This window comes from Nannobrachium achirus, assembly GCF_963921795.1.
Source record: "Nannobrachium achirus genome assembly, chromosome: 2".
In the NCBI taxonomy this organism is placed as follows: Eukaryota; Metazoa; Chordata; class Actinopteri; order Myctophiformes; family Myctophidae; genus Nannobrachium; species Nannobrachium achirus.
In genome coordinates, this window is record NC_137811.1 from 2951695 (window position 1) to 3023783 (window position 72089).

Here is a 72089-nt window from a genome sequence, read left to right on the forward strand (position 1 = left end):
TTTCTGTATAGAATTGCTTGTGATGTTGTTATGTACAAAGGTCTCTATAGGTCTGTTCAGCATTTCTTCAAATGTGTATGTTAAAAACTGAAAGCAATAAAAAGTATTAATCACAAATCACAGGCCATTCTGTGGGTTTTTTAAAGAGGCCTTGTTTGTTCTGGGCCTTTATGGCAAAGGCCCGATCTCAACTAAAGCGACCCCAGACAGGCTGGTATGTGAAATAACATAAGCATGCGTTGATTTTGTTTTTAAAACCTAATGGTTATTACTGTATGCCAATATGATTAAACTAGATTTGGGTAACCAGAGAGTGGGCACATAAGAACCAGGTAGACCTAGGCTATATGTTTTGGAAAATTGAGAGAAATACAATATAGGACTATACTACATGGTTTTAAGGTAATAGGTTAGGTGGCCCAAAGACACCTGAATTAATATTGTGAAAGGAGATATATGATTTAATATAGGAAAATACACGTTTTAGCCAACTTTATAACCGAAAATACCATTGGAGTTGGCAACCCTACTTTTATCTGTCTGTAAAAAGTGCCCTCTCCAGACCATGAATGTAGTTTTTACAGTGGTGAAAGAAATGCAAATGTCCTCTTTCCATGCCATACCTGAAGGCAGCATTCAAGAGAATTGCCTTGTCCAAACTCACCTGAACTTGAATGCAGCATCTTATGTTTGAAAGAATTGCCCTCTCTGTGTAGAAATCCATGCCGTTACGCCAACATCTCCAGTATTGACTTGATTAAGCTTAGGTCAGTGTGGTATCAAGCATCGAAAATAGCCGACCTCCAAGCTCACAACGTGTCGCAGCGCAATACGTTGTGAGCTTGGAGGTCTGCTATTTTCAATATTTTCACTAAAAGGCCCTTTTAGAAATGTCAGCCCCTGCCTCTCTAATATTCTCTGCACGTCGCTGGTGAGAACACAATGTTGCACATTAGCTAATAAGAAATGCCAATGCGTAACCTAATATGGGGACAAATATGTGAATCACTTGGGGACTTCCCGGGGGGTCCCAAACCCACAGTTTGAGAACCACTGCCATAAACAGTCTGAACTAAAGAACTAACAGTTCTTAACTATATGCTCTTTGACACAAATGAAGCAAGAGTTGCAGCTATTGAACATTGAACAATGTTGGGCATGCCGTTATTTCACAACACAAGTTCTTACTGAGTTCTTTATTCAAAATATTAGTGCAAATAGGGGTGTAACGTTACCAGGGGCGTCAATTGGGTATGGCAGGGGTATGCAGCTGCCATACCCTGGGTCCAGGGGGTAAAATAAAAGCTACTTATACATATAAATCCATGAATGTCTCTTTGTCTATCTGTGCTGGTTATTATGTTGTTAAAATACAGTCAAATAACTACAAATGCAAAATTTAACATAATGGTCACTTTAACAAGGTATTATAATTATATTCTCCCCAGCTTAAATGGTATATTTCCAGGTTCCGCAGGTCAGCTGCACAGGTGCAATGCATTTATTGTTAATTGTGGCACGTTTACTAACATGCTAAGTTTAGCTGCACTTGAACAACCGTTCCAGGCTGCCATATCCAGCTAAGAAACCGTAGAAACCTGCATAAAAAACTGACAAAAGTATTTTTGTTTTCAGACATTGTGAAAATAGCCGATCTACATGCTCACAATGCCTCGCAGCGCGAGGCGTTGTGAGGCGTTGATCTGCTATTTTCACAATAGAATGGTGCTATCCAAAATGTAATGCCTATTTTCCATGAGGACTCCCATCTTTGCCATACCCTAGCTTTTGCTGAACTGACGCAACTGAACGATACATTTTAACAACTATACAAAACGCATCACAATACATAATTGACAATACGATACATGGACAATATTGGTTCATTCATAGCGATAAGATTCGATTCAATGATTTAAAATTGATATAGTAACTATTTAGCAAAGAAATGTAATCTGTTTGAAACATGTCAATAGTGCATGTTTCTAAGGGAATAATCTGTTATTATGGATATAAATAAGTAAACACTGTGATTCTAGCAAATACATGGACATTACCGGTATATTTCAACACAACACAAACCTGCACCTTGACATGAACACAGAGATTACAAACATTTATCGATAGACCAAGAGTAGCTACATGGAATGGAAAAAGAATTAAACCCCTCTTTTTCAGTTTCCTTCTTAAAATTGCTAAATTGCATACAATAAATTATTTGCACTGCAAAACGATTCGATAGCGATTATCTGCATTTTAAACAATACCGATATGATACAAAGCCAAAACGGTACCATATTTTGCTTTTGCATATCAATACAGTAGATGAGTAGATCATTGCAAATTAAAATCGATTTTTCGATTCAGTTACTATATCGTTACACCCCTAAGTGCAAACTATGGTCATTTGATGATGTCCCCACATGGCTTTCGTGACTGTTATTTGCATTACACATTTTCCAAAGTACAGAACACTTTTACATGTTTAGCAATAAAATGTTTAATTCCGTTGCTGTCCGGCAGAAACCTCATAGGCCTATGTCCAAAATAGTATATAAAATGTAAATAGAAATAGAAAAGGAATAAAAAATAAAATGTTTTTAGAACAACACAACAGCCTACTGTCTCATCAAAGTCAGTATGGTGAGGGGGTCCTCTAAATTTTTGTGTGATAGAAACTAGTTTCTCCTTTCTTATATTATGCACTTGAACCGTAATGTCCTCACAACGCCTCGCAACGCCTGGCGTTGTGAGCATGTATAGATCGTCTATTTTTCGGCAAAGAGGTTTGTTGTAGTGGGGAAAAAGAGCAGACTAAGTACAGAGTGTATTGAGTGTTGACGGTTCAAGTGGTTGAATATCTGAAGAAGACCTGTAAAGGTCGAAACCTGTAACGTTTCTCTTCTGGTTTTCTTTCCTTCATAAATATCTGAAAACACAAATTGACATGAATCCAAAATACACTGATGATTGTGCTGTCGAACAGTGAAACTATATGGAATCTATGAAAAGGTTGCTTCATCTCTCTCTCAACTAAGGGGTCCTTGGCCTGAAAGACCCCTGCTATAGGGGTTGGCTGTAGCAAGGGGACACAAGAGGTTATGGGCGAGGTCGCATAATTAGTAACAGTGTAGTAAAAAAATAAAAAAAATAAAAAAAAAACATATGCTAGTTCTTTATAGTCTTCTTAAAGGGGAAGACCACCCATTTTCAATATTGAACTATGTCATTAATATACCTTAGAGGAGTTGTGTGGAAATAAAAAAAAGGTCCCCCCTCTTCTGTGTTGCCTAGAACTCGGGGATTGATTTTGGGGTTTGTATTGTAAAGTACAATGTGTGATGTCATCAAGTTGTGATTTGCAATACAAACCCCAAAATCAATCCTCCAGTTCTAGGCAACACAGAAGAGGGGGAACTTTTTATTTTATTTTCACACAACTCCTCTAAGGTATATTAATGACATAGTTCAATATTGAAAATGGGTGGTCCTCCCCTTTAAAGGACCGCTTCACCTCTGGGACAACCAGATCTTATTTTATTGTTGTTTGGGACACAATCAACACAATCCTGAGTTATTGTTTGCTACAAAGCATCATATGATGCTTTGTAGCATGCTGAAATACTAAAATATCTCAAAAACACAGATTGAACTTAAAAACTAACTCAGGATTGTGTTGATCGTGTCCCAAACAACAATAAAATAAGATCACGCTGGAAGCTTGTAGATCAGCTATTTTTGCAAATGTGTGCAAATGTGTGAATATATGTATTTTTAAGTAGACATTCTTAACTCAAACTAAATATACTGCTCAAAGAAATGAAAGGAACAAAATGTTCCCTTAATTCTTTGAGCTTTCTTTGAACAGTACTACAGTATACTATACTCAAATAAATTCAAATAAATTAACCCATTTAGGCCTAGAATTATTGAATGCTTTAACCAGTGAAAAATAGCAGATATACAGCTCACAGCGCGGCACCGAGTGCCGCGCTGCAAGCTTGTAGATCTGCTATTTTTGAAAAAGACGTGAAAATGTGTGCAAATCTTTGAATATATGTATTTTCAAAGCAAACGTTTGTAACTTTTGCTTCTGGGTGGTCCCTGGAACTAAATATTTTGAGATGGGTGTCCGTGGCCAAATAAATATCAGTTTGGGGGTCCTTGACATGAAAAGGTTTGAGAACCACTGACATAGTAGTCTCTCAAGAACAGACTAACTGAGCTCCATTTAAGTGAAAAGGACCTTTTCTTTGATGATGGCTGGCCAGATTGCTGACATAGAAACATAGGTTTTTTCAAAAAAATCTTAGAAGGATTCAAAAGACACTTATAGAATCGGGTCAAAATTCAAATTTTCTCGATTTTTCAAAAATAGCAGATCTCGCGCTGCGAGCTTGTATATCTGCTATTTTTCAATAGTTGAAGCATAAAATAATGATACACAATAATGTGTACCCGTTCTTTAAGGGAACATTTTGTTCCCTTCATTTCTTTGAGCAGTATAGTTTGAGATGGGGGTCCGTGGCCAAATACAGTGAATCCTTGTACCCAGGGCCCAGAATTTGGTGCAACACCCCTGAATGTGGTGCTCTCAGGTGGGCATGTATGAGTATGTTTCTCCCCTAGATGGCGGTATTGATCCATAATCCCAGCAGAAAGCCTCTTTCTGATCCAGCAGCTGGTCAGATTGGACTATTATTAAAAACAACTGCTATTGTTTGACGTACATACAACCTTTCCCATATAGTCAGAATGTATTCCTTTATTCTATGGATTACAATATTGACTTATTCTGCATTGTTTTATTGTTCTAATTAACAGCCTGGTGCAGGGACGTGCAGAGAGAATGTTAGAGAAGCAGGGGCTGAAATGTCTAAAAGGGCCTTTTGGTGGAAATATAGAAAATAGCTGACCTACAAGCTCACAGCGTGTTGCGCTGCGACACGTTGTGGGCTTGGAGGTCAGCTATTTTTGGTGCGTGATACCACACTGAACTAAGCATAATATTATGCTGCATTCAATCAGGAGAGAATGGAAAAGGAAATTCTCTTCAATGCTGCCTTCAGGTATGGCATGGAAAGAGGGCATTTCACCATAGTGAAAACTGCATTAATGGTCTGGAGAGGGCACTTTTTACAGACGGATAAAAGGGCAGGGGCTCAAGCCCCCTTTGATGTCTATGTGTGCACGTGCCTGGCCTGGTGGTTTTCGGGGTGACACCGGGGCGATCACACCAGCCTTGGAAAACAGCCATGTGATCATGTACCGTGAACGTTTTCCCACTAGGCCACTACTACTTTTTAATCAAGTCAGAGCAGTTTTTGAACAAATGTTTAACTTTGGAGTCTGTTTGTCACCATCGTATTGATTCAAACCTGTATTTCTTTTTCAAAAGAGCATTGAGGTTTGCCCTCATTTGACAGACAGACAGACAAGCCTTCCTTAATTTCAAGCACAATATCAACATCAACAAGACAGAAACTAAATGAGTCAAGTTCCGTTTTATTAAAAGAAAACGTGACATAGTGATTATGAACTGTGGTGTTTCCTGTACACTGCGACCATCACCTAGACCAGTGGTTCTCAACCTGTGGGTTGGGGACCCCCAGGTCCCCACAGTGAAGTGTCAATTGAAGGACTTAATACGTTTTAATACGTACAAAAATAATAATAATAAACACAAGAAAACAGATCATTACTGCATGAAAAGTAAGCAACAAACTATAGGCTACAATAAAAAAAATAAAAAATAAAACAGGTCAAATATTGGCCACATTGTCAATTCATACAAGCAAACATTTTGTAGCTGCCTCAACTCCTAACTCCTACAGTTCCAAGTGCTTGTCAGGCAGTGTTACCAGATGGGAAATGTTGAATTATCGTACTGGAGGCTCAGAATTATCGTATTTGACATGAAACTATCGTACACGGCCAAAAAAGAGAAATCACTCGCGTAAAAACGTAATTTCACCAAAAAATGCGTCTTTAGTGTAAGAAACGACCTCGTTTTAGACTCCTGCGTGACAAAAACGCATCAGATTTGCTGTGTGGAGGCAGGCAACTTCTTGGAGCTTACACAAATAAAAGCCTGAAACTGGTCTGGAAAGATGCAACCAGTGTTTTTAATGCCTCCAAGTACAGATCTAGGGTCAGATTGACTGATTTCCTGGCTTATTTTGAGAAGCCAAACCAGATCCCAGATCAGCAGCCAGGGAAAATAGTGAATTCACGCTCTTTTTGATGATATGCCGAAATTATCGTACATTTGGGCATTTTTGGAATTATTGATCGTACATCGTACAGAGGGTCAAATTATCGTACAAATACGATAATTATCGTACGTCTGGCAACACTGTTGTCAGGGTACCCTGTTCAAATATATATTTATGTTGGGGGGTTATGGACTGAACATTTGAGCTTTTTATGTCAAAGAACCCCACATTTATTATGTGTTTGACTCCCATCTGAAAAGATTTTGGCCAGGGACCCATATACAAGATGTGTATGGTTAAAATGTTTCATAAATATTTCACATTTTTATTTTTTTTAAATAGCCAAGCTCATGTCATTGTGAGCTTGTAGATTGTCTATTTTCAAAAAGCCAATGTACATTATTTTGATGAATTTATCTAGCTGGGGACCCCCTGGAACCTCCTGAAGGACCCCTGAAGGTTCCCGGACCCCCACTTTGGGAACCCCTGGTCTGCGTGAAGACTAATTATGCTGTAGTGTATATCCTATAAAAATGCAAATTAAATTATGCTTTAATGAAGAAAGAATTGATTATGTTACTTTCCACTTAATGTGGACATCAAGTGAAATCTTGCGTGACTTGTACATGTGGAGTTACATATCATATCATAAAATAATGAATAAATAAATAAATACTGTGAGCTCGGAAATCTCACGCTAACAATACCATAATATGGTATAATGTTACATACTGTATACCCACAATTCATGTTATTGCCACCTGGGCAGTTCAATCATATAAAAGATAATTTAATACAAAAAGGTAAAAAGAAATAATGTTTTGGGCTTGTAGATCTACTATTGTCACAATTATTGTGTGACATTGTTGTGCAACAAAGTATAAAATAACCGCTTCTTGATAAGGGGATTAACTCTCCTACTGCCAGATTATTTATTTATTTATTGGGTCTGGCGCCATCAAAAAGCGGCTTACCTTTGCGACGTTATAGTAGATAGACAGACAGACATTTATTTATTTATTTTTATTTTTTTTGGTTGTGCAATAGTGCACTTTGGTCTGCCAGGCAGCAGAGGGCGGCGTCATGCGAGAATGAATGTGAATTTGCCTGTTATGTGTTGAAGAAGAAGAAGACCAGTCACTGGCCACAGAGCCTCAGAGCCAGAGAAAATCAACAAGGAAGTGAATTGTTCTCCGTTGATGTTAACGCATAATGGATTTTTTACACCATCACCGCGGAAAATGTGTTTACAGTAGACGGCCGCGCGACGCCTCATCAGCTTACAGTCATCAGACGAACGAACCGAACGAGCGCCGTATTGGCATCGAGGTTCTGTAAAAAATGGGGCGAACGTGAACGTTCGAAGCGGCGGGAGAGTTAATAATAAAAAAAGAAAAAAAAAAGATAGAATAATCACTAAGAAGAACATGATTGATATCTGCAGCCCTAAAGTAATCAATCATCTATGATAGTTGGCATAAATCGAGATATGGATCTCTGACATTTCCGGGCCGGCAACAATGAACTTAGTTAGGATTTGAGGTAAACATTTGATCCGTGAGGGTCTATTTGGTTCCATGTGTACACTTTCAGAGTTAGAACTACTGTGCTACACTAAATGAGGCACAGCTGGCGTAGCTAGTTCATGCAGACAACTCAGGGGGCGTGCTTCCCTGATCAGGTCATCAGTCACATGATCTCTTCACCTGAACAGGGTGAAGGAACACGTTATTCCAACCAATTCCTTTCCCCTCCATCAGGCTTTCCCGGCTGGCCAGGGGGAGGCATTATAGAGAGCAGGATGACTGCATGTTTTTGTGAGGGTATCTACCCTAGGAGACATGGGGAGAACATGCAAACTCCACACAGAGAGGCCCTATCGCCAACCAAGGGTGTGGGCGCAGATGACATGGAGGGGAGAACACGCCCCCAGCGCCCCCCGGCGGGAATCGAACCCAGTATCTTCTAGCTGACCTACAGCGCCACCGTGCCCCTGAGTCCACCTATGCTTTACTTACTTTCTTCTAAGTAAGGGAGCTTTTGTAAGTTACTAGATTCATAACAAAACAATTAAAAACAGAGGTATAAATAAAAAATGTCAAACCTTCTACTCACTAAATTATCAGACCAATACGACAAAAAACAAGAAAAGCTGGCACTAAGAACAAGGACATTCTTTTACATATTTAGTCATCTTGATTGCAGTGGTGGACAGGTAGCCAAGTACATTTCCTTCAGGCTAAGTACATACCTATAATACTGATAATAATAATTATGAGTATATCTATTTTACTTATTGACTATGTGTGGATACTTTCACTCCACTATATTTCAAAGACAAATTGTGTACTCCAGTACACTTCTTGGAAGGGAACACGTACAGTACAATACAAATTAAGAACTACCTGAAATATAACCCTGCAAGGCCCAGCGTTGCTTTTTGGCAATTTTTTAAAAATAATTTAAAAAAATGTTATAATTAGTTTTCCTGTTCTTTTTTCACATTAACATCACCATTACATCCTATTGTTTAGTATTACAATGCCATTGGCCACAATATTTGCATATAAATACCCCCCACAGAGAATGACATTCACACCTCCCAGAGAAGTTGAAATTCCAGCGTCTGGACGAACAACATCTCACTTTTTAACTGAAGCTATCCCTCACTAAAACATAAGTAAAATGCCTGTAATATTGTTTTTCGTGATCATTAGAATGTCTAGAACATGTACATATGTTGTTATTGTGAAAAATATCCCCAAAATGCAAATTAGAGCATGATTTATGATTTATGGCTATAAAACCCTTACAAAAACATTATACATTTTTTAACATTACATTTTCCTGTGATTAGGACTCCTACGACACCATCTGATTTCTTTTAATTTTTTTGGGCCAGTAGAAATTAATTCGGGTCTTGCAGGGATAATGAAAATAGCAGTTCTACAAGCTCACAATGTGACATGTGTGAGCTTGCAGATCTGCTATTTTAACAATAAGTACAATCTTTTGAAATGTTTTTTGAACATATTTCATTACAGCAATGCACTAAAAAGAAAATATACTTTGTAATGTGTACTTTTGAATACTTATTTATTTAAAACGCTTACACACCAATACTATAACTGAAGTATAGAGCAACGTACACTTGCAGTCGAGTAATATTTGGCCAGGAGTATCTATACTTGTTCTCAAATACTGAGGTAGAGTCCACCACTTTTAGATTGTCACATGGTGTGTAGAGCTGTCACAATTATTACATAATCGTCCTATCGCAATTATTAGAGATAATCACAATTATTTTGCATGATCGTCATAATCGTTTCCATGTTGAGAAATGTTAATAGTTTCAAACACTTTCAAAAAGTAGTGGAAATAGCAGATCTACAAGCTCACAACACGCCGTATCGCGACACATTGTGAGCTTGTAGATCGGCTATTTCCACCATCGATGTTCTTTTTTTAAAGTTCTGTATAGCAATTGTCAACGACAAAAACACAATTTAAATCGTTAATCGCAATCGTGACAATTAAATCGTCACGTAATATGTGATAATCGTGACAGCCCTAGACTTGTCCTCATCTTACTGGATGAGAATGAGTGATCGTTAGGTTTGTCCTGTCTGACAGTCCACACGTGTCAGCCTCGACGGCTTATTTCAGTGATTCTCATTATCTTTGCAGGCTGTGACCGGCCCAAAATAATCATGTTTGATCCAGTGATTGCGCTAGGATTTTTAACTGCCGGTCACCGTGACCGGCATGATTAAAATTTACCGGACATCTGAAGAATATACCGGACATAATCATTTTAATGCATACATTACAAGCAGGTGCACAAACAGCCAATAGCAACAGTTAAAGTATTAGGCCTACTGCATAGTTGGGACTGAAAACGAATTGAATGAAAAAGTATAGGCTAAAAAGAAAAAAACGCTTCAATCTTGCATAAGGGAATTAATTATATTGGACTAATCGCGCTGTTCGCGCAGGCTGTCTGCATGTGGCACACGCACACTGCTTTCACAACAACGTCTTTCTGTTGCATCATGTTTCATGCCAACAATACAATACCATGTCTTGACTTCAGAATAATGAAAAGGTTGATATTCATCTGGCCAGCAATTAATCCAATACTCACTGTCGAGTGGTGACAGTGCGTCCATGTTATGCAACTTTGGGAGAGTTGAAAAGGCTTTGTTCTTCCTACTGTCTCCACTCCATCTCCTCTCCTCATAACTTCAATCAAGTGTATAATGTTTGTTTATGGGTTGATTGCTGACCGTGCGTGCATTCCTTAATTCCCATGGCTTTACATGCTGTGCGTGCATCGCAAACTGACACTGAAATGAGCGAGCGAGAGAGAGAGAGAGAGAGAACGGGGGAGCGCGCGGGCGAGCGAGCGAGAGAGAGAGAGAGAGAGAGAGAGAGAGAGAGAGAGAGAGAGAGAAAGAGCGAGAGAGAGAGAGAGAGAGAGAGAGAGAGAGAGAGGCAGGCAGCCTGCGCATGAGGAGCAGACGGCGATAATGATAAATTACCATTGGTTTTTCAATCGGTCAGGATGTCCGGGAGGAATTTTATTTTTCGGTCTTGGCCATAAAAAATCGGTCAAATCCGGCAATTCCCGGTCTAACGCAATCTCTGGTTTGATCTGGCACTTGGAATTGTAGGAGTTATTACGTTTACCTCGCTTCCAGATATATATTGAGAAAACAGCAGATCTACAAGCTCACATGCTCACTTTGAGCTTGTTGGCCAATGTTTGACCAGTTACTAGCATAGATGATTACTTTTGATGAGGTGAAGGTCTTTTATTTTCTGTCCTTTTTTTATGTTGTTGTAGGTATTAGAAAGGTCTTAAAGGGCAAAACCATATTCCGACCTTAATTTTCCTCCTATCATGATTCTTCCTACCTGGTTTGGTGGATTTCTAACTTAAGCGTCTACGAAACGTAGGTACGTAACTAAAGGTATTCTAGAAGCTTACTACGCTAGAAGCGGAAGTTAACCGGAAATCGCCTAAGCTCTGTGGAAAGTAAACACAACCGTCTGCTCATCGATTACTGCAAGTGGTGGATCTAACAGCACGTTGATTCGGCTCTTGGAACTATAAAAAGAAGATTCATGAAGAAAAAATTAACTTTGGAACGGGAAAAATTGGTGCTTTTATCTGTGTATATTATTTAGCCACATTTTCGCTGTGAGGATGGGCTCGGGACGACTCCTGAGATCTATGAAGAGGAGCGACAATAAACAGAATAAACCACCAAACCAAGTAGGAAGAATCATGAGGCAAATTTATGCTGCATTCACACTACAGATATATAGTTGAACGTTTTGCTTGCTTGGTCAATGTTATCTCAATGGAAACCAGCTTTAAAGATACAGGACATAGACAGAACAAAGCTTTGAAAGCTTTAAAGCTGGTTTCCATTGAGATAACATTGACCAAGCAAGCAAAACGTTCAACTATATATCTGCAGTGTGAATGAGGCATAAGGGGTGGAATATGGTTTAGCCTGGAATTGTCCTTTAAAGGGATAGTTCACCCCCATAATGACTTTTTTTCTATTTATTACTCTTCCCATGGAGAGTTTAATTCATGGATATGTAAGCCAATAATTTGAGGAGACTCTTTGTGTCTCCATAGGGAACAAAGCAGGCTCTTTGTGTCTCCATAGGGAACCACTGCTGGTCATCAAATTATTGTCTTAGGAATGCGACAAAACATAAAAAAATAAACCTGTGGGTCCAGACCCACAGGTTGAGAACCACTGGCTTATCAGACAACAACACTACCACGCGGCTTCTCCCGTTCGTGAATCTTCATGTGCCTCTTCAGATGCTGATTGAGGTAAAAGTTTTTGCCGCAGACGGCGCAATCGAAGGGTCTCTCGCCCGTGTGCGTCATCATGTGTTTCTTCAAGTCGCCCATCTGGCTGCAGCCCTTGCCGCAGACCGTGCACACGTAGGGCTTCTCTCCCGTGTGAGCCCGCACGTGCTTCTTCAGGTCGCACACCTGGCCGAAGCCCTTGCAGCAGAACGGACAGCTGAAGGGTTTCTCCCCCGTGTGGATCCGCATGTGTTTGGTCAGGTCTCCCTTCTCGCCCCAGGCCTTGCCGCAGACCGTACAACTAAACGGTTTCTCCCCCGTGTGGGTCTTCATGTGTCTGCTCAGGTGTTCGTTGCGACTGAACGTTTTGCCGCAGACGTGGCAGCCGATCGTCTTCGCCCCTTTGCGACTCCTCCTGGTAGAGGCCGAGGACGAGGACTTCGGGTCCTGCGACTTCGGGTCGCTCGGCGAAGGTAGAGTCTGTGCGTCTCCGACGTGTCGCGTCTCGTGCACTTTCAAAGGCGAGCGGTCTTCGCCGGCGTCCCACTCGTCGCTGTCCTCGGTGTCGGATTCGGAGCAGTGCGAAGAGGAGAGGAGCTGGTCGTCGCTGGTTGGTCGTGACGTACCTAGGGATGGGACGATATAAACATTTCAAATCACGATTATCCTGACAAAATCACGATAATCAAAACTCATTATCCTGGGGTGGAACGTTTGCCCAAAAAATAGCAGATCTACAATGCGATATTGCGGCTATTTTTTTGGCAAAGACATTTGAGAAAGAGTGAAAAGAAAAGACAAGTATGTATATCAGGGGTGGGCAACTTTGATGATGGTGAGGGCCACTATATTTCCACCTTCACTCCAGAGGGCCACATTGCATATTGCTACGTCCTACTTTGTCATTCTAGTATCTCATACAAAAGAAGCAAAAATAGTAGATCTACAAGCTCAAATCGCTTCGCAGATGAGCTTGCAGATCGGCTATTTTTGCTTCTTTTGAATTGCAATCCTGAATTATTTTTTGATATTTTTTAATTGGAATCCTGATATGTAACATTTTGCTTTAATTTCAAACACATTTAGTTATATACTACTGTTAACTTTATGAACTTAAATACAAATACATTGGACATAAAAAAAAAATACATTTTAATACTACTGGTCAATAAGCTACTAATATAGACTGACGGAATTAAAGCAGGTCATGTTTGGAATTGTAACAGCTGAAATCAATAATATATCAGTATTCTGGTATTAACCTGCGGGCCGCATTAATTGAAGGTGGGGGCCGCATGTGGCCCATGTATGATGTATATCATAAGGGTTACCAATTATAGAGGGTTTAAGTGGTTCCGGATATGCAGCTCATCAAATCAAAGGTGAATTGATCTCAGTGCATGACGGAGGACAGTATCACGATACATTAAATCTCCACAATATGATTATCGTGAGTGTTTTTTATCACGATAAACGATAATATTGCTTATCGTCCGATCCCTAGACCAGGGGTTTTCAAAGTGGGTGACGGGGCACCCTGGGGCGCCGCGACAGCAGTCCACGGGTGCCGCGAGATAACTTGATAATATTTGGAAGTTATTTTCAGTCAATTCTAACCAAAATGGCTATTATCTCAACGTTTCCCTCGCAACATAATCGCTAAAATATTGTCACTGTCGGGCAGAAACCTCGCATCTCCAAGTTTCAAATGTGTATGTCTTTTGGTAAAGCAAAGCCCCGCTTCATCATACAAGACTGTCGCACAAAACGAGTGAAAACAGCAGATCTACAAGCGGTAGATGGACGGTTTTGGACATACAAAGTTCCCACCCGACAACGACGATATGCTATAAATATAAGGTGCTGGGAGTGAAAATTATGAGACAAAAAAAGTTTGGGAACCCCTGCCCTAGACGTACCACAGTCCTCGGCATCAGCTTGTGACGTCATGGGTTGAGCCGAGGTGCTGGCGAGAGGCTCCGTCTCGGCGTTTTCGGCACCTTCGCTTTTCACCGCTAGGAACGTCAACGTTGAGTCATTGGCCTCCTCCTCTGCGCATGCAGGCACCTCCTCTGGTTCTACCTTAATGTGTAGAGGCTTTGGTTCCTCCGGGAACACACCGGGGCTTTTCTCCTGCTGGTCAGGGGACGACTCCTCTTTACAGACGGGGAGGAAGTCTAGGCAGGAGGAAGAACATGACAAACAGTGATCTATTAGATATTGGGCCGTCACGATTATGACATTTTACATGGCGATTAATTGTCACTCAAATAGAGTAACAAAGTCATGACGTGACTCGCTCATCCCCCGGTTCCAATGGAGTAATTCTCTGTGGAGAATAACATTGATTCATCTTAAAATCGTCTCATATAAGCATTGCGGTCCAAAAATAAACAAACTTTGCGATATTGTCAGGGAGGCTGCTCTGTATGGTTTATGATAGTCAGTCACTCATATTTGATAAAGCCTGTTTCTAGCGAAAATGTAACTAATTCGGCGACAGTAACATTAGCGTTTTCTCACCATCAGTTGATTCTTCACATCCATATGAGTCAAACCGCTGAGATCATTTGTTTATAATTGGAACACAGTTCTTATATGACGCGATATGAAAAAGGTCTATGGGAATTCAGAATGGGGGAAGAAAACCACAAACCAGGTAGGATGTGTAAATTACGTCACACTTCACTACTCTATTCTGTTTGGCTTTTAGGCTTACAAGTTGCACATGGCAATCATGACACATAACTTAAATATACAAAGAAATGACAAAAAAGAACATTGATAGTGGAAATAGCCGATCTACAAACTTGTAGATCTGCTATTTCCACTACTTTTTGAAAGTGTTTGTAACTATATTAACATTTCTCAACATGGAAACGATTATGACGATTATGCAAAATAATTGCGATTACCTCAAATAATTGCAATTAGATGTTTATGTAATAATTGTGAAAGCCCTAATTAGATACTTCTTATTATAATTTTTCCCCAATTATCTCCACTACACCTGGGTCCTGAAAATCGACAATTCGAACAGTCAGTCGAAGACCCCTCAGTTGAGAGAGGTTATTTCATTGGAACAGTCTTTTTCTTTCTGACAGCAACTGTCAACATCCCTACTTAACTGTTCTGCCGCCGTTGACGGTGAGGACTGTCATTGAAAGGGTTAATACCATGGCGCCGTTGACGGTGAGGACTGTGAATCTTACTGTATATACAGTAAAGATATTATTACTTACTTAATGTCGCTCCGGTCCCGCTCGCATCGGTAATGTCGGCGATTTGTTTACAACGCACGTTGGGCGTGCACGCGAAGTGAAGCTCCTCAATGTTAAGTCAATGGAGAGGCCCATAAAGAAACTTCATTTAAACAAAATAGCCATTTTGAGACATTTTGCAGCAGATCTAAATGTAAACAAGGGCCAAGGCAGGGCGCAGCCATCTTCCCTCTTCTTGTCCCACACTGTCATGTGACTAGATGACGTAATCGTTGCCGTCAAGTGATAATCCAAAAAAACAAAAACAACCCCCTTCCAGCCCTTCAAAATAATAGCGGCGGCCTATGGAGGAAACCACGTGGCACCGAGGCACCAAGCAACCTTCAGATTAAGAGGCAGTAGATGTGTTAATATATAGGCACATGTGAACCCACTATCAACAGTGCACCCAATGCAGATTCTACGAGTGCCTTCTAAATCAGTGGTTCTCAAACGTTTTAGTGCCAAGGACCCCCAAAAAATCACATGTATTTGTTGGACCCCCATCTTAAAATGTTTTGTTTCTGTGTTTCTATTGCATCTGAATCTTCCAACCTGTTGAATGGCTAATAGTGACAGAGTGTACAAATGTAACCAAATGGACCCTTAAGGGTCTGTAACTCTGATAGTGTAAACAAGACACACACACACACACACACACACACACACACACACACACACACACACACACACACACACACACACACACACACACACACACACACACACACACACACACACACTTACTTTCCATTGGTACACTCTCTGAGTTACAGACCTGTACTGGTCCTTGGTTGCCAACTATCAATCATTTATCTGGGGACCCCCTGGAGGTCCCACGACGACACTTTGAGGACCACTGATTTACTGAGTAGTTCACCTCCAAAATGACATATTTTTCTATTTATTACTCATGCCATGGGACTTGAGTTCAATAATATTTTTTGGTTGAAAGATGGCATGGAAAAGTCATTTTGGGGTGAACTACTCCTTTAAGGAATACCATGGGGATCATTCCTCTGTGCTGATGTATTGGTGTGAGTTCATTTTCTCGTTTAGCCCACCTGTGGCTTTGGTGGATCTGCCATCATTCATGGCTGGGGTCTGAGGTTATCAACACATGGTGGTAACAGGGCACCACCTACTGGACTACAACAGTATGGCAACATGGAGCACTTCTTATTCTGGAGATGCACTTGAATATATGCTGCTCAAGTAGTATTGAGTTTTTTTTCCCCCCCTGTTGTCATTTTATCCCCTATAATTCACAACACTTATATTGCTCTAGACCAGGAGTGGGCAACTTTAATGATGGAGAGGGCCACTATATCTCCACACTCACTCCAGAAGGCCACATTGCATATTGCTGCATATGTTGTACTTTGTCATTCTACTATATGTCATACAAAAGACACAAAAATAGCAGATCTACAAGCTCAAAGCGTGTCGCAGCGTGACACGTTTTGAGCTTGTAGATCGGCTATTTTTGCTTCTTTTGAATTGGAATCCTGAAATGTAACATTTAGATTTAATGTCAAATGCATTTAGTTATACTCATGTTAACTTTATGAACTTAAATACAAATACGTTGGACAAAAAAAAAAGATATATACATTTTAATACTACAATAGGCCTACTAGCCTACTAATATAGACTGTAAGTAAAGCGGGTCATGTTTGCATGTTTGGAATTGTAACAGCTGAAATCAATAATATATCAGTATTATATTAAACTGAGGGCTGCATAAAGTGAAGGTGGGGCCGCCATCTATACTCTAGACATATGGCATCTATACTACTAGTAGCTTTTGTCCCATGGGCTGCAAGCAGCAACCATACAACTATTGCATAGTGTAGTTGATAATATAATGTAAAATGTTCCAGAATAACATTGATTCTTCAACGTTGTAATGATAGTTTTGTTGCCATTGGGGAGATTTTCAAAGATCAAAACACCATGTAGGTAGGGCTGTCACAATTATTACATAACCGTCTAATCGCAATTATTTGACATAATCACAATTATTTGACATAATCACAATTATTTGACATAATCACAATTATTTTGTGATAATAGTCATAATCGTCATAATCATTGAAAAATGTTTATAAATGTTCAAACATTTAAAAAATAGTGGAAATAGCAGATCTATAAGCTCACAACGCGTCGCATCGCGGCACCTTGTGAGCTTGTAGATCGGCTATTTCCACTATCAATGTTCTTTTTAAAGTGTAAAGTTGTCAAATACGTCCTTCATTTCTTTGCATATTGAGGTTATGTGTCATATCTGCCATGTGCAACTTCAAAGCCTGCAAGCCAAACAGAAATGTAATTGTCAACGACAAAAACACAATTAAATCGTTAATCACGATTATTTGAGTGACAATTAATCGTCATGTAAAATGTCATGATCGTGACAACCCCACATGCAGGGTCTGTTCAACACTGCACCTCACCGACACATACACAGAGAAGGAAAAGAGCAAGCAACAGAAAGAGATAAATGGTAAATGGTGTATTTATATAGCACCTTTATCCAAGGCACTTTACAGAGATTGTGCATTACATTCACCCATTCACGCACACATTCATCCACCGATGGCGGAGGAAACCATGCAAGGCACCAACCTGCTTACCAGGAGCAACTAGGGGTCTTGCTCTGAAACCCTAGTTTTCCCTCTGTGTTCTAAGACGGCAACTCTACCAATGAGCCGCTGCCGCCTCGAGATATGAACTGGGTTGGCTCGCCTGACCGTGGGATCAAAGTAGGAGGGTAAAGAGGCATACCACCTACGTCATAGAAACACTGTGGTGCGACAGCGCAGCTAACACTACAGAGTAGGTATGTGATATACATTTTTCGAATCATGCTCAGCTCGACTCAAAAAATAGAAATCAATTTGTTTCTATGTTTTAATGGCTCGTTATAAACGTTAATGTGTTCTAAATGGGAGAGGAACGTTGTGTGTGTGTCTGTGTCAGAGTCTCCGTTAGTGCATGTCTGCACGGTCTGATCGTGTGCACGCCATAGGGGTGCGTGCTGACTGGACTGGTTTTGTTTACCTCCTGCTTGCCTTGTGCATGCTTAAAAGCTGGCTTATAAACAAAACATGCAGTAGTCCTGGTTTCTATACTACCTCCCTCTAGCCAGCCAGGTGCTCCCCAATAAACCCTTTTGTAAATCCCGCCCCATTCTGCCCTGTTACTATGATGGGACATTAACCCTGGGCAGATTGTTTTTATAGTGGAAGTGGATGGGATTTTTTTTCCCTTCATAGCCTCATTACAGCTATATAAAGTACCAAAGGAAAAACACCTAGGTGATATTAATAAAAAGGGAAGACAAAGGTACAGTAGTTACATTGCAAAACAGGGGGTTTACCCGAAAATATATGTTTTAATGTGTTTAATCCCAGTGGGACAGAATCCTCTTTGCAGATTCTTTTATAGTGGAAGTGGATGGGATTTTTTTCCCCTTCATAGCCTCATTACAGCTATATAAAGTACCACAAAAAACACATCTACGTGATATTAATAAAAAGGGAAGAAAAAGGTACAGTAATTACATAGCAAAACAGTAGTTTTCCCCCGAAAAATAAATGTTTTAATTAGTTTAATCCTCTGGATCAGAGATAGAAAGAGAAGCGCATTGCATCTTGGGTACTAGGAAGAGGACAGAGAGAATGTTTCTCCTCACATAATAGGCTGGCTTTTCGTAATTCTGCCCATTTAAATTATATGTACCCAATCGTGACTCTTAGACCATTGATAAGGTACATGTGAACTAGTTTGTTGAAGCTTATTCGTTATGATGAGCGAGATCGCTTGACGCTTGCCGTCGCTATCACCGTACCGGCCGATCTCCGTGTCGCGCACTGCGGACAGTTTTTGAAAGCCTGAAGCAACATTCTCCACTGCACAAACTCCACCCCCGATAGCAAAAAGTGAATGTTTTTTTCTGGTTGGCCAGTCAGGGAGTCTCAGGGACCAATCAGAAGGCTGACAAACGGTCTATTCCCCTGGCGCGGCAGGGGGAGAGCGGAAACCAGGACTACAGGTTAGGTAGTTGGCACTGGGTGAGAACCGTGGGATAAAAAAAAAAAAAAGCTTTCTTCTGCAGTCCCTATCTAAAGACCAGATGATCGTGGATATAATGTTTTTATTTTTTTTAAAGAAGATTTACGAGACTTTCCTTGTTGGAAAAAAAAAAAAAAAGAGTTGAAGAGTTAATAGTTGTACCTGACAGAGGGTCACTCCTGGCCTTCCAATCCGGTAACGTTGACCCGTCATCAGTAGCAGCCTCCTCCTCTGGTCTCTGGAGCAGCTCCTTGTGCTCCTCTGTCATCATGTGTGGAGGCCCTGGCTCCTCCTCCTGGACCACACCGTGCTCAGAGCTGTCACCATTATGACATATTACATGACCATTAATTATCACTCAAATAATTGGGATTAACGATTTAATTGTGTTTTTATTGTTCAAAATTACATCTCTGTTTGGCGTGTAGGGTTTGAGTTGCACATGGCAGATAGAGACAGATAACCTAGTACAGGGGTCTTCAACAGGGGGTCCGGGACCCCTAGGGGGTTCTCAGAGTTAGTACAAGGGGTCCTCCAATTCTTTGTGTGATAGAAACTATTTTTCTCCTTTTTTATATTAACCACTTGAACCCTGGTGTCCATATTCGGAGAACTTTAGCCAAAAATAGCCAAACTACAAGCTCACAGCGAGCTTGTAGTTTGGCTATTTCCGTCAAAGAGCTTTGGTGTAGAGGGGAAAAAGAGCAGACTAAGTACAGAGTGAAAGGCCAGGTTTTGACGGTTCAAGTGATTCAATATTGGAAAACACAAATTGACATGAATCTAAAATACACTGATGATCGCGCTGTCAAAAGATGAAACTATATGGAATCTATGAACAGATTGTGGGGGTCCCTACTACATCTCAATCTCAACTAAGGGGTCCTTGGCCTGAAAACATTGAAGACCCCTGACTTAGTAAATATACAAAGAAAGGACTGACATATCTGACAACTTTATACTTAAAAAAAGAATACTGATAGTGGAAATAGCCGATCTACAAGCTCACAACGCGTCGCATCGCGACGCGTTGTGAGCTTGTAGATTTGCTATTTCCACTGTTTTTGAAAATGTTTGAAAATGTATGAACCTTTTCCAACATGGAAACGATTATGACAAAATAATTGCGATTGTGTCAAATAATTGCGATTAGACGATTATGTAATAATTTTGACAGGCCTACCCGTGCTCAGAAGAAACCTCCTCTTTACACACAGGGAGATGAGGGACATCTAAGCAGGAGGAGAACATGACGTTAGCAGAGAGCAACTCAAAAGTGCTTTATGACTGGATAGGAGTAGTGGACGAAGCATATACTTAGGTTGCCTGACTGCGAGCGCCAGACATCTCACACTACGTTTCACTTCGGGATGAGAGTCTGAAATTGAGGGCAGACATTCTATTTCGGCGGGGGGGGGCTAAAGCCTATTGACGTCACACACACACACACACACACACACACACATACACACACACACACACACACACACACACACACGCGACGGCGACGTGGCGTGACATTGCAAAAATACGTTATTTCTCATAACATATTATATGTCTGCATGTTTACGTTAGTGCAAAATGGTATTAAAACGTGAAGAAACGGCACTATTTCATAGTTTATTAAAATAATACGAGTCGAGTCTGACTCCGCCATGACAGTTTTCACGGACCAATCAGAGTCCACTAGACTCTCACGTGGGCAGAGGACACCAATCAGAGCGCTTTCGAAATAGATTAAAATGTGTGCAGCTTCAGTCCACACTACACACCACCCACCAGCAGGGGGTGGTGATGTGCGGACTGAAGTGTCAGGCTAATACTTAGGTGCAAAGTACATTTTCGTAGATTTTTTATATCCATAGACGGCTGTATTGAAATTGAAAGCGTTACTCTACTCTGCAGCTTGTAGATCGACTATTTTAACTCCCGAAAAGCCAAGAAAGGAAGCTGTCATCTGTTTGTCATTTCTGTTCCAGCTTTAAAACATATTGTTGAATTCCCATTTCTGCTAAGCAGCAAGCTACAGTATATATGCTTCGACAAATTTGCGCTACTGCAAAGATGAAACGACACTTTTCTGAGCATCCATGCTCCAGTCCAGACACACGCTGCTACAATTTGTGCCCAATGCATACTATACCAGAACCAGTGAAATGTGTTGGGTCCGGCTGCCACTAAAACTCTGCAGGTGACTTTGGTTGTACAGCGCTGTGAGATATTTGGACTATCCAAACTAGTCCATCAGAAGTTGGTCAGACATTCAAGATGGGCTTGATATACTGTATTTTGTTTTATTTCCGGCAACAGATATCCGCATTCAGCAGCGTGTAGTTTGGAATAGGGATGGGACGATATGAAAATGTCATGTCACGATTATTGTGACCAAAGAAATCACGATTTGCAGTATTATCTCGATAATCAAAATATCCCCAACATCCATTATCCTAGGGCGGAACATTTGCCAAAAAATAGCCGATTCACAAGCTCACAACGCGTCGCAATCAATCGGCTATTTTTTGGCAAAGAGATTTGGTAGAAAGACTGTATCAAGTATATTACAAGTATGTTTTACCAATAGAGGGTTTAAAAGGTACCGGATATGCAGCTCGGCAAATAAAAGGTGAATTCATCCCAGTGCATGACAGAGGATGATTCCATGATGAATTAAATCTCCACGATACGATTATCGTGAGTGTTTTTTTGTACCACAATAAACGATATCGCTTATCATTCCATCCCTAATAGACACAAGCCAACTCCCAGTTCTATGTGGGCTGGGCATCGTTTGGTTCATGACACTTTAACCCATTTAGGCCTTAACACAATATGACGCAATATTTTATGCTTTAAATATAAAAAAAATAGCAGATATACAAGCTCACAGCGCGGCACCGAGTGCCGCGCTGCGAGCTTGTAGATCTGCTATTTTTGAAAAATCGTGAAAATTTGAATTTTGACCCGATTCAATAAGTGTCTTTTGAATCCTTCTAAGATTTTTTGAAAAACCCAATGTTTCTATGTCAGCAATCTGGCCAGCCATCGTCAAAGAAAAGGTCCTTTTCACTTAACTGGAGCTCAGTTAGTCTGTTCTCGAGAGACTACTATGTCAGTGGTTCTCATAATTTTTCATGTGAAGGACCCCCAAAATTATATTTATTTGGCCACGGACCCCCATCTCAAAATATCTAGTTCCAGGGACCACCCAGAAGCAAAATTTGAGTTACAAACTCATTCACTTTGAAAATACATATATTCAAAGATTTGCACACATTTTCACGACCTTTTCAAAAATAGCAGATCTACAAGCTCGCAGCGAGCTTGTATATCTGCTATTTTTCACTGGTTAAAGCAGTCAATAATTCTAGGCCTAAATGGGTTAATAACAATCTATATATCATCTACAACAGGGGTTCTCAAACCTTTTTGGCTCTTTGACTTTTAGTTGTCTTTTGTTCAGGGACTGATCTGGTGGAGTATGGAGCAGAAACTACCTTAGCTCTGGTCCATAGCGTTAGAGGAGTTCTCCTTAACGCTATGATACTCTACATCCTCCCCGGCCGAGGCACAGCCTTCGCTCCCTTTCGTCTGGTCCAAACATAACGAAAACAGTTTCGCTACTCACAAAAACAAAGGCATCTGTGGCGAGTTGAAAGCTTACTATACTTAGTGGAAGCAGTCTGGACCCCCCACCACACGCCTAAAATACATTTCTAGGGTGAAATGAAAAATAATCCAAAGGACAGACACTCTACTTCTTCTAGTTTTTTACTATTTGTCCTCGCCATCACGGCGCCAACTCACTACTGCCGCGCAGGTCAGAGGACCGCATTAACAGAGCGTTAGTCTCGTTGGGTGTTATTCAGCTCTGCGGCGTTGGAAGCTCTGTTTTGTAAAAACAGTCTTCAACCAGGAAGCGTGTCACCGTCAGGGAGATTGTTTAGTATTTAGTTTTTTGTTCCATTTGTGAGATCTCATAGTAATGGGGTCCCCTGGTCTAGGTAGTAGGGGTGGACAAAAAAACTGCAGCCTCTCTCCCCCCTCCACCGCCTACTACTCTGATGAAGTGCTGTGGTCCTACGACAACCACCTACACATTTTAAATCCAAAGTTTATAAAAAGCAATGTAATTTGGGGGGTAAAACATAAAAAAAATGATATTGAATCGCAAATCGCTGAATCGCAAGAAAATCAAGAATCGTGATTTGAACCTTGGTCTAATCTAATCGGGAGGTAAGTGAATCGTCCCACCCCAGTTAGTAGTCAATAACTAACCTCACGTCACCAGGCTTTCTTGGGGGAAAGCCTGTTCGTTTACAACGACCGTTTGATCCTGTCTAGGCGGAAACCACAAGCAGAAGAAGCGGTGTCGCTTTGTTTTGGTTCCCCCTGTTTGTTTCCCCAATCCTATTAAAATGCTTGAGTAGCCTAGTGTAGTCTTGCCAGTTGCCAGTCGCTATGAGTTGGATTAAAGCATCAAGAGGTAGGCCCTAAAAGTATGTCCTTGAGTGCAGGGGAATTATTTTGGGTTAACACGATTTCCGGTTTGATATTTCCAGACAAAGTGTTGTCCGTCTAGGTAGGACTACAACATGACATAGTGGTTTCTGCTCCCGACCGGATCAAACCCTGAAAAGTGAAGGGACCCTAGGCTAGTCAATACCTACCAAACCGAGGGTCCTTGACGCTGTGTGCGTCCATCAGGGTTCGCAGAGCGTCCACCTCTCTCTGGAAGAGGCTGCAGATGCACTCTGCGGCCGCACTCAGGCGCTCCAGCACAAACACCCGGACGTCATCACACCGCCGCTGTCTCTCCAACACGCACAGTATGTCCTCTCCCACCGCCGACAGCTGCTGGCGGACACACACTCTGACACACTGCAGCTCCCAGCCTCTGGTTGTCACGGCGGCGGACAGCATCATCATGTCCCGCTTTTAGAGCTGTGGTGGGAAAAGTATTCAGATGTGTTACTGGTAAAAGTATCAATACTGCAATGTAGAAATCCTCTGTTAGATCATGGTCACAGTCACACCAAACTGTGCATGGGAGGTATTGCAACCCTAGATTCATCCGATTAAAAATAAATCTAGTGTTGCAATTTGCGGCTACCTCTACTGGCAGGAAAGAGCTCCATCCCCATCCATTGAAATACATTGACTCGGGAACCCTTACAAGTAAAAGTCCCAAATTCAAAATGTACTTGAGTATAAGTACAAAAGTATTGGTATCAAAATGTAAAGCACAAAATGTTCGAAAATTGCATATCTATCTATTTTCAAAAATGGTATTAGCTATAGGACATATTCAAATAAAACTGCATAAGCACAATACTAACATATGAAAATAGCAGATCAGTTGTGCGCTTGTAGATCGGGTATTTTCAAACAGCCTATAGGTATAAAATAGGCTAGAGTGGTTCATGCATGTTTTATAATATCATAATTTATATCTGCAAGTGCAAAGTAACTAGTAACTAAGGGTTTCAAATCATGTAGAGGAGTAGAATATTTATACAATATTTGGGATCCATCCGAGATGTGGTGGAGTAGAAGTAAATGGGGTCCAACCTATGTTCCCCTCTCTATGTTCCCCACCTCACAGCATTAGTTTTAGAGAGGTTAGGGTTAGGGTAGCCGCAAATTGCAACACTAGATTTTTTTTATAATCGGATGAATCTAGGGTTGCAATACCTCCCATAGGCAGCCAATGCATCAAAACAGGTTTTTGCTCTCTGATTGTATTAAACGACTTCAAGTTCAAACTCACCAATATTGTGGCTCTATGGAAAGCTTGGAATTTACTCTTTCTATCTGCAAAGTGTTTGTTTCAGAAAAATCCACAGTAGACATGTTATGAGTTACTTTCTATCCAAGAAATTTGGTTCAGGTGATAATTTTTTCTAAGTCCTTGGAAGCGCTCGTGGAAAATCCCTCAACGGTCCTGTGACCACCTGGTTCTAAATGTCACATTATGCAGGAGGCAGCGGGACATGGCGTTATAGAAGACAAGCGCTTCCGAAGTTCAACACTTAGAAAATATACCATGTCTGCTCGGATTTCTTGACAGAAAATAAATCATAACAATTATACGGTGGATTTTTCAGAAACAAACACTTTTGCAGATAGCAAGAGTAAATTCCAAGCTTTCCATAGAGCCGCAATATTGGTGAGTTTGACGTCGTTTAATACAATCAGATAGCAAAATAACGTTTTGATGCATTGGCTGCCTATGGGAGGTATTGCAACCCTAGATTCATCCGATTATAAAAAAAATCTAGTGTTGCAATTTGCGGGTAGGGGTAGGTTTAGGTGGTAAGAAAGTGGGGAACATAGAACCTGGGGAGCATAGGTACGGTTCCGAAGTAAATAGTATTATGTATAGGAAAGTATAGGAAATTGGAAGTGAATACCTGGGAATAGTAGCCTACAGTACTTCAGTAAATGTACTTGGTTACTTCACACCAGTGACTGCAGCTCACAGCTCCTGGTCGTCACAGCAGTGGACAGCATCATGTCGTCCTGCATTTAGAGCTGCGTGTGTCCACAAGGCGCAGGTCCGACACGTGCGTCCCCCAAAAATAGGTCTAAAACGGTGAAATGTCCCGTTTTTCTGTGTTTATTGACATGTTGTGTCTCGTCATGTCGCTCTGCGTCTTTATTGTTCTGCCTACTGCTGCTCAATGAAAACAACACGCAGCACTTCCGGGTCAACGTGGTTTGAGCGCATGCTCAGCAGAGATGGGACGTTCGCGAACGACTCGAGTTCTTTGAACGGCTCTTTGAAGTGAACGACGGGATCCGGTTCGCAGCAGGGAGCCCGGAGCCGTTCCTTTCTAAATGAACAGTTGTGGAAAAAAGTAGAAACATTCTTTACTTAGCCTATGTAAAACAGTAAAAGTATCAATACTGCAATGTAGAAATACTCTGCCACAAGTAGAAGTTTGGAATTTAAATGTACTTGAGTAAAAGCAAAATGGCCCATTTCACAAGTTTTTCAATGAATAAAATATAGGGGAAAAAAAGAAATAGCAGATCTACAAGCTCACAATGCGTCGCGTTGCGACGTATTGTGAGCTTGTAGATCGGCCATTTTCAAATGGCTGAAATGTATGAAGTGATTTGTAATTATAATCAAAATCTCCAAAGTGACAACTAAAATTAGTCTTTTGAAAGGTTCTTTGAAAGGAACGGATCCCAGAGATCCGGCTCACTTCAAAGAACTATAAATCCCATCTTTAATGCCCAGCAGAGCAAAGCACCATTGGACGGAAAGGAACGCATGTTGTCGCCGCCCTGGTGGTGGAGGAGTATCAGTTACTGAAATAGACTAGTATAGGCTACTAACTTTACTAAGTTACTGTAATAGACTAACTAAGCCTATTCTTACCTCCTCTTTTCCACTGTAAATATTTTGTATTTCTTTAAAATTGTCTTCAATTGTTTTCTTTATTATTATAACTGCTTCTTGTGTTTGTTTGTTTTTTATTGTTATTCTATGCAAAGTAGCCTACTGTGTTCTATCCATCTGTCTTTCAATGTTACATGAGATACATAAAGGGTTCCTGTGTAAATATGCTGAAAAGCTTACTAGGATCTCCTTTCAGTACCAGTGAACTGTAACGTCATGACAACTGTACCTTTTTCCTATGCAACCTTCTAATAAAGTCTTCAATCAATCAAAATGATAAAAGATATATATTTTGATCCATGGACACTAACAAAGCACAGCTGTTGGAGGGTAGTAGCTGAAATATCCAAAGAAAACTGCATTCAAACACAACAAAAACCACCATGTTTACAGTTTTATCCTCACTGAAGTACCAGAAGCAGCAGTTTGACAAAATACGTCCCCTATCCCCTATTGATTACTCACGGCACGCCATAGAGACTCATGGAGTTCAATAATATTTTAGTTTTGTCACATTAAGACAAAAATGTGATGCATTTGTGTCCCCGTCCAGAATCAATAGATTTAGGCTACTGTAACTAAAAACAAAAAATATTATTGAACTCAAGTCTCCATGGGGTGAGTAATCAATAGGAAAACAATATAGGTCATTTTGGGGGTGAACTACTCCTTTAATCTGTCCAATGTGAATAGCATGTATCAGACTGAAGTGGGATTCTTTGAAGCTGTTCCTTATAGCAATGGTTCCCACACGTCAAGGACCCAAAATGGATTAGACACAGACCCCCATAAGTCTGAGTGTGCAGATGATGGAACCAAAATGGACCGTTTGTACACCTAGTTACAGCAATGAGAGTTAAAGACAGGTATGGGTCCCTTTGGTTACCATTAACAATTTATTTGGGGACCCCTTGAAAGCCCCTTAGGGACATGTGATGAGCTTTTGATGAGTATAACAGTTCTATCAATTGTTACTTGAATAAGGCCATCTTAAAGTTAGGTTTAAATGTAGGATATTATATTGTCTTTTTTTCTCGATTCTCCCCACACATGGAGGACATTGCTCATGCACAATAAGGCCATCTTATTAAGTTATGTTTAAAATTTATTGTGAGTTCTTTCTCGATTCTTCTCTTTTTCTCTCCCCACACATGCCGAAAAGGTGAGAGCAATACAAAAAGAGCCGTGCCATGTTTCAGAGATTGAAAATAGACAAAGGTTAGATTTGACATTTTATTATATAGGCCTATTTAAAAAAAATCAAAGTGCAAGGCTCTCATTAAACCAAATACAAATAGCTTGTGCAAATAAAAAATCTCAGTTAAATTAACTCCGATAGTGGACAAGAGGAACCAAATGGACCCTTGTGGGTCCATTTGTACACTATCCGAGTTACAGACCTGTTAAGAATCCTTTTGGACCCCTGGTGGTCCCCATGTTGAGAAACAGTGTTCAACTATATATATAAAAAAAGTAATAACATTTACATCACAGAACAGTAACAACAGTCACAGACAAGGCAACTCAACAGCGGCCGCTGGAGTCACAACATTAGATAGGTCAACCATTTCTGTCCAACATTGGTATACAAAAACACTAAGTTAACATAAGTTCCCAACTATAATAAAAGCAGTACAATACAACAGTTTGAATTCCTATTTAAGTGGATGCTATGTGGATTTGGCATAGATCATTAAATTAAACAATCGTATATTTCTTATCCAGAAGGTCATACATACAATATTTGCCCAGATAATTGTATGAACCCCAGATGGCATATCAAAGTGATCCCTTGTCCTGTTTTATGGTTTCGAACTTCCGCAAAAATCCAAATCAGTCCAAACCCAGCTCAGATGGGGATTAGACGTCTCGAGATGTGGAGAACAACACTCAACCAGAGTTTAATCCATTTTAGGCCTAGAATTATTGAATGCTTTAACTATTGAAAAATAGCAGATATACAAGCTCGCAGCGCGGCACCGAGTGCCGCGCTGCGAGCTTGTAGAGCTGCTATTTTTGAAAAATCATGGAAAATGTGCGCAAATCTTTGAATATCTCATTTTTAAAGTGAACGACGCCATCATATGAAAGACATCATTTCGTGCTGTGGAGCGAAATATCGACCTAAGATGCCCTCCAAACACAAGGCTCACACAGTGGTGGTCTCGTGTGAGGATGACTGGGAACTGTGCGGTCCGGGCCGTCTCTGCCTCTCTCCCCATCGTCACCGCCGAGTTCCTCCTAACGGGGGTCCTTCAGCAGAAGGTGGACTTGGAGACCCACATGTTGTCGGTCCCCAGGGGCGTCACACCAAATTCTGGGCCCTGGGTACAAGGATTCACTGCGGGCCCCCCATGAATGTTAACCATTGAAAAATAGCAGATATACAAGCTCACAGCGCGGCACCGAGTGCCGCGCTGCGAGCTTGTAGATCTGCTATTTTTGAAAAATCGTGAAAATGTGTGCAAGAAACCTATGTCAAGGACCCCCAAGATGATATGTATTTGACCACAGACCCCGATCTCAAAATATTTAGTTCCAGGGACCCCCAGAAGCAAAATTTTAGTTAGAAATGTTCGCTTAAAAAATACACATATTCAAAGATTTGCACACATTTTCACAACTTTTCAAAAATAGCAGATCTACAAGCTCGCAGCGCGGCACTCTGAGCTTGTATATCTGCTATTTTTCAATAGATAACCTTGGGCCCTGTTAACTCAGTCCCACTTTCCTACCCCTTGTGACGCCCCTGTCGGTCCCCACTGCCAATTTCTGCTCCCAGGTTGCAGCAGGCAGAGGGAGGGGCAGGACGAAGAACCAGAAACATTTGACCCTTTTTCTCGACCCCGTCCCAGTACTTTACCCCTGAACTACAGCTACCCCTCACTGTCAGGGTCTAATAACAAAGCATCCTAAAGATATAATTCTATCTTGGATGCTTATGAATTCCCATTCAAATGTTTGCTTCTGGGTGGTCCCTAGAAGTAAATATTTTGAGATGGGGGTCCTTGGCCAAATGCATATTATTTTGGGGGTCCTTGGCATGAAACATTTAGAGAACCACTGACAGATTTTTTTTCTTTTTTTTTTAACCTTTGAATATTTTGACGCGATTCTATGTCATGATGGTCTTCTAAATTTGCACACATTTTCAAGATTTTTAAAAAATAGCACTCGGTGCTGCGATGTGAGCTTGTATATCTGCTATTTTTTTATATTTAAAGCATAAAATATAATATATAATAATGTGTTCAGGAATAAATGGATTAACCCATTTAGACCGGGAACGCAAATCTTTGTCATGTTAGATTTGAACCACTTTAACCACCGTTTTATGCTTTAGCTATTGAAAAATCTCGCTGTGAGCTTGTATATCTGCTATTTGTTTAATAGTTAAAGCATACACTAATGTTTAAAGTGGTTAAATAATAATAATAAAATAAGTGTCACTCTGACCCAGAGTTAAGTGTTCCTGCGATGGAACCCACTCTAGCCCACAGTTAAAGGTCACTCCATAGGTGTGTGATGGAACCCACTCTAGCCCACAGTTAAAGGTCACTCCATAGGTGTGTGATGGAACCCACTCTAGCCCACAGTTAAAGGTCACTCCATTGGAACCCACTCTAGCCCACAGTTAAAGGTCACTCCATAGGTGTGTGATGGAACCCACTCTAGCCCACAGATAAAGGTCACTCCATTGGAACCCACTCTAGCCCACAGATAAAGGTCACTCCATTGGAACCCACTCTAGCCCACAGTTAAAGGTCACTCCAGTGGAACCCACTCTAGCCCACAGTTAAAGGTCACTCCAGTGGAACCCACTCTAGCCCACAGTTAAAGGTCACTCCAGTGGAACCCACTCTAGCCCACAGTTAAAGGTCACTCCATAGGTGTGTGATGGCGCTCCTCTTTCAGCTGGAGATGCTGCGGCTCCTCCTTCAGCAGCCTGGGGCTCCTCGACACACCCTCCAAGTCGCGCATGGGGTGGTGGTGGTGCATGGTGTCTGTACAAAACAAGACATGAGAGAACCGTTAAAGACCCAATGAAACCAAGTTTTCCACTCACTCCACAGTGACGCATTTACTATATTATCGTGATGTTAATGCTGGCGATTCAATTAATCGATTTTCAAAGTTCAGAATCGATTTTCCCGATTTTATTTATTTATAAAAAAAAAAAGGCGAAATTAACCTGAAGGTGAAATAACCACTTTCAGTCAGAGTAAGTACAGGTCCTAAAGGAACAGTTTTATGTCATGAGGTCATGAGGATGTCATGTTATGGCTAAAGCTAGCACAGTGCTGTAGGCCTGCAGCAGAGCGATTTTTATTTTTATTTTTTATGACTGTTGTGTTCTGTGTTTTCTGGCATCTTGACCAGGAACATGTTGTTGTAATGTTGTACCACTGGCACTTTGGCTGAAATAAATGTCAGAAAGATTGACTGACTTTATTTGGCTGCATTGATTTGAAGTATATGATTCAACTTTTAATGTTTTATATTGTTTAGAATTGTTTTAAAATGTTTCAATATAAAAAAAGCTGTAATTTTTGGAATAATCGTGATTTGAATCGCAAATCGCAGGAAAACACAATAATCGTGATATAATCGAATCGTCACCCTATGAATCGAAATCGAATCGGGAAAAAGTGAATCGTCACAGGCCTAATTTCCTCCTGAAACGGTCCAGAAAGGAGGTACAGAGCACTTGGGTGAATGTGATTCGACGGTCAAATAGTAGGCAGGCCATAACTCATTGAAGACATGAATACGTAATGACGGGCGGGCTGACGATCGGCGCTCAGTATCACAGCGTCGCGCTATAGTCCGACAAGGCAGCGCCTACAGAAACAAATTTGTGTTCATAGGACATCAGATGTCAGCCGCGGCTTGTGATTGGCTGGACCAGAGGCAAGCCAGCACAACAGACTGGCTCTGCTGTGCGGAGAGGACGAACGGGGAGGCGGGGGAAGATGACGTTTATTGACGGACACCTGTCAGTCATTCTGACCTCATGAATTATACATTTTCTTGATGTTCGTCATCACGCAAGAGGTTCTGTTTAGGGGCTGGGCTTAGGGCTCCAATTGTTTCATTATAATACACAAATACTCTCATTTTTCACTTTTTTTTGGCATCCAGTGTTAGGTATGGCCATATTATCACTACAGATATGCTCTCAGAGTTACTACAGCGGGGGCGCCAAATCTTGGTGCAATTCCCTCCCCTGAAAATAGCAGTAGTGTAAGTGTTATGGAAATAATATAAATGTTTGGTGTAGGTGTATAAGATATAGGCTAGAAGGTGGCGTTCTAGAAAATCCCCACACAGACACGATTATACCAGTAAGACTCCCTAATCGGGAGATAAGCGACCGTCAGGTCGCATACACAAACTTTAGAAGGCAATGGTAGCCAATCAGGAGGGAATATGGGAAATGGGACAGATCCATGTTGATGACATGGCTGTAGTGTGTAGCGCTTTGCGTGATTTTAGGGCAAAATCTGTAGGAGCAGTGTCCAAAAATGTGTTTTGCAAGAATCTGCCTCATGGTGGCGCTAGAAGAAGGCCAGGGCCGGGACCCCTAGGGGGTCCTCAGAGTTACTACAGGGGGTCCTCCAAATCTTTGTGTGATAGAAACTTTTTTTTCTCCTTTTTTATATTAACCATTTGAACCCTAGTGTCCATATTCTGAGAACTTTAGCCAAAAATAGCCGATCTACAAGCTCACAACGCCTCGCACTACGAGGCATTGTGAGCTTGTAGATCTATTTTCGGCAAAGAGGTTTGGTGTAGAGGGGAAAAAAGAGCAGGCTATAGAGTGAAAGGTCAAGTTTATTAAGTATTGACCGCTCAAGTGGTTAAATATCTGAAAACACAAATTGACATGAATCCAAAATACACTGACGATTGTGCTAGTCGGGGATCCATATGGCCAAAAGCTCAAGGAATAGGGTTGAACCTGTGATTTTCTGCCGCACTTTTTATTTCTGTTTTATCTATTAGTTTGGTCATTAAGGTCCACAGAATGAGAGGCCTGCTCTGCCGGAAACATCGCGAAAAAAAGTTATGGCCATTTGTATATTCATCACTTTGAGTCATCACTTTTTTCCCACTTTTCACAGTTTTGGGTGGCCAAAATCTTACCCAAGGAATGTTTTTCATGCAAAACAAATGCTTGCAATTGTTTCAGAATGATGAAGAACCCCTAGTTTGACCCCTTACATGCTACTTAAAGTAGATTGGTTTTCTTTTTTCAATATTTCTAGTGGAGTCAATCTTTTCGCGATGTTTCCGGCAGAGCAGGCCTCTCATTCTGTGGACCTTAATGACCAAACTAATAGATAAAACAGAAATAAAAAGTGCGACAGAAAATCACAGGTCCTCTCCCATTTTGAGGGACTGGATCCCCGGCTATGCTGTCAGAGAATTAAACTATATGGAATCTATGAACAGGTTGTGGGGGTCCCTGCTTCATCTCTCTCTCAACTAAGGGGTCCTTGGCCTGAACATGTTGAAGACCCCTGATATAGAGTGTATGTATCCAACCTGTTCCGTCCAGTCTCATGTTTGGATGCACGGTGGCCAGCAGTCTGTTGAGTCTCTCCAGTTCTTTGCGGCTCTGGTGGTTCTGTTCCGCTAATGGCGCCAACAGCTCCGTCACCTCAAAACAACAAGGGAGGGAAAAACTCATCTAAGCCAGTCGTTCTCAAAAGTGGGGTGGTTATAGGGCAGCAAAATCAGTAGCATATTTTTTTTTTTTATCTCAAATGCAACAGACATCACAATTTAGGCAATTGGCACACGTTCTTAATCCAGAGCGATTTACAATAGGCAAGATATATACATCAACATTAAGGAGGACATAGTCTAGGATGAGTGGATTGTTGCCCTGGATTTTTTAATAATAGACTAACAGACATTGGGCTATTAGTATAGGCCTATAGCTTATCTACAGTATAAGCTCACCATGATGTGACCTCAAAGAATGCATAAAGTACACTCTTTACCGTTAACAGTAGCATGCATACATACATAAACAAGAGCTACTTGCATGCTCACAAGTCACAACACACTGTAACCTGCTTGCTACCCTCTCAAGTAAGTCTAGCTAAAAGTGCTTCAAGGTGGGAATTAGTTTAATCTCAGTCAGTGTCCAGGATGTTCCCACTGGGATGGCCCGTAGATATGCAAAGGATCATAATGGCAACAAGCATCTCAGATGATATGATGCTATCCGACATCCAGAGTTGCAAACAGTCCAGAACAAACTGATTAGGGCTGTGCTTGGTCTTCCTTCTCTGGCCCACCGGGGTGGCTTAGAGTAGCTGACAAGAGTACAGCATCTTGCAATGGGCCTGGTGTACAAGATACACTACACCTACAAGATATCCATGTACCTGACTAACTACTTCAAAAACGTCAAGGATGTCCACAACTACAACACCAGTAGCCGGGGAGCCACAGGCCCAAAAGCTCAAAGAATAGGATGTTACCTGTGATGTCATGACATACTTTTAATTTTTGTTTTTTCTATTAATTTGGTCATCAAGGTCCACAGAATGAGAGGCCTGCTCTGCCGGAAATCCTGCGAAAAAAAGTTATGGCCATTTGTATATTCACTCCATCGACCTCAATATAAAGGAAAGAAACACACCCAAAACAATATGCTTTAAGTAGCATGTGAGGGGTCAAACCAGGGATTCTTGATGATTCTGAATCCATTGCAAGCATTTGTTTTGCATGAAAAACATTCCTTGGGCTAGAAAACGGACCAAAATAACGGTGAAAAGTGATGACTCATCACTTTTCACAGGTTTGAGAGGCTGAAATCTAGCCCAAGGAATGTTTTTCATGCAAAACAAATGCTTGCAATGGATTCAGAATCATGAAGAACCCTTAGTTTGACCCCTCACATGCTACTTTTTTTGGTGTGTTTTTTTCCAGTATAGTGAAGTCAATGGGAAACTTTTTTTCGCAGGATTTCCGGCAGAGCAGGCCTCTCATTCTGTGTACCTTATTGACCAAATTAATAGGACAAACAAGAATTTGGAGTATGTCATGACATCACAGGTCCTCTCTCATTTTGGCCCAGTGGCTCCCCGGCTACAGAGGCAGCTCCACTAATCATGTTCAACCCCGATTTAACACTAAAAAAGGCTCCAATTTGTTTTCCAGCTATACCACCAAAATGTGGACCGCCTTCCCGCAGGAGTGCAAACCTAGCCTTTATTATTTTCTTTTCTGCTTTTGTAATTGATGATATCCTATGCAAAGTACTCTGTTCTATCCGTCTGTCTTTCAATGTTATATGAGATACATAAAGTGGTTCCTGTGTAAATAAGCCATATTGATTTATTGAAGAGTTTATTAGCAGTTTGCAATAGAAAAGAGTACAGTTTCATGACAGCACAAATCACTGGTACAAGGTCAACTAAAAGGAGATCCTAGTAAGCTTTACGGCTTATTTGCACAGGAACCACTACCGCAAAGCTTACTAGGATCTCCTTTTAGTTGACCTTGTACCAGCGATTAGTGCTGTCATGAAACTGTACTCTTTTCTATTGCAAACTGCTAATAAACTCTTCAATCAATCAATCGCATACCAACCCCTGGCTGGAAGTGAGAGCCCAGTCATTGAAGCCAGAAAGTCATTCACCAGCAAATTTGCAGCTGTATGGAGAGTTTGGGTCATCAGAAAGTAACCCCGAAACATGATGGTCGTCATGTTATCAGCAGATAATATGACGTAATGACCATCATGGATGAGCATTCATCTCGGTTGGAGGACGCTAATTCAAAAGAGTCTACAAACTACACAAAGATGCAAATTTCACAAACAGTGCATGCTTAATAAAAGTCACAACCCATTGTGAATCTTGGCCGGTGTTATAGTTTATCTCGAGACTAGATTATCTCGAGACAGCGTCAGTTGTCGCCCTGGTAACACGCCAAGGAGAGGTGCCACCGCTCAAAAATATGTAAATGGTAAATAAATGGTAAATGGTGCATTTATATAGCGCTTTTATCCAAAGCGCTTTACAGAGAGTGTGCATTACATTCACCCATTCACGCACACATTCATACACCGGTGGCGGAGGAAACCATGCAAGGCACCAACCTGCTCACCGGGAGCAATGTGGGGTTTAGAGTCTTGCCCAAGGACCCTTCGACATTAACTCAGAGGGAGCCCGGATTCGAACTGGGAACCCTTCGTGCTCTAATAACGGTTTCTCTACCCCTGAGCTATGCCGCCCATGTAGGCCTACTTATACATTCCAGAGAGCTTCCTGATGGATAGATTAGCCTACACTTGGAGAAAGAAGGGAGCACCTTATATTTTGCATTTGTGCATGTTTTATTTATTTAATTATGTATTAACATAGCCCATGGAGGGTTGGTGAGCCCATTTGATCCCTTTACTGGTCCAAACATGCACACATGCAAATTATAAGGTCTTCCCTTTTTGCTCCCAAGTGTAATCCATCCATCAGGAAGCTCTCCGGAATGTATAAGTAGGCCTACATATTTTTGAGCGGTGGTCACAACGCTCCTATACGTGGCCGTGTGTGTGGGTATGTCTGTCTCCGTCCATGTCTGTCTGTCTGTCTGTCTGTCTGTCTGTCTGTCTGTCTGTCTGTCTGTATGTAGCCTACAGTACCTTTTATGACCACACATGTTAAGGGAGGGGCGCTGTTTTCAGGCCAGGCCAGGCCAGGCACACACACACACACACACGCGCACACACACACACACACACACACACACAGGGGGTAAGGGGGGGGGGGGGGGGGGGGGGGGTAAGAGGGTGCTGTTGAGACTAGCCTGGGGGGGGGACAGAATTCATAGATCTAGAACACATAGAATTCATACATATAGAACACAGAATATGTACAGTACAGTACAGTACAGGGTTGGTGGGTAAACCACCGCTCAGTTCACACGGGTGTGATTTTTTTTAGCTGTGGCACCTCTCCTTAGCGTGTTACCAGGACGACGACTGACTCTGTGTCTCCTCGAGATAATCTGGTCTCGAGATAAAGATAAACTATAACACCTGTCCGGCATTGTATAAATTACCTGGGACTTCCGTGTTCTTTAAAAAGAAGCCTTTTCATCTGATATTTTTTTCTGTTTTCCCATGCATTTCCTGGTGTTCCCCATGCGCACCAACCCCATATATGGAACACTGATATGTGAAAAATGGGAAAACAGAAAAATATCGGATAAAAAGGCTTCTTATTTAAAGAACACGGAGGTCCCAGGCAATTATACAATGCCTTTGTTTTATGAAATTTGAATGTTTGTGTAGTTTGTAGACGCTTTTGAATTCGCGTCCTCCAACAAACACAGGTGAATCCTCATCCATGACTGTCGTACGCAGAGGCGTCAATTGGGTATGGCAAGCTATGGCAGCTCCCATTCCTTGGCTACAGGGGGAAAATAATAAAACGTACTGTAATCGTGCCTGTTGCTAAGGTATGGCAACATGACTGGTGTCTTGCACGCGCGCGAGGGCGCGCGTGCAAGACACCAGTCATGTTGCCATACCTTAGCTTTTGCCAAACTGACGCCGCTGATCGTAGGCCTACGTCAAGTTATCAGCGACCGTCATGTTTCACTTTCAGGGCTAAATCAGAAAGTAGCTCATAACATGCATACGGTGGATCTTGATGAAACAAGCCTTTACGGAACTTTTACCTCCACACAGATGTCTGAAGCTGCAACCCCCAGCCGCTCACTGATGAAAGAATTCAGCGTCTGACGGGAAGATGACATCTTTGTTTCTTCGTTCGTTCCTTTGTTTGTTAGGTTTCTGTGTTTTCTTTGTTTGTCTGTGAGTGTAAATAAATAAAGGTTAAGAGTGCGAATAATTCCAGCGTCGCCAAAACAGCCAAACGAGAAACGAACGCGAAAAAACCAACAAGATCCCAGTCGGGCAGTGGTTGTTTCTGTGCGCTTTAAATAGGCCTGTGTTCTTTTAGCAAATCTAGGGTAGCTAATATAGGACTTGTGGTAGTTGATCGCTTCAGAATAAGAGTACCCCTGAAGCCATTGAAAAACGATTAATTTGCACATGATATGCACGTAACAACATGATATGCACATTAAACATATAAATTACGCATTTAAACAAAGCTATACAAACGAAAATGATGTTTTTGTGTAAAGAAAGGTTTAATTTAATATACATATTTATAGATATATATGTTTTTCTTATTAAACACCTTTTTAACACAGAAATATATTTGTTGTTGTATAGCTTTGTTTAAATTCTTAATTTATATTTTTAATGTGCATACAATGTGCGAATTAATCGTTTTTCAATTACATTAATTACTAGGATTTTATTTTGAAGGCAAATAAATGAAACCGGAAGACTTAGATATTCCTTCTCTAAAACCAGATATTTTAGATTCGCAGGTACTGTGAGGTGGGAAAAGTACTACAAAAAGTAGTTACGTTTTTTATTTTATTTTTGAATGACACGTGTTTAATGTTTATAAGTTAATTATAATGTCAATTCTAGTTTTAGTGAACCCTGCTGACAGTTATAGGCTATGCCTTGATAAAGCAAATCGTTGAGCCATACCAGTGGTGTAAAGTAGATTTACTTAAATACTGTACTTGTGTACAATATTGAGGTATTTAGGAGTGGTATTTCCAATGTTCAATAGGCTAATTTTAATTCTACTGAATCTACTCCACAACATGGGTCCAAATATTGTACCTTTACTCCAATATGTTTATTTGAGCTCTTTGCTTTACCAGTTACTTTTCAGATTTTGATTATTATTACAAAAACATTGATTAACCACTTCGGCTCTATACAATTTGGTAATTTACATAGGTCTATTCTAGGCCTTCATTAGAGTACTTTTTTTTACCACCACTGCTGGGGAAATGATACAGCCTTGATAAAGCAAACTTCAAATTGAGCCGTACGTACACACTCCCACCAGCAGATGGCGATAAGCACCACATCCTCACAACCTTTAGGCCTACTTGACATGCGCGAACCCTTGCCGACCAGGAAGGGACTGCTGTGCTTCCATTGTTTTGTTTACATCGATCGCAGGAGAATCCATAGGACACAACAAACAGCAGCCATTTTTCCAATAGAAACCCGTGTTAAAATGTGTGACATCGAGACACTGAGACTGTTCATTAATGAACGCCTGTCCGCCGTGGCAGAGGACATTCTGTCCGTGTTTGTGAGGACCCTGGTGGACTACCAGAGACAACTGGACGTCCTCAATCCTCCTGTCAAAACTCAGCCTGCAGGTTGGTCAATGAAAACACCCGTTATACTAACTAACTGCATGCTCGAAATGATTGCAAATAATAATATTACAATTATATGATATAAATTATGTAATATAAATAGTTTTATTTGATATTCTCTTGTGATATGGAGGAAAATGAAATCAAGGTTATTTTTTGTTTTGTTTATTATGATGCATTAAGACATTTTATTTTTTAAATTTATTTTATGTTTATTTAATGTCATCTATTTGTGTTAGATGGATGATAATGAAAGACTTGAATTGTGTTTTTTGCGACCGTAGGTCGATACTTACTATTAAAGCCTCTAGATCAAGTCTGTCACACTTCTGAGTCTGTCACTCTGCTGTCACTCTTCTGACATGACAAATCACAATATAGCTGACCTGTTCTGACATCAGCTCATACCAGCTCAGCAGAAGGATATTGCTGACCTGTGCTGACATCACCAGTAAGACTCCCTAATCAGGAGATTAGCGACCGTCAGGTTGCATATACAAACTTTAGAAGGCAATGGCAACCAATCAGGAGGGTATATGGGAAATGGGACAGATCCATGTTGATGACATGATTTTAGAGATACTGGCCCTCATTTATCAATGGAGTGTAAAAAATTGTCTATTTTTTTCACCAAATTTTGCGTAGGGCAACGTGTGCACGGCATTTATCAATGCTTCCTAAACAGACACACCTGGCGTACATTTGATCCCAGCGTTGATAAATGCGCAGGCTGAAATTTAAATAACACGCCCTTAATTATTCTCGAAACGCCCCGATTTTACGACCAGAACAACCCGAATACGACCTAACAACCAAAGAAAAGCCGCGTCCCACACAGACCACGCACACATGCACGCACGCACGCACGCACGCACACACCTACACACGCAACTAGGAACAGCAGCATTTTGGTTTACACAGCAGTCTTTGACAGTGGAAACGTGGGATTAACCAACGGTACAATCTTTGACAAGGAGGCTATAGCACGGCAGCCGACATGAATGACACAAGTCACTGCATGGTCACTAACTGCCATGAATACTTTTGGATATTAATTTAAACCCGTGCCGTGCGTGCGCAGACAGAGCGCGTTCATTTGGTTACAAGCAATCATAATCCCCATGGTCATGATCTCAAGGCTCGCCACGTCGGGTTTCATCATTAACTCCAGCATAGTGTACAGTATCTACTGTATAAATTGAGAGACCCCACGGTTACGTTTGGGATATTAATTTAACCCAATTTCGGCGACGAGCAATGGACGTATGAGTGCTTGAACTAGTGATCATGTAGGTCTACCGTTCCTGCGCGGGCTGGTCTTCTCCCAGGTGGGCCGTGGACCCCTAAATAAATCATCCGCAGCGTGCGTGCGCGGGGCTGGGCACAGCCCGGTTTGGAGCTTCGGGTTTTATCCATATTTAAAAGGACTCGCGTCACTATAAATTGGAGGCTCACGCCTCACGGTAGATCACAGCGGCGCTGCGCTGGTCCCGAAAATGCTCTCGCATGCGTTCGTAGGCTATAATGTGCTTGTTCTGAGCCAGATCTGCAATCTTGAAATATAGACTGTTAAAGCACTTAACAGTAGATTGCTTCCATGTTGCTAGATTTTGATTGCTTGTCATTGTAACTTGGAAATAAAATCCATGTGCATGTCCATGATGTAGCTGGCTATAATATACTTTTATAAAATGTTATATTTTCACAGGATTATTTATTATTGTGTTGGATATACATTTTCGAGTGGATACATGTGTCCATTGCCTGTCAAATAGTTAGACAATGCTGCTCCACACGTCTACAATGGAACAAAGTGGTGTAGGATGAATCCTACACCACCTCAGGACCTGACGTGAGATTTGATCCTACCCTAGACCAAAGTCAAAGTCAAGTTGAAATGATAAATGTCGAGACTTCCCTAAATTTCGGTGTACACCCAAATTTTGATCTGCACCACGTTGATAAATGAGGGCCTAGACTGTGTACCGCTTTGCGTGATTTTAGGCCAAAATCTGTAGGAGCAGTGTTTTGCAAAAATCGGCCTGATGGTGGCGCTGAGTGAAATGAGGGGTGGAGGTTGTGAGTTGCCATCCAAGGAGTGTGTGTGTGTGTGTGTGTGTGTGTGTGTGTGTGTGTGTGTGTGTGTGTGTGTGTGTGTGTGTGTGTGTGTGTGTGTGTGTGTGTGTGTGTGTGCAAAGTTTGGCATGGATAGGGGCAACGGTGCCAGAGATAAGAGTAGGGCAATAGTGTGACGTGACGGACAGACAGACAGCCGGTGGAGCTTTTCATAGTAAATTAATTCTGTCCTTGTACCTGTTATGCCCACATATGGAGAGCCCCGATGTCATCAATAATATTAAGCCCCCAGTGCGTGACATCCCAGCTCCCAGCTCATCCATATTTGTGAAAATATGGCCGATTTTGGCCCTATTTCTTTGTCTAATTTAAACGGTCACCAGCACTTTCGCCTAGAACATATTCGCCTACACGCATTTGGTCCTTTCGCCTGGCATTTTCGCTGTGGAGGAGAGTCTTTTCACCTACCTGTCTGAGCCATTTCGCCTACCCTCAATTCTGCTGTCAGACTGTCCATGTTTGCATATTATCTCTTTGTCATTTAAATATTATAGTGACTGTGACAGTGGTGTCAAGTGAATCTAACAGTTTATTTGACATTTATTATTTACATCACATTTTATTCCTAAAAAATGGCAAAATAGTTTTTTATGCCTGTTGACAGGCAAGGTTGATTCTATAGGCTATTTTTAGGTGTAGCATATATCTTATATAGACCTATATAGGCTAATAGCCTACATATTTTGTATAGCCTAATGTTAAAACAATATAGGCCTACAATACTGTTCATTTTACAATACTGTTCAATACTGCACCAAAGAATGTATAGTATCGGGACATGGATTAATTAATGATTTGGGCCCACCTGATTCAATAGCTCTGTATTTATGTGATTACTATGGAGTGCATAGGATAGCCGTGTTTAGGTTTGACATGTAACACCACTGTCACAGTCACAGTATAATATTTAAATGACAAAGAGATAATATGAAAACATGGACAGTCTGACAGCAGAATTGAGGGTAGGCGAAATGGCTCAGACAGGTAGGTGAAAAGACTCTCCTCCAAGGCGAAAATGCCAGGCGAAAGGACCAAATGCGTGTAGGCGAATATGTTCTAGGCGAATATGCCTGACACCATTTAAACAACCAACCGCAACGCAAGTCACACTTGCAAGTTGCAAATTAATTCCGTCCTTGCCCATATCTGGGAATGCCCATATATGGAGATATTATGTCAGTCTCATGTGATCTATGACGTCAGACATCAGTCATCTCCATATTTAGGAAAATATGGACACATTTTGGCCACAGTCTGGTGCCCATGTGCGCGGCCTCAGTCGCTTCTCGCCCTTAGGGCGTCTTACTGGTAGTAAGGCATTTTCTTTTTGGTAGATTTTGTGTGTAAGGCTTGGAGGAGAAAGGGTGTTCTATGTGTTTGAAGTGGAGTTATAAACTGAGTTTTTGTTTCTATTTTTATACTGTACACCTACTAGGGCTGCACGGTTAATCGTTTTCAAACCGAAATCGCGATGTGAATTCTCGCGATTAGCGAATCGCAAAGGCCGCGGTTTTGGCGATTTTCTGCAAAGTTGACTTCCCAAGCAATATGGAGACGTTTTAATTTTAGAAATCCCTTCATAATTGACTAAGGAATGATCAAATCAAACTGTGGTGTCTTTCTTAAATACCCGCGCATCGCCGCACCGAGGATTAGCATTACGGGTTGCTCCAATCTCCTCAGAGGAGAGGAGCCAAGCCAAGGCTTGACACTGTCTGTCTAACAGCACGTAAAAGTGTATGATCCCTTCCAACGGAGTACTCCATGGCTACAGGTAGTGAATGTTCTGGTAATCATTATAAATATAACATCCTTAAATCCTTGTGCATAGACTTATTTATATTTACATCACATTTTATTCCTAAAAAATGGCAAAATAGTTTTTTATGCCTGTTGACAGGCAAGGTTGATTCTATAGGCTATTTTTAGGTGTAGCATATATCTTATATAGACCTATATAGGCTAATAGCCTACATATTTTGTATAGCCTAATGTTAAAACAATATAGGCCTACAATACTGTTCATTTTACAATACTGTTCAATACTGCACCAAAGAATGTATAGTATCGGGACATGGATTAATTAATTATTTGGGCCCACCTGATTCAATAGCTCTGTATTTATGTGATTACTATGGAGTGCATAGGATAGCCGTGTGTAGGTTTGACATGTAACACCACTGTCACAGTCACTATAATATTTAAATGACAAAGAGATAATATGAAAACATGGACAGTCTGACAGCAGAATTGAGGGTAGGCGAAATGGCTCAGACAGGTAGGTGAAAAGACTCTTCTCCAAGGCGAAAATGCCAGGCGAAAGGACCAAATGCGTGTCACACTTGCAAGTTGCAAATTAATTCCGTCCTTGCCCATATCTGGGAATGCCCATATATGGAGATATTATGTCAGTCTCATGTGATCTATGACGTCAGACATCAGTCATCTCCATATTTGGGAAAATATGGACACATTTTGGCCACAGTCTGGTGCCCATGTGCGCGGCCTCAGTCGCTTCTCGCCCTTAGGGCGTCTTACTGGTAGTAAGGCATTTTCTTTTTGGTAGATTTTGTGTGTAAGGCTTGGAGGAGAAAGGGTGTTCTATGTGTTTGAAGTGGAGTTATAAACTGAGTTTTTGTTTCTATTTTTATACTGTACACCTATGCAATGATGCTGATTTATATGTTGTGTCCTGTAAGTCCATGTGGGCTGGGCACCTACCTACCTACCAACCCGAACCGCTATGCCAGCAGTCCAGGCCTCAGTGGGGGAAGTTAAAAGTTAACATGTCCTTTGCATGTTGAAGTTTCCTCCCTTTTCCAGAAAATGTATCTGCTGTACACCCGCTATCCTCTAGATCAGCGGTCTTCAACAGGGGGTCCGGGACCCCTAGGGGGTCCCCAGAGTTACAACAGGGGGTCCTCCAAATCTTTGAGTGATAGAAACCTTTTTTGTATTAACCACTTGAACCCTAGGCTAGTGTCCATATTTTGGGAACTTCAGCCAAAAATAGACAATCTACAAGCTCACAACGCCTCGCAGCACAAGGCTTTGCAAGCTTATAAATCTGCTATGTTTGGCTACAGTTCTCAGAGTATGGACACTAGGGTTCAAATGGTTAATATAAAAAAGGATTGGAAGATTTGGAGGACCCCCTGTAGTAACTCTGAGGACCCCCTGTTGAAGACCCCTGCCTTACAGTTTTACACTGTAGTCTGCAGGGGTGTCTGGTGGAGATAACGTTCCAATATGGGTCCCATCAATACTGCCCTACAAAGACTAAGTGCAGTAAGTACGGTTTCGGACACATCGACTTATTTGTGTATCCCAAAGGTCAAATTAGCCTTCGTGATTTTTGGGGGATAAACAATTACCTCAAGAACAGATATAGAATGAGTGTCACTTATGTGCCAACATCTCATTTGGCTGACCAGTTGAAATACTTTTAAACCCATTTATCAGTTGCTGTTGTTGTTTTTAGTTTTTGTCTCCACCAGCCGAAGGCATGGGGGAGAGTATGTTTTCGCCTCCGTCCATCCGTCTGTTACCAGCTAATCTCCGGCGCCGTTGGCCCGGTAGCTGCCAAACTGTGCGCACGCACTCCCTGGATACCAATTCAGAACCTGTGCCCCACATTTTTCACATGGGCCTGTTCTAGCACCACCAGAAGGCACCTTTGGCCAGTACTCCTACAGATTCTGTCCAAAAAATCACGGAAATCAGTAGACGGTATCTCTACAGTGATCGACATGTATCTGTCCGATTTTCCATATTCCATCCTGATTGGCTAAAACTGGCTTCCAAAGTTTGCAGGATTGGTCTGTTTTGAATAAAATGCCTGAAATCATGAACGCACATTCCCACTAGGTCAAGGAACAAATGCCACTCTTTTCACATTGGCCTGTTAGAGCGCCACCAGCAGGTCGACTTTTGCCTAACTAATTTTTGGAACAAAATGCCTCAGATCATGCATGCAGTGTCACATTGCCGTTAAAGGCCAAATAGGACATGGCACCCTTTTCACATTATAGCGCCACCAGGATGTGCCTGACCTGGTGGAGAGCTGTGCTCGGAAGAGCACTGCTTCTAGTTTTCCTTCTTTTTTTAAATCATTATTTTGCCCCTCCGTGTCCCGGACCGCTGGCCTTGCGGTCCGGCAGGGACGTGCTGGCCATTGGGAAAAGCGGGACAACTCCCGAACGGCCGGTTCATTCCCGGCCGGTCCAGGCCGGCAATTAGGAAAAAAAATAAAAATAAAATGTCGGCCTTCGTTCCATTTTGGGGGCTGGGCGGCCAACAAAGTAAATCGCCACTGTCGGGCAGAAACATCGTATCTCCAAGTTTCAAATTTGTAAATTTTTCGTAAAGCAAAGCCCTGCTTCATCATACAAGGCGGTCGCACAAAAGTAGTGAAAACAGCCGATCTACAAGCACACAACGCCTCGCGGTGCGAGGCGTTGTGTGCTTGTAGATCGGCTGTTTTCTAATTAGCTAGTTTAAATACCAGTAAAACTCCCTAATCGGGAGATAAGCGACCGTTGGTCGCTTATCTCCTGTCACACTGCTGACATCAGTATGACATCACACCGTACACAATTGACCCTTATATAAGACCGGCATTATCTACCGACAGATTAGTAACAAGATGTCAAAATCGTTGAAGGTTGAATCTCCAGATATGGAGATAACCAACACATCACTCCATATATGGAGATAACCGACGCATCTCACTAAGTCTGACCTCACAAGCCCCATATTTGGACACGAACAACGTATAAACCCATATATAGAGACATAGCTGCTGACATCAGTATGACATCACACTGCTGACATCAGTATGACATCACACCGTACACAAATGACCCTTATATAAGACCGGCATTATCTACCGACAGATTAGATGCAAGCAGGATCTCGACTCTGACACAACTCATCGGCTCATAAGCTGGTTCTCCCTCCATATATGGAGATAACCGACGAATCTCACTAAGTCTGACCTCACAAGCCCCATATTTGGACACGAACAACATATAACTCCATATATAGAGACATAGCTGCTGACATCAGTATGACATCACACTGCTGACATCAGTATGACATCACACCGTACACAAATGACCCTGACGGCACACACCAAGCAGTGTGATGTCATACTGATGCGGAGATATGAGCAGGGCAAAGGTGTGACGTGTGACCGACGGACGGACGGACGGACGGACGGCCGGTGGAGGTTTTGATACTAAACTGCGACCTGACGGTCGCAACAAAACAAACGGTTTTGGACATACAAGGTTTCCACCCGACAACAACGAAATATACCGTAACTCATGTAATTGGCCCACTGGCTTGTCACTTGTCATGATCTGAAATGGCAAATCTTTGAGTAGCAGCAGCGCTATAGAGAGAGACAGTGATGTTACTAGGTTTTCAATGTAATGGGTCCCGGGACCCACAGGTGGTCATTCAAATGGGTCCCAGAAAAGTTTTATGAGTCCTCAATGTAAAGTTTACGCGCGCAAAATGGCGTTGGACGTCGGTGGAATCAAAACATTGACGTTTCTATCGCCTGTTTAAGACTTTCTACATGGATTTTATTTGTGTTAACGTAGGGTAAAGTAGGATGCTTTCACCCATGAACAATGGTGGTGTCTGTGGACATTTTTTTTTCTTTTACCGCGACGCGGTAAATTATTTTAACATGGACTCCAATGGAGGCGCATCCCTGGGACCCCAGGACCATGACATGAATGAGTCCCTGAGTGACTTGAATGAGTTTTTGATGCGGGATGCGCACGTAATGACATCACTGGAGAGATCTCTCTCTATAGCGCGCAATGAGGGCCTCTCCAACTCTTTTTCCTGGGCTGAATCAGGGGCCCAGCATGTCCCTGCGGTCCGGGACATCTAGCCTCATAAGTAGGGCTTTCACAATTATTACATAATCGTCTAATCGCAATTATTTGAGGTAATCGCAATTATTTTGCATAATCGTCATAATCGTTTCCCTGTTGAGAAATGTTAATATAGTTTCAAACACTTTCAAAAAGTAGTGGAAATAGCAGATCTACAAGCTCACAACGTGTCGCATCGCGGCGCGTTGTGAGCTTGTAGATCGGCTATTTCCACTACTTATGTTCATTTTTTAATTATAAAGTTGTCAAATATGTCAGTAATTTCTTTGTATATTGAGGTTATGTGTCATATCTGCCATGTGCAACTTCAAATCCTACAAGCCAAACAGAAATGTAATTGTCAACGACTGAAACACAATTAAATCGTTAATCGCAATTATTTGAGTGACAATTAATCGTCATGTAAAATGTCATGATCGTGACAGCCCTACTCATAAGTAACCAGACTCTGTCTTTGCTGCAATGTCTCTCCCCTTCTCTCTCCTCCTGTGTCCTGTCCATCTCTACTACAAATAAAGGCCCACCCAAAAACATCAGAAAACCAAACAAACAACAAAAATAATATCCCCTCCACATTGTGGGAAACCATAACGTTCACGGAAACCTTGAATGATTATCTTGAATTAATGTTCAGAGGGTATTCTAATGTATAGTGCAGAGATAACGTCATTGGCTATATCGCTAGCGGTTGAGATGCCAATCCCAAAAGAATGTGATTGAAAGTGATGACTCGTCACTTTTCATCACAAAACCATAGTTTTTTGGGGCTGTTTTTAGCCCACGGTATGTTTTTCATGCTACACAAATGGTTGCAATGGATTCAGAATCATGGAAAACCCCTAGTTAGACCCTGCACATGCTACTTAAAGAAGAGTTTTTGGGGGGGCTTTTTTTTCCTGTATAGTAAGTGAATGGGTAGGTGCAAGAAATCATTAAAAATGAACCCCATGAGAACATATTTCAGCTTGGTACCTGGCAGAATCTTAAAATATACCCTTCAAGGATTAAGAAAAAACAGATGGCGAAAACAAATCCACCTTATGCGCACAGACCCCCCTGTCCATCTAGACTATATGGCCGCTCCAACTTCGACTGTCACTGCGTTTCTCAATGTGTCTGCTCTGGTGAAGTCCTCATCTGTGATGTTATCAGTTTGTCCCCCTCCGTCGGCTCTCTTATCCGTTGGTCTAATGCTGCAGCTTGGATAGACATATACTGTTGGAGGAATCGCTCAACCATCAGGAAAAGAGTGTTCCACCTGTTTGTTTTTTTTCCTCTTCTCACCAAAACAACACACAGCACTATTACTAGTGTTACTTTGGAGTTGATTAGTATAGGAAATTGAGAGTTGAGATTGTGAATATGCTATTTAGTAAAACTATGTGACGGGAAAATGTCTCTGGCTTATTTTGGCTTGGTTTTGCAGCAGTAGCAAACATAATGGTCCATTCTACAACTCCCTCAATCCTACCAACGGCCAGGGCCGACTCTGCTGCCGAAAACCTGCCGATGATATCCCTGTCGGCAACCAACGCTTTCTGCCTTCTTCCGCCGCCGATTCGTGGCCAAATCAGTTTGGTTAAAAAAAGTGCACTTTAGAGTTAGGGTTAGGGTTAAGGTTAAGGATAAGGTTTAGGGTTAGAGTTACGGTTAAGGTTAAGGTTAAGGGTTAGAGTTAGGTTTAAGTTTTGGTGCACCTCTGCCGCGGTCCAAGTGACTACAATGGAACGCTCCCTACCTCAGCCAATCACAAGCTTCAAAAATGAGTCCGGGGCGTGGTTATCCATCTTTCCCAGTGGGCTCCATAATCACGCACTACTGTGTCCCGTCTGTGCCTAACCCTCACCCCCCCTTTTTGTTTGCACTCAACCCCTCAGGCAAAACATTGTGAATGGGCAATACTGAGGCTTCTATCTTTATCTTTATTTATTTGTGTTATGTATTTATTTATTTTTTAGATAGGGAAATATCAACCCATTTAGGCCTCGAATCTTTGAATGCTTTAACGATTGAAAAATAGCAGATATACAAGCGAGCTTGTAGATTTGTTATTTTTGAAAAATCGTGAAAATGTGTGCACATTTTTCAATATAGATTTTTCAAAGCAAACTTTACTTCTGGGGGGTCCCTGGAACAACATATTTTGAGATGGGGGGTCTCCGGGCAAATAAATGTAATTTTGGGGGTCCTTGACATGAAAAAGTTTGAGAACCACTGATTTAGAGGAAGGATTTAGAAGTCGGGTGACTCGGGTCAATGATATTCACTTGCACACATTTTCACGATTTAAAAAAAATAGCAGATCTACAAGCTCGCTGCGCGGCACCGAGTGCCGCGCTGTGAGCTTGTATGTCCGCTATTTTTCAAAAGCTAAGGCATAAAATAATGGTTAAAGCGGTTAAAATCTAACGCGACTTGGGCACGCTCCAGGTCTTTGAGGGTTGTTAAGTAGCTAATGGATTGTTTCAAATGTTCTGTTCCACCAGACTTTTTCCCCGTGTGCGAAGCGGAGGTTTCGCCTGGACATCCGGAGAGGAGCGACGGAGAGGAGGCGTACGGGTCAGCGTTGCCGCTACTGGCGGTGAAACGTGAAGACGGGGGAGACGGCGTAGAGACAGAACCTGTCGCCAGCACCTCGGCTCTGCACGTGACAACACAAGCCGACGTGCAGGCCTGTGGAACATCACAGCCAACCGGTGACGTCCAGATCCTCTCGTCTGAATCTGAACCCGAACTCACCGAAGACAGCGACGAGTGGGAGGAGACCAGGGGAGATCAATCAGCTTTAAAACCTCTGAAATCCCACGTGAGGCAACACGCGGAAGGAAAACATTTGTCGCTGGGAAGCGAGCTGTCCCAGGACCTGGAGTCGCCAAAGCAAACTCTGCCGTCCGGTTACACGGGGGAGAAATCCTTGAATTTTGCGTTTGCTCAAAGTAGACATCTGAAAAGTCTCATAAGAATAGATACGGGTGAGAACTGCTTTAGTTGTACGTTCTGTGGCAGGGGCTTTAGCCAAATGAGTAATCTCAAGAAACACACGATGACTCACACGGGGGAGAAGCCCTTTTGGTGTACGGTGTGTGGCAAAGGTTTCAATCAGAAGGTCAACCTGAAGACGCACTTTAGGGTTCACACGGGGGAGAAACCCTTTAGTTGTACCATTTGCGGCAAAAGTTTTAACCAGCACGGAACTGTCAAGATGCACATGAGAGTCCATACGGGGGAGAAACCGTATGCTTGTTCAATTTGTGGGAAAAGTTTTAGTCAGCGCGGCGTACTGAAGAGTCACATGGGGATTCATATAGCAGAGAACTGCCCGAAAAACAGTTAACAGTTTTTTTAATCAGATATGTCACATCTCACTCAAACCCAGATATTTTACTAAAACAATTAATAAAAGTGGGGTTGGCAAAAGGGCCTTTCTGTGTGGAGTTTGCATGTTCTCCCCGTGTCTCCTAGGGTAGATTCCCTCACAAAAACATGCAGTTATCCTGGTCTCTATAATTCCTCCCCCTGGCCAGCCGGGGCACCTGATGGAGGGGAAAGGAACTGGTTGGGATAACGTGTTCCTTCCACGTGCTACGTCCAAACCGGGGAAATCCCCTGTTAGGTGAAAAGAAGCAACTTGGAGTGGACTAATCATGCATAGAAGGAAGCATGAGGTCAGTCCGTTGTCTCCCCAGGCGCGGCAGAGGGAGAGCAGAGCCAAGGATACAGCTTAGGCAATTGGCACTGGGTGAAAAAAAATTGGTTACAAAATTGTTGAAATGAAGGCAATTTTTTTAACACATTGACCGCCATTTTAACATACCTCCGTACTCCCACCTGCCATTCGTCTCCATAGACTTCCATGTAATTGGGTGTGCACGGATCATGCACACCCATGCCTAGATAATGCACCACGTGTGTCCACATTGCTCACAGCTTTCAAACAAAAAAATCCGAATGGAAATCCGTTCAGGCATTCATGAGATAACAGCCACTATGTTTAACAAAGATGGCTGCCAAAATGGCTGCTATGCTTGAAAGATGGGGTTGCTATGGGGGTTAAACATGCAATTTCGCGATTGCTATCATGCCTACTCCATTTTTGGGGGTCAAAATTTTTTTTTGAAAAAAAAATGTTTTGAAATTTTTTTTTTTTTTTTTTTTTTTTTTTTTTTAAATTCTCGGGACTATCGGGCCTGGCGGGGAAAGACATTGGAATAATCTCGGGACTATCGGGCCTGGCAGGGAATGAGTTAAGTAAATACAATAATAATAATAATTGTAATTTATTTATGGAGGGGAGGGGGTATGAATATGCATATATTTCCTCACTCATCCTCATCTTTTCTTTTTTTGTTCTTAAATGTATAATCTGTAAATGTATTCCATCTTAACTTATTAATTTTCATGATTGTAAGTGGTTACCAAAACTTCCTTACAATAAACATTGAGTAACAAGGTTTGAATCCATGCTGTCTGCTGATTATGATTACTAAAGGTCATTATGCACCGGCGAATTAGTGAAGCGGTGCGAATAAACAACCCGAAAATGCGAAATATTTGTGCCAGAAAGTTGCCTTGTGCCTCATCAGTACATAAACTAAATTGTCCTTGTACTATAGGGCTGTCACGATTATGACATTTTACTTGACGATTAATTGTGACTCAAATAATTGCGATTAACGATTTAATTGTGTTTTTGTCATTGACAATTACATTTCTGTTTGGCTTTTAGGCTTTGAAGTTGCACATGGTAGATATGACACATGACCTCAATATACAAATAAATTACTGACATATTTGACAACTTGGACATAGCCGATCTACAAGCTCACAACGCGTCGCGATGGGACGCGTTGTGAGCTTGTAGATCTGCTATTTCCACTATTTTTTACTTTAAAAAAATATATATGAATTTTTTTCAACATGGAAACGATCATGACGATTATGACAAATAATTTCGATTATGTCAAATAATCGCAATCAGACGATTATGTAATAATTGTGACAGCCCTACCTTGTACCGTGTGTCGGGATCGTTTCGCTGTTACTACGTGTCATCTTTTCGACACCCAAACCAAACCCTTACCCTAAACCTAACCTCCATGGGGTGAGTCGCTAACCCTCCCGACGCTCCGTTGTCGAAATGATGACACGTAGTAGTAGCGAGATTTCACCCCGAGTGTCAGGAAGACCCAACGCTGTGTTGAACCTGGCCCTCACAGAAGAACCAGAGCGTGTTCCTCCAGCCCCTGCCTCGGCCCGTTTGCCGCGGGAGCTTGAGGGTCCCCCCGCACCCGCTGAAGTGCACGCAATGAATCAGCCGGGCGATGCCAAGGGCAAGAAGAGAAAGAGGTGCCAGTTCTGCCCTGCCAAGACGGACAGGAAAACCAGCACCACCTGCTGCTCATGTGACAAATACATCTGCAAGGAGCACGCTCAAACCCTCGCATACTGTTATTTATGCGTGCAACAAAATAGTGTTAAAACGTTGAGGTACTGATCCTGTGAGGGAGATTCGGTGGCCTAAGGCAGTGGTTCTCAACCTTTTCAGGCCGTGACCCCCAAAATAATCACATTTTATCTGGGGACTCCACCCTGACGAGCACTTGGAATTGTAGGAGTTGGCATTACATTTAGTTTGACTCGATCTATTACATTATGAAATCAGCTATTTTCACAATTTCTGCCTCTAACATTTGACAATTTGACCAATGTTTTGACCAGAGGTACCATAAAGTATAAACTTATACTATATGTTGGTCTGTTTACTGTTAACATTTATCTAATCATCTGGGGACCCCCCGAAATAATTTGGGGACCCCCAGGGGGGTCCCGACCCACAGGTTGAGAACCACTGGCCTAAGGCAGCACAACAGTCAAGGTACAGTTAGTTACAGGGCAGGAAAAGGTACTGTAGATACACCAGGGTAAAGACATCAATAATGAATCGGGCTGTCACGGTTATGACATTTTACATGACGATTAATTGTCACTCAAATAATTGCGATTAACAATTTAATTGTGTTTTTGTCATTGATAATTACATTTCTGTTTGGCTTGTAGGCTTTGAAGTTGCACATGGCAGATATGACACATAACCTAAATATACAAAGAAATGAAGGATATATTTGTCACATGCAAGTTAGCGAACATCTGGTGTAATTAGTGTGACTATAGTACTTGTCTGACTTTATTTCCATTCATCCATCCAGGCACGTGCACACATATACATCAAAGGGGGCTTGAGCCCCTGCCCTTTTATCTGTAAAAAAAGTGCCCTCTCCAGACCGCAAATGCAGTTTTTTACTATTGTGAAAGAAATGCAAATGTCATACCTGAAGGCAGCATTCAAGAGAATTGCCTTGTCCAAACTCTCCTGAACTTGAATGCAGTATCTTATGTTGAAAGAATTGCCCTCTCTGTGTTGAAATCCATGCCGTACACCACATCTCCAGTAGTGTGGTATCAACACAACGCGTCGCGGTGCAACGCATTGTGAGCTTGGAGGTCTGCTATTTTCAATATGTTCACCAAAAGGCCCTTTTAGAAATGTCAGCCCCTGCCCTTCTAACATTCTCTGCACGTCCCTGGTGGCACGCCATATGGCCATATGGCAAATGGGCCAGCTACGCTTCATCGGTCTCCTAAATCCTAACGACCCCCCATCTCGAAGTATTATTTATCAGGGAGGGACCCCCCATTAGCAAATATCTTGAGTTACAAATGTTTGCTTTAAAAAGAGCTTTTTTGAAGATTTTTCAAGAATAGCAGTCAGATATACAAGCAAGCAGTGCGACACTCGGTGCTGCGCTTTGAGCTTGTATATCAGCTATTTTTAAATGGCTATAGTGTAAAATAATTCCAGGCCTTAATGTATTTATTTATTTTCTAAAATTTGCAGACATTTTCTAGATTTTTCAAAACTAGCAGATGATCTATATTGGAATAGGTAAAGTATAAATGAATGGTTAAAGTTAAAGTTAAAGACTGCTATATTTATATATATATATCCACGAGTTTCCTACGCCCCATAGTGCATTGCGCAAACGTTTGCACCGAGGTTCCGCCGCCGATTTACAAGCTCACAACGGGTTGCATCTGCGACGCGACGTGAGCTTGTATGTCTGCTGTTAAACCCGGAAGTTTGGTCCTGATAGTCTCCAGTAAACTCCCGCGGAAACTTGTGTATATATATATATATATATATATATATATATATATATAAATATATATAAATATGTATAAATATATATATATATATATATATATATATATATAAAATTATTGTTCTTTTTTTTTTTTTTTTTTTTTTTGCTGGCGCAGCATAATGTAGATCTGCTTTTTTTTTGCCTTAAAATGTCTCTCTATGATTGAAAACAAAAGTGAAACTGAAAGGTAACATGCATGGCACGCAGAGTGAAAAGCCATCGAGGGCCTCGATTCTATTGGCTGCTGGAGGGGAAAGGGGCGGAACCTCTGTCAGACAGCACGCGTGCAGGAAGCAAAACACTGTTGTTGTCGTCAAGTTGTCAACAGTCAAAACTCAGAAGGAACCTTTTCTGCAGCGACTGGAGGGAGAGAGCACAACAATGGAGGTAATGGATGGTTGTTTCTGTGTTTGCAACGAGTGCACGACAGTTATTCAGTAAGAATCAGCATGATCACAAAGTAGTAAGGATATTTTATCCACTCTTGCAATGTAAGATTGGTTAGCCACAGAAGCACTAGAGGAGAAAGTGCACACTCCTAGTCAAATATTACTGAACTTCAAATGGAAGTTCATATCTGTACACAAGTTATTTTACTTGTTGTGGGCTTGTAGATCTGCTATTTTCACTATGAAGTTCTTTAACATCTTCAGTATAGGCTACTGCGAAAAGTGCCCAATAAAATAAGCAGTAGCCTATACTGAAGTAGTCAATCTATGTTCAATAACTTTCCCCCTAAAAGTTATAATTGCGATAATAGCAGATCTACAAGCCCACAACGTGTCACCATGCAGCACCGTGAGCTTGTAGATCTCTGATTTTCCAGTTGAAACAGGGTTTAAGTGGATAATTCATTAATGTACATTGACCCTTCCTAGACATGTAGTGGAGTCAACAGCAGGGGTGTCACACCAAATTCTGGGCCCTGGGTACACAGATTCACTGTGGCCCCCCCATGAATGTTCTTCATAGGGGGAGTGGATTTAACCCATTTAGGCCTAGAATATTTGAATGCTTTAACCAGTGAAAAATAGCAGATATACAAGCTCGCAGCGCGGCACCGAGTGCCGCGAGCTCCAGTTAAGTGAAAAGGACCTTTTCTTTGACGATGGCTCGCCAGATTGCTGACATAGAAACATAGGTTTTTCAAAAAACCTTAGAAGGATTCAAAAGACACTTATAGAATCGGGTCAAAATTCTAATTTTCACGATTTTTAAAAAATAGCAGATCTACAAACTTGCAGCGCGGCACTGTGAGCTTGTATATCTGCTATTTTTCAATAGTTAAAGCATAAAATAATGATACACAATAATGTGTACACATTCTAAATGGGTTTGCATCACAGCCCTTATAGTTCTGGGGACGGCCATTAAACAGGTTATTTAATATACAAGTATATAATATTTGGGGCTATTTGGTGCACTCCACCCATGCAGTTTGAACTCCATTCCATGTAGAGCCACTGTACATTAAAGAGTAGTTCACCCCCAAAATGAAATGTATTTTTCCTATTGATTACTCACGCCATGGAGACTTGAGTTCAATAATATTTGTTTGTCGCATTCCTAAGACAATAATTTGATTAACAATAAATGTACCCCCATTTGATTCCAGATGGGGACCCAAATGCATTTGTGTCCAGACTGTCCACATCCGGACATCAAATTGTAATCAAATGTTTGTCTTACAAAATAATGCAACACATAGAACAAATATTATTCAACTCAAGTCTCCATGGCGTGAGTAATCAATAGACAAAAAGTCATGTTGAGGGTGAACTATTGCTTTAACTATGTTATTATTGTACTCTACTGTACTTATGTTCCTACTGTATGCACAATCTACTGTTTATAGAGTGGTTGATACAGACTACTGTTGTTCCTGGAACAGCTTTCTAGCTCTGGGGTCTTCAACTTGGGGGTCCGGGACCACTAGGGGGCAGGGGTTTTCAACATGTGGGTCGGGACAATTATTTTGGGGGGGTGGGTCCCCAGATGATTGGGTTAATGTGCAACAGTATAGAGGGTATCTGCACTTTTCTGAAGAGACAATTTAAGGACTTTTCAATACCTCTAAAATGACTAATTAAACATTTGCCCAAGTGTCAAATATTAGAGGCAGAAATTGTGAAATGAGCATGTAGATCTGCTATTTTCACAATAGCACCGTGTTATACAAAATGTAATGCCTCAACTCTTAGCACTCGTCAGGATGGGGGGTCCCCAGTTCCAATATGGTTATTTTGGGGGTCGCCGCCTAAAAAGGTTGAGAACCACTGCACTAGGGCAGGGTTTCCTGCAGGAAAAAAGGCTTGGCCAGGTGGTAGGGGGAGACACATTTTAATTAATTTATTCATTCATTCGATAAAATTAATTCCCTTAATTTTGATTAATTCTTATTTTTTGCCCTCAACATAGGAGGAGAAGTTGCTTAAACAAACACAAAAGCAAAAGTATAGTTTGCTTTGCACGTTTAGGAAGAATTTTGCATCATTTTCACCAGACTTTTGGCCGGGTGCTACAGATTCTAGGCCGGGTGGCCCGCCTGGCCAATAAAGCGCTGCAACACGTCGCAGCACGACGTGTTGTGAGCTTGTAGATTGGCTATGTTCGGCTAAAGCCTCTATCAGAGTCCAGGGTGAAGAGCTATTCACTTCACCGCGGTGTAGTTTTCTAGCTATCACCTAAAAATGCATAACAAAGCCTAGGTGATAGCTAGGAAACTACAACGCGGTGAAGTGAATAGCTCTTCACCCTGGACTCTGTTAGAGCCTTAAGAGATTAAGTGTAGAGGGGTAGAAAAGAGCACACCGATAACAGAGCCAAAGGTGAATTTTACTAAGTATTGAAGGTTCAAGTGGTTAAAAATCTGAAAATATACATGAATATGAATCCAGCATATTAATAGAAAATGTACAAACAAACAAACATGTCTACAGTATGACAGACGCTATCTATGTTTTAATCTGCAATACAATTTCATTCAATATGTTATTATGTAGTAGGGCATTCACGAATAGTGATTTTTAGTATTCGAATTATTCGACCTCAAAGTATTTGATTAGTCGAATATTCGACTGCCCATACTGTCAAATATTAAGTAAGCAAGCGGCGAACATTGTGAAAATAGCAGATCTACATGCTCACAACGCCTCGCGTTGCGAGGCGTTGTGAGCATGTAGATCTGCTATTTTCACAATATTTATCTGCGGAACCGAGTAACAATAAATGTAATAACAACTCATTCTTATGACTTCCTATCTAGCCAAGCTTTATAAACTATATATGTTAAGAGAAAACAATAAAAAAAAAAAAAAAAAAACGGTGAACAACGTCAAATAGTGACTTTGATATTCGAATATTTGAATATTCAAATATTTGGTGAATGCCTTATTATGTAGTGGGGGTCCCTGCTCCATCTCTCTCAGCTAAGGGGTCCTTTACCTTCATTCACCTGTGATATGTCTATGTCTTTAATTAAAGGTCAGCAGTCGCCGCCGCGTGGTGCCATTTCACCAGATACTAACTGCAAAACAGGTGAGATCTGATATGCTTTAGGTTTCCTTTAGTTTAGAGTTGACTAGGTCTGCCAGTCGATTACAATATTTAATCAGATTAATCACATGATTGTCCATTGTTAATCATGATTAATCACAAATTAATCGCATATTTGTATCTGTTCTAAATCTACCTCAAACTGATATTTTTTTAAGTTTTTAATACTCTTTATACACCACTGCATTGTCTGAAAGGCAGCCGAACAAAAATAAGTTTTACTCTTATGTACCTGTACAAAAGACGTAACAATAAAGTACAACCTTGAACCTTGAACTACTTGCTTTTGCAAACGTTTATTATTATTGAAACAATGGCAAATACTGTCCAGCATCTTCTTCAAGTAACACAAGTTGTGCATGGGATGAAATCATAAACTCAAGCCCAACAAATAACAGGTGGGCACATTGATATACTAACTGTAAGTTAACATAAATTGAGTGCAGCATATTGTAGTCTCCGTGGCGTGGTACATTCCAATCATTTAGCTCCCTATTGAAAGTAGTTGAAGAAATAAGTAATGCCTAATGAGTTGTGGGGTAACAACAGTAAAGGTACAGTAACATCTACAATGACCATGGAAATTCACAACACAACAGCAAAACATAAGCAGCAGCTTCACTGACATAGAGCAGGGGTCTTCAACAGGGGGTCCGGGACCCCTAGGGGGTCGCCAGAGTTACTACAGGGGGTCCTCCAAATCTTTGTGTGATAGAAACTATTTTTTCTCCTTTTCTACATTAGCCACTTGAACCCTAGCGTCCATATTCTGAGAACTTTAGCCAAAAATAGCAGATCTACAAGCTCGCAACGCCTCGCACTGCGAGGCGTTGTGAGCTTGTAGATCGGCTATTTTTGGCAAAGAGCTTTAGCGTAGAGGGGGAAAAGAGCAGACTAAGTACAGAGTGAAAGGTCAAGTTTATTAAGTATTGACGGTTCAAGTGGTTAAATATCTGAAAAGACAAATTGACAAGAATCCAAAATACACTGATGATTGTGATGTCAAACAATGAAACTATATGGAATCTATGTTAAGGTCGTGGGGGTCCCTGCTTCATTTCTTTCTCAACTAAGGGGTCCTTGGCCTGAAAACGTTGAAGACCCCTGACATAGAGAACTGTGCTAAACTACGAATAGGTCAAATGGCTAAAATAAATAAACATGCGCTGTGATAAAATTATTAATCGCGATTAACATAATGTTTTGTTAATTACGATTAATCAAGTTAACTCTGACAGACCTAGAGTACTAAATCTACAGTTGACTTCAACAAAAATGTATTTTGGCGGGCCTTGATGGCGTCATGATGCCAGATTTTACACTCGCATGCTGAAAATAGCCGATCTACAAGCTCACAACATGTAGTTCTGAGCTTTTAGATCTGCTATTTTCAGGGCGCAACAACACCCTCAAGCGCAACCAAACATGGAATGACTTGTCTTTTAGTTCTAATGGATCTCTTCTCCACGAGTCCCTCCCTAACATTGTGGTCTAGTTGAGGCAATTGTCAATATACTAGAGGTTCGCGGCCCTTCGGGCCGCTCACATCTAGAGTCCACGCCCGCTTCTTTACTAAAAAATTTAAAAAAAAAAACATTTTTTTGGGGGGGGGAACTATTGTGGCGGAACTATTGTGGCGGAACTATTGTGGCGGAACTATTGTGGCGGAACTATTGTGGCGCAGCGCACGTTTCCGGCCGGACATATTTGACCGCCGGACGCACTTCCGGTTAAGAACTCTGTGTGCCACGTGATCAGTCCTAGCCAAGTGGTGTATACGGTAGAGATGTTACCGATCAATCGGCAATGGATCGGATCGGGCCGATCAAAGCGTGATCTGCGATAATCGGTGGTTTAGATCAAAAGGTAAATTCACCGATCCGATCGGATCGGTGCATCCGATCAACCAGCCGTTCGGTATGCCCGCTTGAGGCCATTTTGGGGTATTGATTTCCACAGTGATGAAGGAATAATTAGTTACTGCTATGATAATACAGTAAATACATAGTAATGCTGGTAAATAACTATAAGGCAAATATATAAATGAATTCATGAGTGAATGAATGAATTAAAGTTAAAACATTAACATTTAGAAAATATAAATAATAACTTGATCAGATCGGTGATTGATTGGTATCGGGTGATCAAACCTTTGTGATCGGTGCTCGCTGATCGGTTCCAAAAAACCTGATCGGACCATCCCTAGTATACGGATGTTACTGCGATTGAGGTGAAAGAGAAAAGTGGAAAGTTGTGAGCTAACTATTAGCTATTTTTGTGTGTGTGTGTGTGTGTGTGTGTGTGTGTGTGTGTGTGTGTGTGTGTGTGTGTGTGTGTGTGTGTGTGTGTGTGTGTGTTCTGGCTACGCCCCCCTCGGTTGAAATTGGATCCGCCGGTCCCATAGCTGGGAATACGAGCCAATGGACGGCGGTCACCATGGCAACGGGGGGCCAATGATAGAGTTATGGGCGGTATTCCTTACGTTCTAGCACCTACCTATGAGTTGAAGTCGATGTAAAGGGGGCGTGAATGGGCTTGGAAGTGGGATGCGGCTCTTAGAGGAATGTATATATAAGATTCAAGTCTTAGTTTTAGTCACCTTAGCTTAGTTTTTATTAAACAGGGCTAAATTATTTTGCATAATCGTCATAATCGTGTCCATGTTGAGAAATGTTAATATAGTTTCAAACACTTTCAAAAAGTAGTGGAAATAGCAGATCTACAAGCTCACAACGTGTCGCATCGCGACGCATTGTGAGCTTGTACACACCTTTGTAAGTAAAACACTTCACTACACAATTACTAATTAAAACAAATGCTACTTCTATCCATAACTCAACTGGGTACAGCCACTGGTCAATTTTAATGTGTCTACATTGTTTAATCCTGTTTTATGAGCTACAGTGACTAATATTGATTATCTCCCGTTCAGTTAAAGGCTAGCGGTTGCTGTCGTGTGGTACCGTTTCACCAGGTCCCCACTGCAAAGCAGGTGAGACAGCCTCCATTCTCTATCCAAGGGCGTCACAAGGGGGGGAAAAGTGGGACTGAGTTTCTAGGGCCCAAAGTGGAGGGGCCTTAATTGTGGGCTCGCCTGAAAGGCGAGACCAGTATGTTATCTTCATTATTTATAGAGTGAGTTCCGTCGCAGACAGTACAAAGGCGGGGCTCTTAGCCAATGAGATGTGGAAAATCTGGGAGTGGTGTAAGCTGGGGTATTGGTTGAGCTTCACTTCACATGACAGTTAGCACGCTGCAGAATATAGTCACGAGCGAGCCCACACTGTTTTGTAGGAACAGTATTTCTAGTTACTTTAGCTCTTTAAAAATAGCAGATATACAAGCTCACAGCGCGGCACAGAGTGCGGCACTCAGTGCCGCGCTGTGAGCTTGTAGATCTGCTATTTTTCAATCGTTAAAGCATAAAATAATAATACGCAATAATGTGTACCCGTTCTGAATGGGTTAACATTTACATCAAATATCTATATATTGAATCAAGCAAATTAAAATCTGTTCAGGGTGTTCATAAAAGCCTGATTAGATGATAAAATGACCAAAAGTGAAATATCCCTTTAAAATGCTTATTATTCCCAGCTTGGTGTTCACAGAGTGCATTTCAACTACATCTTTTTCTTGATTTGATGAATTCTCCTTTGACAGCTTAGAGAACGGACAGTGGCTGAACATGAGAGAGACAGCACACACAGTCTGATCAGCACCATGCAGGCTCTGGTGAGTAGGACCCCCAGGGGGGTCCCTTATGATTTGGGGGATGGGGGGGGGGTCCCAGATGATTAGGCCTAAATTAGCATTTAGGCCTAGAATTATTCAATGCTTTAACTATACAATTTTTTTTTTAAAAGTCTTTGAATATATCTTTTTAAAAGCGAACATTTGTAACTCAAATATTTGCTTCTGGGTGGTCCCTGGAACAACATATTTTGAGATGGGGGTCCGCGACCAAATACATGTAATTTTGGGGGTCCTTGACATGAAAAAGGTTTGAGAACCACTGATTTAGAAGAAGGATTTGGAAGACATTTATAGAATCGGGTAAAAAATATTCAAAGACCTGCACAAATGTTCACGGTTTAAAAAAAAATAGCAGATCTACAAGCTCGCAGCGTGGCACTCGTTGCCGTGCTGTGAGCTTGTATATCTGCAATTCTTTTTAATAGTTAAAGCATGAGATAATGGTTAAAGTGGTTCAATTCTAAAGTCACACAGAATTGCGTTCAGGCGGGGGCACTGTAGCGCAGTAGGTAGCGCTGTCGCCTCACAGCTAGAAGGGTTCGATTCCCGCTGGGGGACGCTGTGGGCGCTGGGGGGCGTGTTCTCTCCTCCGTGTCATCAGCACCCCGAAAGGGCCTTTCTGTGTGGAGTTTGCATGTTCTCCCCGTGTCTCCTAGGGTTGATACCCTCACAAAAACATGCAGTAATCCTGGTCTCTATAATGCCTCCCCCTGGCCAGCCGGGAAGCCTGATGGAGGGGAAAGGAACTGGTTGGAATAACGTGTTCCTTCCACGCGCTACGTCCAAACCGGGGAAATCCCCACTATCAGGTGAAAAGAAGCAACTTGGACTCCTCCATGCATAGAAGGAAGCATGAGGTCAGTCCGTTGTCTCCCCAGGCACGGCAGAGGGAGAGCAGAGCCCAGGATTACATAGGCAATTGGCACTGGGTGAAAATGGGTTACAAAATCATGGGATAAAAAAATCTTAAAAAAATAAAAGAGAGAATTGCATTCAGGCTTAATAAAGGTATATTCAGTGATTGTATTTCATTTACAAATAAAAATATAATTGGTACATTTTCCATTCATTCTCCTCGCTAGAATGTGTGCTGACCATATAAGGACTTCCACCATGGCCCGTGTTACGAGCATAGCTAGATTCGGGTTTCAGAGGTGGCCAGCCAGTCCTCGACCAATCAGAGTAGAGTATGGCCGTAGTTATGTTATGATGTTTAGTTATGATGGTCAAAATAAAAGTTTTGAGAACCACAGTCGCTGAATTAAGAACGTCTGCTAAATGCCTAGATTGTAAACTACTGAACTCATAAAATGTTACAGTCTCGTAGTAAATCAGTATCATACATATCCTGAAGCTGGAGACGTAGGCCTACCGATATTCAGTGATTGTGTCGAATGATCAAAATGAGAACATTAAAATGGTGCAAAAAATCTATAAAAAACTAAACATTTCCACGCTGTAAGGCCAGTAAGGGATAATACTAATAAGGTGTATTCAGTGATAATTTCATTATCACTGAATACACCTTTAATGTTCAACCATAGACTGTAAGAAAGAGAAAGCTACGCCCATGTACCGGTACTCTACAGGCGGTAAATGAAGCCTATTTAGCAAGCGTCTTTCGACATCCTGAAACTACTCCTGAGTATTGGAATTTAGCTATATTATATGTTGAGACAAACTGGTGATCACATGCTGTGCTACTCTTTCAGAGTCTCACATGTAACGGGCCCCTCACCAGCACACAGGACCCCTCAACGCCTCCCAACGGACCCCTCACTTGCACAGGAGAACCCTCCATACCTAACGGACCCCTCAACAGCACAGAGGACCCCTTCTTACCTGCTAACGGACCCCTCAGCAGCACAGAAGACATCTCCACTCCCAACGGACCCCTCATCACCTCAGAGGACCCCTTCACACCCAACGGACTCCTCAACAGCACAGAGGACCCCTTCTTACCTCCCAATGGACCCCCCACCAACACAGAAGACATCTCCACACCCAACGGACCCCTCAACCACACAGAAGACATCACCACACCCAACAGACCCCTCACCAGCACAGAGGACCCCTCAACACCTCCCAACGTTCCTCTCATCACCACAGAGGACCCCCCAACACCCAACGGACCCCTCAACAGCACAGAGGACCCCTTGACACCTACTAACGTACCCCTCAACAGCACACAGGGCTCCTCTACACCCAATGGACCCCTCAACCTCACAAAGGACCCCTCTTTAACTCCTAATAGACCCCTCAACAGCACAGAAGACATCTTCACACCCAACGGACCCCTCAACTGCACAGAGGACCCCTCAACGCCTCCCAACGGTCCCCTCACCAGCACAAAGGACCCCTTCTTACCTCCTAACGAACTCCTCAACAGCACAGAAAACATCTCCACACCCAACGGACCCCTCATCACCTCAGAGGACCCCTTCACACCCAACGGACCCCTCATCACCTCAGAGGACCCCTTCACACCCAACGTACCCCTCATCACCTCAGAGGACCCCTTCACACCCAACGTACCCCTCATCACCTCAGAGGACCCCTTCACACCCAACAGACCCCTCATCACATCAGAGGACCCCTTCACACCCAACGTACCCCTCATCACCTCAGAGGACCCCTTCACACCCAACGGACCCCTCAACAGCACAGAGGACCCCTTCTTACCGCCTAACGGACCCCATAACAGCACAGAGGACCCCTTGACACCTACTAAAGCACCCCTCAACAGCACACAGGGCTCCTCTACACCCAACGGATCCCTCAACCTCACAGAGGACCCCTCAACGCTTCCCAATGGACCCCTCAACAGCACAGAGGACCCCTCCATGCCTAACAAGCCCCTCACGAGGACAGACGAAGAGGAGGATGAGGAGGGGACGTCGGGCCCCTCCACACAGGACGTCCCTGTCTCTGAGACCCCAGGAGCTGTGAGACCGGCCAAGAGAAAGCGGCGTCCACCTCCACACCTCCAGGACTTTGTGCTGGGGTAAGCGACGGCGCAAAGCGCCATTCACGCCGACCGCCATGACTATGGCGACAATTACAACCGCGAATATTATTCTAACCAACACACAGACGTAAAGGGTGTTCAATAGCACATATTTATGAAAGAAAGAGAGGACCAATCGGGTGGAGTTAGCTGGTTTGGCAGAAAGTGTGGAGTTAGGAGGTTTTGTCCCTAGCACTTTTTACTACTTTCCATTGGTTCAATATTATTGGAGCGGTGTGCTAGCACAGCTCCTTTTGTGTGGCTTTGTGTGTCCAAATTGTGTTGGTCAGCACGGCGGCATCTGCGCATGCGCGGACTTTTACCACACACACACACACACACCCGTGATAGCCGCTAGAGTGGAGGCTCACGAAGCATGCAGCCACCGTAGCGAGCCACGGGCAATCAAGAATTGACACATGTCAATATATAAATTGGTGAAAAAAAAGTCAGGGACTATTCTATTCTCTTCCCCCTGCCACGGGAGGTTAATGTTGTCAATCTGTGGGTCAAGACCCGCAGAGAGGTCCCCAACATATGTATATTCAATATTCAATTATATATATATATATATATATATATATATATATATATTTACCTGGAACTGCTCAAATTCACCGCTCCACTTCGAACCGAGGTTTGATTTTTTAACCAACACTCAGATGTAAAGGGTGTTCACTGTTCAATAGCCCTGATTTATGCCAAAAAAATCAAAAACATCAAAAATGGAGTTTGGAGTTGGAGGTTTTGGCCAGACAGTGACGATATGTGGGTCGTCCGTCCGCACTGATGCACGGCACATTCTGTGAACGGCGTGAGCGTCCTCACTAGGGTTTGGATCTTGTTTTAGGACAAGGGTCTTCAACAGGGGGGTCCGGGACCCCTAGGGGGTCCTCAGAGTTACAACTGGGGGTCCTCCAAATCTTTGTGTGATAGAAACTTTTTTCTCTCTTTTTTTTATGTTAACTACTTGAATCCTAGCGTCCATATTCGGATGACTTTAGCCAAAAACAGCAGATCTACAAGCTCACAACGCCTCACCCTGCGACGTGTTGTGAGCCATTTTTCTAAAATGTTAGCCAGCAGAGAATGACAAGTTCCAATATTTGTTTTGTTTTCTAATTGTGTTGACAGCGAAGGGGACTTGCGTGTGGCCCTCACCATCACAGAGGACCCCTCCATGCCTTACGGGCCCCTCACCATCACAGAGGACCCCTCCATGCCTTACGGGCCCCTCACCATCACAGAGGACCCCTCCATGCCTTACAGGTAGGGTTGTCACGATTATGACATTTTACATGACGATTAATTGTCACTCAAATAATTGCGATTAACGATTTAATTGTGTATTTATCGTTGACAATTACATTTCTGTTTGGCTTTTAGGCTTTGAAGTTGCACATGGCAATCATGACACATAACCTACTGACATATTTGACGACTTTATACTTAAAAAAGAACATTGATAGTGGAAATAGCCGATCGACAAGCTCACAACGCGTCGCGATGCGACGCGTTGTGAGCTTGTGGATCTGCTATTTCCACTATTTTTTACTTTGAAAAAATATATATGAACAACATTTCAACATGGGAACGATTATGACGATTATGTCAAATAATCGCGATTATGTCAAATAATCGCGAGACGATTATGTAATAAATCTACTTACAGGCCCCTCACCAGCACAGAGGGCCCCTCCACACCTAACGAGCCTAACGAAGAGGATGAGGAGGGGACGTCGGGCCCCTCCTCACAGGACGTCCCTGTCCCTGAGACCCCAGGAGCTGTGAGACCGGCCAAGAGAAAGCGGCGTCCACCTCCACACCTCCAGGACTTTGTGCTGGGGTAAGTGACGGCGCAAAGCGCCATTCACGCTGACCGCCATGACTATGGCGACAATTACGACCGCGATGAATATCTCTGCTGTCTCTGCCGAAACCTCCTAACTCCAAAATGTTCTTTTTCGGAAAAATTAGCTCAAGTGGAGTTAGGAGGTTTTGACCGAAGGGCTTTTTACTACTTTCCATTGGTTCAATATTATTCTAACCAACACACAGACGTAAAGGGTGTTCAATAGCACATATTTATGAAAGAAAGAGAGGGCCAATCGGGTGGAGTTGGTTTGGCAGAAAGTGTGGAGTTAGGAGGTTTTGTTCAAAGCACTTTTTACTACTTTCCATTGGTTCAATATTATTTTAACCAACACTCAGATGTAAAGTGTGTTCAAAATGGAGTTAAGAGGTTTTGGCCAGACAGTGACGATATGTGGGTAGTCGGTCCGCACCGATGCGCGGCACATTCTGTGAGCGGCGTGAGCGTCCTCACTAGGGTTTGGATCTGTTTTAGGACAAGGGTCTTCAACAGGGGGGTCCGGGACCCCTAGGGGGTCCTCAGAGTTACAACTGGGGGTCCTCCAAATCTTTGTGTGATAGAAACCTTTTTCTCCTTTTTTTTTTTTGTTAACTCGTCCAGTGCCACCACTAGATGGAGCCCAACTCCTGCTCAATGGCCCGGGCTAAGCCCCATAGACCAGCGCTGAAGCTGCGCAAGCCCTTCGCAGCGTGACGTGCGCGATGACTTTCGTGCGTGTCATCACTATGCGCCGGAAGGCCTTGGCTTCCATTACCTCTAGGCCAGGGGTGGGCAACTTTGATGATGGCGAGGGCCACTATATTTCCACCTTCACTCCAGAGGGCCACATTGCATATTGCTACGTCCCACTTTGACATTCTAGTATCTCATACAAAACAAGCAAAAATAGCAGATCTACAAGCTCAAAACGCATCGCAGCGCGATGCGTTTTGAGCTTGTAGATCGTCTATTTTTGCTTCTTTTGAATTGGAATCCTGATTTATTTTATTGTTATTTTTGAATTGGAATCCTGAAATGTAACACTTTGATTTAATTTCAAACACATTTAGTTACAAACTCATGTTAACTTCATGAACCTAAATACAAATACATTTTAATACTACTATAATAGTCATTAAACTACTAAGATAGACTGACGGAATTAAAGCAGGTCATGTTTGGAATTGTAACAGCTGAAATCAATAATGTATCAGTATTCTGATATTAACCTGCGGGCCGCATTAAGTGAAGGTGGGGGCCGCATGTGGCCCCCGGGCCGCCAGTTGCCCATGTATGCTCTAGGCTAATGTTATTGTTAGAAGCACATTTTTCTGATATTTTGCCGCAAATAAAGGCTGTCCTCTTCCAGAAAAGCATAGATTCAGAGAAAATGGGCTTCACAGTTGGCCATCTGCATTGGATTACATTGAATGAATCGGCGGAATATGACGATACTAACATTAGTAAACGTAGGACGACCTCGGACCACCTACGTTTTCAATAATCAGCTCACGGTAAGGACCAAAGTACAGCGTTGCTTGCCGACAAAAAGAGCCGAACTAGTTCGGGATCGGCACTCCAAATTGCGTCGCTAGCCGACAAATCTGAGCCAAACTAGTTCGGGGTAGGCACTAGAAGAGTTAACTACTTGAATCCTAGCGTCCATATTCGGATGACTTTAGCCAAAAACAGCATATCTACCATATATCTCGCGCTGCAACGTGTTGTGAGCCATTGTTTTAAAATGTTAGCCAGATAAAATGACCAAAAGTGTTTTGTAAGAGTCCAGTATTCAAAACTGTCTTGAGTTTAAAAGATTAAAGGGATATTCCACTTTCAACAGGGAGCAGTGGTAGGGCTTCTCTCCACATACACACCCATTGTAACTTCAAACTCCATTTTAACCATGCTAGATTCATTAAAAACACACATTATTTTTTCTGGAGACTCAATTTACCTTCCTAATACGTGAGCAGGCCGTGTTTTTTCGATAACTTTTTTCATATATTTTTAATAATTATTTGGAAAAATGGAAAAATGAATTCAAAAAAATAATTGTTAAAAATAAATGAAAAATGTTATCGAAAAAACACGGCCTGCTCACATATTAGGAGGGTAGTATGAGTCACCAGAAAAAATAATGTGTGTTTTTAATGAATCTATCATGGTTAAAATGAAGTTTGAAGTTACAATGGGTGTGTGTGGGGAGAGGCCCTGGGCCTGGGGGCTGGGGGGCCTGGTAACATTTACATCAAATATCTAAATATTCAATCAAGCTAATTAAAAACTGTTCAGGGTGTTCATAAAAGCCTGATTAGATGATAAAAATTACCAAAAGTTTTTTTGAAAGTGAAATACCCCTTTAAGTTTAAAAGTAGTGGCATCAAAATATACTTAAAGTACGCATTGTGCGGAAATGTCCCACTTCACAAGTTCAAAGTGTACAAAATAATCTTTTGAAAATAGCCGATCTACAAGCTCACAATGTGTCGATCAATTTCAGATGGCTGAAACACACACACACCACTGACAATAATTATAACTATAGCGATGATTATGTGAGCATCCTCACTGACGTACGATACCTTCTGTGGTATGTTTTGTTTCACAGTAAAGGTAAGGTGTACGCAGACTGGCTGGTACGGTACAGGAACCTGATCCGCCTAGAAGAGGCCCTGCTGAAGACAGAGGGCCCCTCCGTGCCTTACAGGCCCCTCACCATCACAGAGGGCCCCTCCATGCTTTACAGGCCCCTCACCATCACAGAGGGCCCCTCGGAGGGCCCCTCCATGCCTTACGGGCCCCTCACCATCACAGAGGGCCCCTCGGAGGGCCCCTCCATGCCTTACGGGCCCCTCACCATCTCAGAGGGCCCCTCCATGCCTTACGGGCCCCTCACCATCTCAGAGGGCCCCTCCATGCCTTACAGGCCCCTCACCATCACAGAGGGCCCCTCCATGCCTTACAGGCCCCTCACCATCACAGAGGGCCCCTCCATGCCTTACGGGCCCCTCACCATCACAGAGGGCCCCTCGGAGGGCCCCTCCATGCCTTACAGGCCCCTCACCAGCATAGAGGGCCCCTCCATGCCTTACGGGCCCCTCACCATCTCAGAGGGCCCCTCCATGCCTTACAGGCCCCTCACCAGCACAGAGGGCCCCTCCATACCTTACAGGCCCCTCACCAGCACAGAGGGCCCCTCCATACCTTACAGGCCCCTCACCAGCACAGAGGGCCCCTCCACACCTAAAGAGCCTAACGAAGAGGAGGATGAGGAGGGGACGTCGGGCCCCTCCACACAGGACGTCCCTGTCCCTGAGACCCCAGGAGCTGTGAGACCGGCCAAGAGAAAGCGGCGTCCACCTCCACACCTCCAGGACTTTGTGCTGGGGTAAGCGACGGGGTGGGCGATATGGAAAAGATACAATATCACGATATTTTCCCAAGCTGTATCTCGATACATGATCTTATCGCGATTATTTTTCATGTTGTTTTGTTATGCTTATTTTTCAAGTTACTTAACAGTAACCACCTACAGGGTAACTAAAGCTAAAAGAAAAAGGAGTAACAGACCATTTAGACCAGTGGTCCTCAAAGTGGGGTCCAGGGACTCTCTGGGTTCCTTTTGGGAGGTCTAAATTGACCCTTACAAGTACTGTATGTAACCAAATGGACCCTTACGGGTCCATGTTTGATCAAAAACACCCATTATTTTTCCTGGTGACTCATACTACCCTCCTAATATGTGAGCAGGCTGTGTTTTTTTTTTTTTCGATACATTTTCCATTTATTTTTAATAATTCTTTATTGTATTTAATATTTTCCATTTCCCCAAAGAATTATTAAAAATAATTGAAAAAAGTTATTGAAAAAACACTGCCTGCTCACGTATTAGGAGGGTAGTTTGAGTCACCAGAAAAAAATAACGGGTATTTTTAATGAATTTATCATGGTTAAAATGGAGTTTGGAGTTGCAATGGGTGTGTATGTGGAGAGGCCCTGGGCCTGGAGGGCCTGATAACATTTACATCAAATATCTAAATATTGAATGAAGCAAATTAAAATCTGTTCAGGGTGTTCATGAAATCCTAATTAGACGATAAAATTACCAAAAGTGTTATGTAAGAGTCCAGTATTCAAAACTGTCTTGAGTTTAAAAGTTTAAGTTTAAAAGTAGTGGCATTAAAATATACAAAGTACAAAAAGTTAAAGTACGCATTGTGCGGAAATGTCCCACTTCACAAGTTCAAAGTGTACAAAATAATCTTTTGAAAATAGCCGATCTACAAGCTCACAATGTGTCGATCAATTTCAGAAGGCTGAAACACACACACCACTGACGATAATTATAACTATAGCGATGATTATGTGAGCATCCTCACTGACGTACGATACCTTCTGTGGTATGTTTTGTTTCACAGTAAAGGTAAGGTGCACGCAGACTGGCTGGTACGGTACAGGAACCTGATCCGCCTAGAAGAGGCCCTGCTGAAGACGGAGGGCCCCTCCATGCCTTACAGGCCCCTCACCATCACAGAGGGCCCCTCCATGCCTTACAGGCCCCTCACCAGCACAGAGGGCCCCTCCATGCCTTACAGGCCCCTCACCTTCACAGAGGGCCCCTCGGAGGGCCCCTCCATGCCTTACAGGCCCCTCACCAGCACAGAGGGCCCCTCGGAGGGCCCCTCCATGCCTTACAGGCCCCTCACCATCACAGAGGGCCCCTCCATGTCTTACAGGCCCCTCACCATCACAGAGGGCCCCTCCATGCCTTACAGGCCCCTCACCATCACAGAGGGCCCCTCGGAGGGCCCCTCCATGCCTTACAGGCCCCTCACCAGCACAGAGGGCCCCTCCACACCTAACGAGCCTAACAAAGAGGAGGATGAGGAGGGGCCGTCGGGCCCCTCCACACAGGACGTCCCTGTCCCTGAGACCCCAGGAGCTGTGAGACCGGCCAAGAGAAAGCGGCGTCCACCTCCACACCTCCAGGACTTTGTGCTGGGGTAAGCGACGGGGTGGGCGATATGGAAAAGATACAATATCACGATATTTTCCCAAGCTGTATCTCGATAAATGATCTTATCGCGATTATTTTTCATGTTGTTTTTTTATGCTTATTTTTCAAGTTACTTAACAGTAACCACCTACAGGGTAACTAAAGCTAAAAGAAAAAGGAGTAACAGACCATTTAGACCAGTGGTCCTCAAAGTGGGTACAGGGACTCTCTGGGTTCCTTTTGGGAGGACTAAATTGACCCTTACAAGTATGTAACTCTGACTGTATACCAAATGGACCCTTACGGGTCCATTTGGTTTCATTTGTATACAGTCAGAGTTAAGGGGAGACCTTGACATTAAAGTTCATTCATTGTCTCACAATATATACAATATCTCTGAAAGGGCATATCGTGGAGACGATATTTATCATCATATCACCCACCCCTAGGTATGCGACGGCGCAAAGCGCCATTTACGCCGAGCAACATAACTAGAACGATAATCAGTTTTGAAAGAATTACCGGTACTTGCATTTCTTTTTTTTTACTTAAGTAAAAGTGTCAATGCAGATGTAGAAATGTAGAAAAT

At 42.2% G+C, this 72089-nt stretch overlaps 1 long non-coding RNA gene across 1 annotated transcript; it reads right to left on the bottom strand.

Annotated features, from left to right (window-relative positions):
- Positions 1–19614: 19614 nt before the first annotated feature.
- LOC308302347 lies at positions 19615–24215 on the bottom strand. Its single transcript, XR_013962943.1, has 3 exons — positions 24056–24215; positions 20572–20620; positions 19615–19705 (listed from the first exon to the last, which is right to left on the bottom strand). It is a non-coding gene; the product is annotated as an uncharacterized lncRNA (long non-coding RNA).
- Positions 24216–72089: the final 47874 nt, after the last annotated feature.